The sequence below is a fragment of the Zingiber officinale genome, chromosome 2B, assembly GCF_018446385.1.
Source record: "Zingiber officinale cultivar Zhangliang chromosome 2B, Zo_v1.1, whole genome shotgun sequence".
Taxonomy (NCBI): Eukaryota; Viridiplantae; Streptophyta; class Magnoliopsida; order Zingiberales; family Zingiberaceae; genus Zingiber; species Zingiber officinale.
Window position 1 is genome coordinate 32,408,821 of NC_055989.1, and position 72,089 is coordinate 32,480,909.

The following is a 72,089-nucleotide window of genomic DNA, read 5'->3' on the forward strand; positions in this document are numbered from 1 at the left end:
TTTTCATCTATTTGATTTTTTTTATTTTTTTTTATTTTAATAATAATAATGGGTCGATTCAATTGGTAAAAATAATTGCTCAGTTCGATTTTAACAAATATAATTTGATTGTTTCATTTTAACTTAATGTCTTTCTCTTTTTAGATTTGACGATGATGATATTGATTTTGAAGAGGAAGACGAGCTTGGGTCAGAAAGATTGAAATCAAGCGGATTGAGAGGGCGGAGTCTCATTGATGAGTGCATTTCATACGTAGTTTCAATAGTTAAAATGGAGCCAAGAAACCTTAGAACGTGCATTTCCAATTTAGAACATGGTTGTGGTGTTGGGTTTTCTATGTACAAATCTATGTATGTGTAAACATTTTTTTGAAAAATATACAGTAGAAGTGAAATAAATTTATAAATTATTACAATACACATCACACTTATTCACAAGAACACACATGTATAAGACATAAGCGTAGATTAAAACTTCGTTTAGATATTGTCCTTCAGACCTACCGAGCTTCCCTGCCAAGTGTCAGGTCCTCTCGACCCATTTGGTCTTTCTGCCTGGCTTCCACAATCTGCTAACACTTTCTCCAAATTGAGTAAACAACCTACACACTCAGTCAACTTGTTAGATTATAACAAGACTTAATTTAAACCTTTGACAACATCAAAACTCATGTTCGATTCTGGTGCACCCTGTACCAACAATCTTCCCTTTTTGATGTTTGGCAAACAAGGTTCACAGTTAAGTTAATATATGCAAACATATAAGTAAACAAGCATTTTTATTTTTCATTTTACTTTACTCCCCCTGAATTTAGCAGCTCCCTTGAATTCACTATCTCTCTCTCTTTGACACACATAAAAAATAGGAGAAGCACAACTTAAGAGCTAGTCTCAAAACTGGTTTTGATATAAAAAATCTAAACATCCAAGAAAAGTAGATCTTTAAAAACTTGAAAAGATAGATTGAAATTTATTAAAGCAAAAAAATAGGAACATTTGGTAAAGTTAAACATTAAGGTAAAAATTTGTGAAAAAAAATTGAAAATTTCAATAAGTTAAAATTTCTTAAGATAATAGTTTTAAAATTAATTTTGAAAATTTTATAAGTTAAAGTTTAAGTTGAAAATAAAGAGAAAAAATTGAAAGTGAAAACAATTTAAGTTGAAGATTAAATGTGAGTTTAAAAATTTAGAAAGATTTGAAAATAAATTTTGAAAAGATTTTAAAGTTTGAAAATTTTGAAAATATGTAAAAGGTATTTTTGAAAATAATTTGAAAAACAATTGAGAAAATGTTATTAATGTTTCCCCTAAAATTGTTAAGTACCTAAAAGTTCAAGTTCAAGCATGATTTTAAAAATTAGAAAAATTATCCTTATAATGAAATGCCTAACCTTCATACTTAGCTGACTACCACAAGATAGCATCTTTTGATTCAGGTTGGTCAACTTGAGAGTATAATTCTAACTAGATTGTTACTAGCTAGATTTTTCAAATTGATCAATATTTTTTGTTTAAAGCTTAGATTTATAGCGATGCACTGACATAAACATTTGAAATCTTAGGATAAATCCTAAACATCTCACACCGTTCTATGTTTCAAAATACACAAGAAAGGTATCCTACTGTGCTTGTGAGATGCTGGCTACTAAAACTCTAGGAACATGCGATTCTACAGTAAAACCTAGGCTACTCCAAAGAGATAAAATATTTTGAAATCAGTTTTGAAAGCAAATTTTGAAAGGATAATTTTAAAAAAATCCCAAGTAATATTTTTCAAAAATGTGTGAAAAGATAAAGAACCCTATTCTATAAAATGCATACCTAATTGTCTTCTTAAATTACTAAATTCAGTTTCAAATAAAGGTTTAGTAAATATATCAGCTAGGTTAGATTTAGACTCAATATAATTAAGTTTGATATTTCCTTTAGTGGCATGATCCCTAACAAAGTGATGTTTACTTCTATGTGTTTAGTTCTATCACCTTTGTACTCATCCTTGGACTACCATTCTATCCCTTTACTTGAGGAAGAGTTCTTGACACACTAATTACTATTAAACTATAAATTTATCATAAGCAACTCTTAGTGGTATTTTCATGCATAGTCAAAAGGTAGGAAAATACACTAACACCAAGTTTTATCACATTCCTTGCACTAGCAAGTTCCAGGATTTTCTTCCACGGTTTCGTCACACACACACACAAAACACTGCTCCTGCTGCCCCTCCTTACTCTAGCTTTCTTTTACCTTTATCTGCAGTATAAGGAAATGCAAATCTATAAGCGAATGCTTAGTAAGTACCATCTACTCACAAAACTATGTATTTAAAGAGAACATGCTTTTTAAAACTGCTTGCGGAAAGCACCAAAACTTACACTCGACAGTAATTCACGCTAAAACATATAATTCAGAAACATGTACATGACATGTATTTTTAAACAAATTTATCATGAAAAATATTAACTTAAAAACTTTGCTATTAATGAAAAGAACACAGGAATCTTGGCATATTATAAAGTTCATCAATGCTGCACTTATAATTCGAGTTCTCAAACTTAGGAATGCTTCCACTCAAACAAACAATGAATTTTCTTTATATTACATAACTAGTAAAAATAATAATCAACTTGCTTTGGGCCCGACATTGTACCACTTTGCACGCATCCTTAATAGGATCCGAGGTAGCTAATCCCGAACCTATCAAGGTACTATTAGGCGATCTAGGGGCCTAAGGGCGATCTAGGAGCCCACCCATGGGCCTTGTGCCCAGTACATGCCTTTCTAAAGTAAAATACTTTCTTTTAACTATTGATTTCTAATACTTGCACTTGTTTGTCATTTAAATAAACACCTTATGTGCGCTTAAATCCCCTCACACTTATAGGGAAGCACTTTAGGGCACTTGAACCTGCTTCTTAGCCCCAAACTAAATGGGAAGCAATTCAAGGTTCCCTATACATGCTCTTAATCCCCAAAACTCTAGAGGGTATGTTACATAACATGATATGCATCTTCGTTAACATGTCTAAAGCATATCTCAGCATGTATCTTCTAAATCATGCATAAAAGACATTAGAAAATGCATCTTCGAAGTAACTTATACTGCAGGTGAGTGGTACTTACATCCTTTCGCTAGATCTTACTATTATAAGGTGTAGGGAAGACAATCCTCCCTCGTATGCCTTAATCTTTGAGTCGCCCTTCACCCGCGTACCAATCCTTGCGAAACTCTCCTCTTAAATCCTCCCCTTGAAGAACTTAAAAGCTTGAAAACCTAAGTTTCTTGATCTTGGCCAAAACCACAAAAGAGAAAAGAGAGGATTCGGCTAGGGAGGAAAGGAAGAGTAATGAAAATTAGGTTTTGATCTCATCCATCCCCTTATATACCAAGTGAAGTTGAAGCATCTCTCCACATATAATCTATATATAATGAATTGTTTCATATTGCTCAGGTGATACTTTACCACCACCTAATGGCTACTTAAACCCAACTCAAGTAAGAGGCCTTGACTTCAAAAACTAGCCTGGGCCATTTATGAATTTATTTATTTCTTTTCTCTTCTTCTATTTTTTTTGCTCTTTTGGATTAGAGAAAATTTACAAGTGTTACATTTAAAATAATTTTAATTAAGTTTTAAAAATTTTTAATTAAGTTTTTTAAAAAATATTTTTAATTAAATTTTAAAATTATTTTTAATTAAGTTTTAAAAATTTTTTAATTAAGTTTAAAAAATTAATTAAGTTTTAAAAATATGTTTAACTATGTTTTAAAAAATTTTAATTAAGTTTTTAAAATATTTTTAATTAATTTTTATATAATTTTTAATTAGTTTTAAAACATTTTTGAATTAAGTTTTAAAATAATTTTTAATTAATTTTTAAAAATATTTTTGAATTAAGTTTTAATATATTTTTAATTAAGTTTTTAAAATATTTTTAATTATGTTTAAAATATTAATAATTAAGTGTTAAAATAATTTTAATTAAGTTTTTAAATATTTTGAATTAACTTTTAATATAATTTTTAATTATTTTTTAAAATAATATTTTTGAATTAAGTTTTAAAATATTTTTAATTAAGTTTTTAAAATATTTTAAATTAAGTTTTAAAATATTAATAATTAATTTTTAAAATAATTTTAATTCGGTTTTAAAATATTTTAATTAAGTTTTAAAATAATTTTCATTATGTTTTAAAATAATTTTAATTAATTTTAAAAATATTTTTAATTAAGTTTTAAAATAGTTTTCATTATTTTTAAAATAATTTTAATTAAGTTTTAAAATATTTTTAATTAAGTTTTAAAATAATTTTCATTTAGTTTTAAAATAATTTTAATTAAGTTTGAAAATAATTTTAATTAAGTTTTAAAATATTTTTAATTATGTTTTAAAATATTAAGTTTTAAAATAATTTTAATTACGTTTTAAATTTATTTTGATTTCTTAGAATTTTGATTTTAAGGTTAAGTTAAAGTTGATTCAATTTAGATTAAAAGAGAGCATATATATAAAAGGTTGTTTAACTCATGTTAAATTCAAACTTAGCTTTGGATTAATCATGCAGGCTTCCTAAAGATAAGTTTATAGTTCAGTGGTGAGGCATATGACCTTCTTATGCATCAACGGTGAACGACTTGCTAAATACTTTTCAAATTGTTCCTGCCCAAAAAACTTAATGCTAAGTTTTGATTTAACTAGCCCATGTTTAACTGGGGTAGCTTCGGTCAGATCCACTAAGTCTAGTGCACCAGGTAGAATACACAAGATTCATCCTAGACATGCCTTCGACAAAGCTTCCTTGATGTACTATCATCCCAATCCATTCCGGTGCTATGCTATTAGGGTTTGGTAAATCTTTTTAACTAACCATTCTAACCTAAGCAGAAAAGTAAACCTAATCCTAAGCATGCATAGTAGATCAAGTAGATTGAACCAATTTTCTATTTTCTCCCCCTGAGTCATAACTTAGATATGGTCTATCTAAGTAATGAATTTAACTCTTAGGGATTAAATATTGGTTTGGTTTGATTGGCTTAGTTAAACATTTTTTAGGGACCCATGTTTGGACTTGATTTCTAATATTTTGACTGATTAGAGATAAATATGATTTGTTGGTTTTGTTAGGGTTATAGCCAAGTACTGATTTGTTGTTGTTGAATTGATTATGCACGTGAGAGGGGGATGGGGGTGATTCACATGGTTTCCAAAACTTTGTTTCCTATTTTAAAATTAAAGTACGAATGTAGTGGAAAAGAAAAATATAAATCAAAAGGACAATTAAGCAAAATAGAAACAGACATGGTCGGTTTACTTGGTTCGGAGCCTTCGGCGACTCCTACTCCAAATCCTAGGTCCCGCTGACCTATCGACGGGTAGTCCACTAAAAATATTTTTTGGTACCTCCGGAAAAGAGAATCAAGTACAAGAAGGTTGAACAAGTGTAACACACTGCACTTGTCCTTTTTGCAGTAATTAATTACAAAAGAAAATTATCGACACTTAAATATCAAAGTGGAGCGCTCGTGATGATGTCGGTCTACCGGCCATGATCGAAAGTCCTTGAAGCAGTCGTCGGGCACAGCAGCTTTGCAGTAGAGTCGTAGCGGGAGCCCAAAGCAATTAAAACTTCAAATGAACGCGCAGTAGCTCGTATATGTGTTTTTGTTCAATGCCTTCTCGAGACAACCTTATAATAGGCATGGAAGGCACCTTCCATAGCCATGGAAGGCACCTTCCATAGCCATGGAAGGCGCCTCTAATGAGGCAGATTTGATCCTGAACAGCCTGGTGCTTATCCATAACTTTGACGAAAATTTATCCTGTTGAATGTGCCTTCCATAGCCATGGAAGGTACCTTCTATGAATGGTACGAAGGCGCCTTCTATCAAGCTTGAAGGCGCCTTGGAACACTGTTTGTCCAAAGGCAAATGTGCTCCTTTGTCCTGCAAAACAACGTTAATCCAATAAATAAAATAATAACCTACAACACAAATGTTAGTACAATAATAATGAGCAGTATTAATTAGTTTCTGTCCTCCCAAGACCAAGAACTAGTCAAGGTCTCAGCTTAGGGATCCCAAATGGACCTAAACTAGACTGATGCCTATTGTCCCTTCAACCGGGATGCGTCCTCACTTAGTCACTCTCTTTCAGTGACTTACCTTAACTTACCAGTTTGCTAGGCATCCGGTCAGTCCGTCGACCTGTCTGGACTTTATGCCAGACATCCGATCAGTCCGTCGACCTGTCTAGACTTTATGCCAGCTATCCGGTTGGCACATTGACCTAGTTGGACTCCTTGCCAGATATCCAGTCAGCCCTAGACCTATCTGGACTTTGTTCCAGCTATCCGATCGGCCCGTTGACCTATTTGGGTTTCCTACCAGATATCCGATCAGCTCGTCGACCTATTTGGACTTTTCCTGTACACTTAATCAAGTGGTTAGATCACAACAAAACCTAACTTAACTTACTTGTCATCCATCAAAACCTGAGTTAGATCATTAGTGCAAAATTGTAACAACAATCTCCTCCTTTTTGATGCAATGACAACCTGGGTTAAGTGAGGAATAAAATGCAAAAATAAACAAATAATATGGTTTAAGTTATTCAGATTTTGATTTGGTTGGTTCAGAGTTTGCTAACTTAATCAACTTAACCCCTTAACCCTCCCCCTTTGGCATTCATCAAAAAACATGAATAGATATGGAAGTAAAAAAAATATGCTAAGGAAAGTAAACAAAAATGCTTTTGACAACAGGATAGTTTTTAGGATAACTTAGGGGAAGAAAAGATTTAATGAAAAAACTCTTATCTTTTTTTTTATAGAAAATAGTGGTTAAAAAACTTTTTCAAAACTCTTTAAAATTAAAAAAATAAATTTTGAAAAATAAGTTGGTTTAAAAACTTTTTCAAAAAAGTTTTTATCTTTTAAAGAAATTTTAAATACTTTCAATTTTTTTTAAAAAAAAATTTAACAGTTTCTAAACATATGATTTGATAAGTATTAGAATTTTTCAAACATATGATTTTTCAAAACATGAAAAAAATTCTTGTTAGAAGGAAAATTTATTGAGTTGTGAAATAATTTTTAGAGATATTGTTCCTCCCCCTGAACCTGATATATGTTTTTAAAATAATCAAATCAACTATAAATTGTCATTAACTATCTAACCATTAGTTACTAACTGACTATCAGAAGATAGCAGTGTTCACTTATTTAGTCAGGTTAAGTCATTTTATCTAGTTAGTGTTTGACTAACCTGGATTACTTAACCTGATTGCTATAGATTTGGTATTTAATGCTTAGATTTATGTTGATGCATTGATATAAGCATCTTAAGTCTAGGCAAGCTGCCTTTACATCTCACCCCTTTCTAAGTGTGGCAATACACAAATAAGGTAGCCCTAATGTTTTGGTGAGAAGCTCAAGTCCTAGTTCTATAGGAACTGTAACACCCCAAATTTCATGATTTGGAGTCCCAAAAGACCTTATTAAAATCTAAAAATGCTATAGAAAAATTCTAGAGATTTTTAGAGTATTTTTACGTAATTTTTGGAGTTTGTTTGGTATTTTTACCAAGAGAAAGAAGTTTAAAATATATATATATATATATAAAAGTGTTAAAGCTGGGTTTTGAACCCAAGAGCTCGGACCCGAACCAGATTTTAACGGACTCAGCCAACCAACTGGTCTGTAAACGTTTTGTAATTTTATATGGAAGTGAAATATATTTAAGCTATAGTTGGAACGTTTAAAATATATTGGAATAAAAAGTGCGCGGCGGAAGAATCGAAGCCTAAACCTTTGATTCGGTTAAAAGCCGGCTAACCAACTGGGCTAGCAATTGTTACTTGATTAAGTAAAGGAAGAATTTTATTTAAGTAATAGAAGTTAATAGCAAGAAATAATAGGAAGAAAATAGGTTGCAGCCAGGATTTGAACCAATGCGCCGGGCCTTAAGTAGAACGCAGCCCACCAAAAGACCAGCCGAACTTTTCTTAACTAAATCTATATTGAAATATATTTAAGTAGTACTAGTTAACAGAAATATGAGAGTATTAAAAGGAGAACTTAGGTTTTAGCCGAAACCAAAATTTCCCCTCCTCTCTCACGCTCGCGTCGGCGCTTCTCGTCGGGCGAAACCGCAGCAACAAGCAAGGGGCGTTCCGGCGGCCGGCGAGGGCGTTCTTCGAAGATTTCTTCACCATCGTCATCACCTTATCGAGGAGAACAAGTGGAGGTGAAGGAGTTTCCGAGAGCTTGAGTCCTCCGCAAGCCCTAGAAGTATTAGAAGCCACATTCTTTGGCTGTAAGTCCTAGAACAAGAGGTAAGTTGCTACTCACCTGCAGTAGGATAGCTCCGAGGTTTTATTCCTTGTTCTTTTCTTGTTCCCGAAGCTTTGCATGAGTTTGTTTATATATTAGAAGTAGTGTTTTCTTTCTGGTGCTTGCCGCCGTGAACCCTAAAGGAAGAAAGAGGATAATTAGTTTAGACAGTGAGTTGGTTCTGTATTTTCGATTAAGCTTTACCTAAGTTTTGAATTCCAGCAGATTCAAGCATACTATCATCTTCATGTATCAATTTCCTTTATCGTAATAGCATTCTTTCCTTATGCCTTGCTTTGCTGGAAACGATTCAGAATCTGTAGATGATCTAGTTACATTTCGTTTGGTTTCTGTGAACATTGTTTGAAGCTGGGATTTGATATAGAATTGCCTCTTGAGATTGTTCGATTTCTTTATTGAGGAATTCGATCTCTGTTTTGAGTTGTTGAACCCTTACAATTGAGTTTTATGATACTTGCAAGTTGTTGCATTAGTAAATTTAATGTAGATACTTCACCTAACTTCTTAGGAGTTTTGGAGTTATGGAACAATTAGTGATGTAGTATATATTTTATCATGCACTAATAGATTTCATATTCATTAAGTGCAGATTTAGTTTAGTTTCATTAAGCAAATGCAGATTTAGTTTAGTTTTTAGCATGTGCAGATTTAATTCCGAGATTTGATTTCCTTCTTCTAATTTCCATTGTAGCATGTTGAAGAATTTTGTCTTCCTATCTATTAGTATTGCCGAAAATTAGAGGTATGATCATTGGTGGTTTAGGATTGAATGATAGATGATACATGTTGGTAGTTAGGAATTTAACTAGTTAGGGATTTAACTAGTTAAGTTTTCTTTTTATTTCTATGGAAGCATGCTTAAAGTATCGCAGTACAGATTTTTATTAAGTAGAGCAGTGCAGAATTTATGTTAAGCTTTGTATGCAGACTTTTTGTTTAAGTATTGCAGTATTAGAATTTGTTTAAACATTTCAGTTTTTAAAGAAGCATTTTTTAGAAGTATTAACAAGTATAAGAAGATAAAGAAAAGAAAGAAAAAGGCCAAGGCCTTAAGTAGATCCCAAAGTCAAGACTTTAGGGATTTTGGCACACAAGGTGCTAAAGAAAATGCCGAGGCATTATATAGAAGTATTAAAAGATAACAAGTATTTTACTTTTATCAGTGGCACTGTGCTGGACTCTCTGTCCTTGGGCTGGGCTCCCATAGTCGTCCCTAGGTTTAGATAACCTAGTAGTAACGGCTCGGCCGACGGTCGACGACCATAGGGTCGCCAAATGGGCCGCCGAATGGGTCGGGTCGTTACAAAAGTAAAAGCACAGTTGCCGGGCCCAAGAAGAAGTTGATTATTATTTTGAAGTATTATAAGTATAAGTTTTTGAAAGTTTTACATAAGTATAAAGTATTAAAGAATAAGTCTTTAAACAAGTGGAATAAGATTCAGAAGGTGTTTAGAATTCAGTAAGTTTAGTTCTTTATTCTACCATGTTTATCTAGTGGATGAGTAGTTTTCATGTTTACCTATTAGATGAGTAGCATGATTAGCGAGTAGAATTACATGAGTAGATTTCTTAGCTTTTCTTTGCTATTAGTTTGACATGAGCAGTTATGTTTATGCTTTATTTCTTTTTTAGAGCATATAGTTTTTAGTTCTTTTCGTATACATGCACATTCGTGATTTTGTGAGTTAGATAGCGCTTACTAAGTAAATTTTGCTTATAGACTACACTTCCTCTTACTGCAGATACAGGAAAGGAAAAGATATAGAAAGGAAGGCGACAAGGTGGCGCGGATGGTGTGTGATGCCAGGACTATGGAAGCCTTGGGACTTAGTTTAAGAATTTATTAAGATTGTCATTTATTAAGAATGTATTAGATGAGTCATTTAGTCTTCCGCTGTTAGATAATTGTATGTTTATTTTATTTCCGCTATTCATTACTTACATGATTTGATTTCATTAAACTGCGTGGTGATGTTATTCCTTTTGTGTGTTTGATATGTGTTCCAGCCGCCTGTGGCTATATATATTATGTTATGTATGTCAGTTTAAGGTCACCGGTACAGGGGAGATTCTGCCGAAATTTTTCGGTAGGGTTTCCATGTGATTTTTAATCATACCGGTTAAGTAGAGTTAGTAGTTAAGTAACGGTCATTCTTAGAGAGTAGTAGTAGTAAGAAGGGTGGTCGTTACAGTTGGTATCAGAGCAGTTCCCATTCTCCAGCATCACACATCAGCACCATCCTTGTCGTCTTCAAGTAAGAAAGTATTTAAGTTTCCTTTTATACTTTCTTTATTATTTGCAGTATGGAATAATTGCTTATATGTGCTTTAGTAAGATAGAAATTTTGTTCTCTTATATTCATATATATAAGTATGTTTAGAAAGGATAGAGAAGATATCAAGTCTTCCAAAGACCACTAATGGGTATGATGCGAGATGAATACTAGAGGACTGAGAAGTTAAGAGATTAAGACACAAAAAGGTACCACTAGTAAAGGATAGTATAAGATAGAAATATCCAGAATTAGTCTAAGTTCGAGGACGAACTTTTTATAAGGTAGGGAGGATTGTAACACCCCAAATTTCATGATTTGGAGTCCCAAAAGACCTTATTAAAATCTAGAAATGCTATAGAAAAATTCTAGAGATTTTTAGAGTATTTTTACGTAATTTTTGGAGTTTTTTTGGTATTTTTACCAAGAGAAAGAAGTTTAAAAAATATATATATATAAAAGTGTTAAAGCTGGGTTTTGAACCCAAGAGCTCGGACCCGAACCAGATTTTAACGGACTCAGCCAACCAACTGGTCTGCAAACGTTTTGTTAATTATATATGGAAGTGAAATATATTTAAGCTATAGTTGGAACGTTTAAAATAAATTGGAATAAAAAGTGCGCGGCGGAAGAATCGAAGCCTAAACCTTTGATTCGGTTAAAAGCCGGCTAACCAACTGGGCTAGCAATTGTTACTTGATTAAGTAAAGGAAGAATTTTATTTAAGTAATAGAAGTTAATAGCAAGAAATAATAGGAAGAAAATAGGTTGCAGCCAGGATTTGAACCAATGCCCCGGGCCTTAAGCAGAACGCAGCCCACCAAAAGACCAGCCGAACTTTTCTTAACTAAATCTATATTGAAATATATTTAAGTAGTACTAGTTAATAGAAATATGAGAGTATTAAAAGGAGAACTTAGGTTTTAGCCGAAACCAAAATTTCCCCTCCTCTCTCACGCTCGCGTCAGCGCTTCGGCCGGCGAGGGCGTTCTCCGAAGATTTCTTCACCATCGTGATCACCTTATCGAGGAGAACAAGTGGAGGTGAAGGAGTTGCCGAGAGCTTGAGTCCTCCGCAAGCCCTAGAAGTATTAGAAGCCACATTCTTTGGCTGTAAGTCCTAGAACAAGAGGTAAGTTGCTACTCACCTGCAGTAGGATAGCTCCGAGGTTTTATTCCTTGTTCTTTTCTTGTTCCCGAAGCTTTGCATGAGTTTGTTTATATATTAGAAGTAGTGTTTTCTTTCTGGTGCTTGCCGCCGTGAACCCTAAAGGAAGAAAGAGGATAATTAGTTTAGACAGTGAGTTGGTTCTGTATTTTCGATTAAGCTTTACCTAAGTTTTGAATTCCAGCAGATTCAAGCATACTATCATCTTCATGTATCAATTTCCTTTATCGTAATAGCATTCTTTCCTTATGCCTTGCTTTGCTGGAAACAATTCAGAATCTGTAGATGATCTAGTTGCATTTCGTTTGGTTTCTGTGAACATTGTTTGAAGCTGGGATTTGATATAGAATTGCCTCTTGAGATTGTTCAATTTCTTTATTGAGGAATTCGATCTCTGTTTTGCGTTGTTGAACCCTTACAATTGAGTTTTATGATACTTGCAAGTTGTTGCATTAGTAAATTTAATGTAGATACTTCACCTAACTTCTTAGGAGTTTTGGAGTTATGGAACAATTAGTGATGTAGTATATATTTTATCATGCACTAATAGATTTCATATTCATTAAGTGCAGATTTAGTTTAGTTTCATTAAGCAAATGCAGATTTAGTTTAGTTTTTAGCATGTGCAGATTTAATTCCGAGATTTGATTTCCTTCTTCTAATTTCCATTGTAGCATGTTGAAGAATTTTGTCTTCCTATCTATTAGTATTGCCGAAAATTAGAGGTATGATCATTGGTGGTTTAGGATTGAATGATAGATGATACATGTTTGTAGTTAGGAATTTAACTAGTTAGGGATTTAACTAGTTAAGTTTTCTTTTTATTTCTATGGAAGCATGCTTAAAGTATCGCAGTACAAATTTTTATTAAGTAGAGCAGTACAGAATTTATGTTAAGCTTTGTATGCAGACTTTTTGTTTAAGTATTGCAGTATTAGAATTTGTTTAAACATTTCAGTTTTTAAAGAAGCATTTTTTAGAAGTATTAACAAGTATAAGAAGATAAAGAAAAGAAAGAAAAAGGCCAAGGCCTTAAGTAGATCCCAAAGTCAAGACTTAGGGATTTTGGCACACAAGGTGCTAAAGAAAATGCCGAGGCATTATATAGAAGTATTAAAAGATAACAAGTATTTTACTTTTATCAGTGGCACTGTGCTGGACGCTCTGTCCTTGGGCTGGGCTCCCATAGTCGTCCCTAGGTTTAGATAACCTAGTAGTAACGGCTCGGCCAACGGTCGACGATCGACGACCATAGGGTCGCCAAATGGGCAGTCAAATGGGCCGCCGAATGGTTCGGATCATTACAAAAGTAAAAGCACAGTTGCCGGGCCCAAGAAGAAGTTGATTATTATTTTGAAGTATTATAAGTATAAGTTTTTGAAAGTTTTACATAAGTATAAAGTATTAAAGAATAAGTCTTTAAACAAGTGGAATAAGATTCAAAAGGTGTTTAGAATTCAGTAAGTTTAGTTCTTTATTCTACCATGTTTATCTAGTGGATGAGTAGTTTTCATGTTTACCTATTAGATGAGTAGCATGATTAGCGAGTAGAATTACATGAGTAGATTTCTTAGCTTTTCTTTGCTATTAGTTTGACATGAGCAGTTATGTTTATGCTTTATTTCTTTTTTAGAGCATATAGTTTTTAGTTCTTTTCGTATACATGCACATTCGTGATTTTGTGAGTTAGATAGCGCTTACTAAGCAAATTTTGCTTATAGACTACACTTCCTCTTACTGCAGATACAAGAAAGGAAAAGATATAGAAAGGAACACGACAAGGTGGCGCGGATGGTGTGTGATGCCAGGACTATGGAAGCCTTGGGACTTAGTTTAAGAATTTATTAAGATTGTCATTTATTAAGAATGTATTAGATGAGTCATTTAGTCTTCCGATGTTAGATAATTGTATGTTTATTTTATTTCCGCTATTCATTACTTGCATGATTTGATTTCATTAAACTGCGTGGTGATATTATTCCTTTTGTGTGTTTGATATGTGTTCCAGCCGCCTGTGGCTGTATATATTATGTTATGTATGTCAGTTTAAGGTCACCGGTACAGGGGAGATTCTGCCGAAATTTTTCGGTAGGGTTTCCATGTGATTTTTAATCATACCGGTTAAGTAGAGTTAGTAGTTAAGTAACGGTCATCCTTAGAGAGTAGTAGTAGTAAGAAGGGTGGTCGTTACAGGAACATACTTTCTATTGATTTTGAAAATTCTAAAAATAAGGAAATTTTGATAGTATAAGTAAAGAACTTTATCCTTGAATTTGAAATTTTTTGAAAATAATTTTGAAAATATTGGTCCTAGTCTATTAAACACATTCCTAACTGACGTCGTAGGTTGCTAAATTCACTTTTAGGGAGGGGTTTGGTGAATATGTCAGCTAAGTTTGACTTGGACTCAATGTAATTGAGTTCAATGTCACCTTTAGTGACATGATCCCTGATAAAGTGATGTCTAAATTTAATGTGTTTGGTTCTTGAATAATGCACAAGATTTTTTGTTAAATTAATTGAGCTAACATTGCCAATTAATACTTTTATTTTTGTGAAGTTTAAATTAAAATATTTTAGAGTGTGCATCATCTATAACAATTGTGTAACATATTCTCCTATTGCTATATATTCTGCCTCAGTAGTAGATAAGGCAACTCAATGTTGCTTTCTACTAAACCAGCTGACAAGTGATGGTCCAAGTAATTGGCATCCACCACTTGTACTTTCACAGTCAAGTTTATAGTCGGCATTGTCTGAGTCAGAGTAACCTTTGAGTTCAAAGTTGAGTGTTTTAGGATACCAAATTCCTACATTTGATGTTCCCTTTAGATATATGAAAATTCATTTTATGTTAATTAAGTGGGATTCTTTAGCACAGGTTTGGTATCTAGCACACATACTAACAGCAAATAAAATATCAGATTGACTTGTGGTTAAGTATAGAAGACTACCTATCGCACTTCTATAGTATTTTAGGTCTACGAGTTTTCCATTTGGGTCATTATCTAAGGTTGTGTTAGTTTCCATTAGTGTTTTTATTTCCTTGGAGTTTTCTATTCCAAATTTTTTAAGTAATTCCTTGATATACTTTTGTGGTAAACATAATTTTCTTCATTAGTTTGTTTAATTTGTAAACCTAAAAAGTAAGTTAGTTTACCCACTAACCTCATTTCAAACTCTTGTTCCATTAATGTTATAAATTCTTGTAAAAATTCTGAATTGGTTGAACCAAGGATTATGTCGTCTACATATACTTAGGCTATAAAAATATCTTGGTTGATTGATTTTACAAATAAAGTTGGATCAATTTTCCCTTGGTTGAATCCTTTGGAAATTAGGTAGGAAGTCAACCTTTCATACTAGGACCTAGGTGCTTGTTTAAGACCATACAAGGATTTCTTGAGTTTAAAAACATGGCCAGGATGGTCTAGATTTTCAAACTCAAGTGGTTGACCCACATAAACTTCTTCTTTTATCAGTCCATTTAAAAAGGCGGATTTAACATTCATTTGATAAAACTTAAATCACTTATGGGCTGCATAGCTCAGTAGTATTCTAATAAACTCAAATCTAGCTACTGGGGCATACATTTCATCATAGTCAAGTCCTTCCACTTGACTAAACTCTTTGGCCACTAGTCTGGCCTTGTTTCTAATAATTTCTCCACTTCCACTTAGTTTATTTCTGAACACCCACTTTGTTTCTATGACCTTTTTATTGTTGGGTGGTGGCACTAATTCCCAGACTTCATTTCTTTCAAATTGGACTAGTTCTTCCTGCATGGCTATGTTCTAGTCTGGGTCAAGTAAGGATTCTTTTATTATTTTGGGTTCAATTTTTTAGATCAAAGATATTTGACTTGAATTTCTAAAGGAATATCTAGTCTGAACTCTAAGATCTAGGTCACCAATTATTTGGTCAATTGGATGGTTTGGGTTGACTCTTACAGTTCTAGTAGGTTCCTTTACTTGAGGTTGATCTTCTTCTTCATATTCGTGACTTAGGTTTTCACTTGCTTCTCCTTTACTACTGTTACCTTGAGTTTGAACCTGGGTCTGTTCTAAGTTTTGGTTGGTCTCTTCAAATCTTACATTAGAGGTTTCTTCAATTCTTAGTGTTACTTTGTTATATACTCTGTATCCTCTACTATTTAATGTGTAACTTACAAAGATTTCATTTTCTATTTTTGAGGTAAATTTTCCTAAGTGTTCTCTTGTGTTTAGTATGTAGGCCGGACATCCAAATACTTTAAAATATTTTATATTAGGTTTGTTTATCATAATAGAGTTCAAATGAGGTTTTATTTATTGCGGTTCTATTTTGTACATAGCAAGCTATGCTAACTGCTTTTGCCCAAAGATATTTTGGTAGATTATACTCATTTAGCATTGTCCTAGAGGTTTCAAGTAGAGTTCTATTTTTTCTTTCTACTATTCCATTTTGTTAGGGTGTCCTAGGGCAAGAAAAGTTATGATGATATCCATTTTCAAGGTAGAATAGATTAAAGTTGCGATTTTTAAATTCACTTCCGTTATCACTTCTGATTCTTTTAATTTTTCTATCTTTTTCATTTTCAATTTGTTTACAAAAATTACTAAATACTTCAAATGTTTTATCCTTACTTTTTAAGAATTTTACCTAGGTGAATCTAGAGTAATCATCTATTATTACTAAGTAGTAATAGCTCTCATTTATTGATTTAATTTCATGGGAGTCAAATAGGTCCAAGTGCAATAGTTCTAGTATAGAATTTGTTTGAAGATGATTAGTTGATTTGTGAGTTGACTTTGTTTGTTTCCTTGTTGACAGTCATTACAAATTGTTGAGTCTAAGATGGATAATTTTGGTAAGCCTCTAACTAATCCATTTAATTTACTTAGATTTCTAAAGTTTATGTGTGACATTCTTCTATGCCATAACTAGGTTTCTTATTTTTGTGTCAAGTGACACTTAAGTGAGGAACCAATCAGGTTAATTGCATAGATATTATCCTTTCTAAAACCTTTTAGTTTTATGGTAGGGTTATCTATGTGCTTAATTAAGCATTCCGAGGATAATAACCCAACCTTATATCCAGAATCGTACAATTGACTGATGCTAAGGAGATTGTATTTGAGATTTTCAACAAGTAATATTTTCTTAATAATAAAATCAATTCTGAGTTCAATATTATCTATTCCAATTACCTTGAGTTTGTCATTGTTTCCAAAGACAACTGTTCCTAATCTTTTGTATATTAATTAAGTGAATTTGGTGTGATCTCCAGTCATGTGTTTGGATCAACCACTATCCAATATCTACTTAGTTTTCTACAATAGATAGGAGTTTAAAACCAAATTAGATTAAGTTTTCATTTGAACTTCTATTAGGGTGAATAAATTAAGTTTCAGTTTATCTTAGGTTTGATTTAATTAAAGTTTAATTGTTTAAAAAATAATTTTCAAAATAATTTTTAAGTAATTTTGAAGATAATTTTTAAGTAAATTTGAAAATAAGTTTTAAAAATAATTTTTAATTAATTTTGAAAATAATTTTTTAAATAACATTGAAAATAAATTTTAAGTAATTTTTAAAATAATTTTTTTAGTAATTTTGAAATTAATTTTTAAGTAATTTTGGAAATAATTTTTAAAATAATATTTTAAGTAATTTTGAAAATAATTTTTAAAGTAATTTTTAAGTAATATTGAAAATAATTTTTAAGTAATTTGAAGATAATTTTTAAAAGAATTTATAAATAATTTTGAAAATAATTTTTTTATGTAATTTTGAAAATAATTTTTAAGTAATTTTGAAAATAAATTTTTAAGTAATTTTTAAAATAATTTTGAAAATAATATTTTAAGTAATTTTTAAAATAATTTTGAAAATAATTTTTTAAGTTATACGTTAATTAGTATATTTGAATAAATTTTTGTTAAGTCCTTAGTCATCTCATTTGATCTATGTTTTCAATCAGGGAATTCTATAATTTTGTGAGATGAGTTAGGTTTAATTTCAGGGTTTAGTTTAACTTTGTGTTAGATTCAGGTTTAGCTTTGGGTTCAACAAATAGACATTATTTGGATAAACTTTTGGGCTATGGTGAGTCACTTGGACATCATTAGAGTAACCATATCATCGAGGTTTTCCAAATAGTCCTATTCACTGAACTTAGTATAAAATCTTGGTCTAACTAGTTAGGATCCGTAAAGGGTAGCTTCAATTAGTTCCACTAAGCTAAATGTACCAGGCCAAAGTCATATCTTCCTAAACATGCATAGACAAAGTTTCCCTAACCTACTATCATCTAAAACTTCACCAGTACTTTTGTCAAGTTAAACTATTGTCCCTATTTTAGCTAGTCTTAATTACCCTACCGGGTAAGTTATTATTTTGGAGGTGCCAATTAATTTGGAGTCTCCCCCTAAATTATTGAACATTTTGAGTTTAAGTTTTGGATTTATGTCAATTACTTTTATAGTTATAGCTTACTTGATGGTAATTTGATCTATTTATTATGAATTTATTTCGTACGTTTGATTTTATTTTTTTTTTAAGTTTAGACTTTGACTTTAAGGATTCATTTTGGTTTAAATTTAAGAGTTTAGTTGGAATTGATTTTAGGTAATGGATTTTATTTTTAGGTACATAATATTAATTAATTCCTACTTGCGTGGTCAGACACGCTTTTGGAACCCAAGCTTTCACTTGATTCTTATTTTTGTTAACTAATGATATAAAGGATTTGTTGGTTGAGCTGGACTTCTATCCGAGTCCGGACTTGTTTCACATGTTAGGATGTATACTGAAAGTCTATCTTTTTATATGAACATTTATTTTGTAATAAGAATGACATTGGTCAAATGTCTGCATATAGTAAAATGCAATTGTCCATTTAATTTATAATGTAGATAACATGGTGTGTGGTGTCACATAGAAGATCATGTTATCTGTTCCTTATAAATTATAAATAGTAGCTCACAACCAAGATGGATTGGGACAAACCATTGGAATGGTTGTAGTATAATTTGGTACTAGTTTATCTTGACTATAAAATTACACTAGTACACTATGTGTGTTTTGAGCAGGACCATTTGAGGTTATTTTTTTTTTATACTGACTACATAAAAGAACATAACTTCTGTTATTATGGATGTGCGTACTCTTAATCTTGATATAATAACAAGCACATATACTTAGTATTTATTTCTTTAATTTATCAATGGGTGAGATTTATTTCGTTAAATCAATAGACCCGATAAGTTGGGAAATAATATTATTATATGGTGTGTTGTTGATTATAGAAAGAAACCGTGTCCTAGTTATCTAGGTTGATGATGCCCCCTTGAGGAGTTCATAAGGATTGTCATGTAAACCCTACAGGTGAACTTAGTCCGACATAACAATGAAGTTGAGTGGTACTACTCTTGGAGCTAGATATTAATTAAGTGAATTGTCAAGAACTCATTTAATTAATGGACATTTGATATCTTAAACACAGGGAGATTAATGCACTCATAATAAGAAGGAGCCCATGATGTAATATGGGATTGGTACGGTAGTTCAATAATAACTCTTTAGTGGTATGAGTTATTATTGATGAACTTGTGTTGGGTGTTCGGGTCAAACACAGGAATCTCAAGCTCATTAGGAGACCAAAATCAATTCCTCCTCTCGGTCCCTGTTGTAGCCTCTATAAAGCCTTGTATCCACAAAGTCCACTTCTTACCCAAGTAATGGGCCAGACACATCCTTGCTTGGTGCAAGGGGGTTGGCCAAGCATTAGCTTGGAGCCCAAGAGATGGCCGGCCAAGCTTGGTGCCCAAGCAAGGGGCTAGCCACATAGGATTAAAAGGAGAGATTTTATTTTTTGTTAAAATCTTTCCTTTTATAGCCATCCATATGGTTTTAAAAGAGAGTTTTAAATTTTAAAATCTTTCCTTTTATAGCTATCTACAAAGGTTTTAAAGGGAGATTTTAATTTTATTAAAATCTTTCCTTTTTTGTAGTTATCTATAATGTTTAAAAAGAGAGATTTTAATTTTGACAAAATTTTCCTTTTTTGTAACCATGATTTAAAAAAGTTTTAATTTTGTCTTTCCTTTTTTGTAGCCTTCTACATTGTTTAAAAGAGAGATTAATTTTAAAACTTTTCTTTTGTAGCCATCACAATAGAAAATTTAAAAGAGAGAGATTTTAATTATTATTAAAATTTCCTTTTTTTCCATGACCAAGGATTATAAAATAAAGGTAGAGGGTGCCTTATAAAAACACACATATCTCTACAATTTCTCTCCTCTCTTTTCCTTGGTGGCCGGTCTCTCTCCCTTTTCTCTTCCTAAGGGCGGCGACACCTTGTTTCTTATCTCTCTTTCTTCTTTCTATGGCCGGCACCAATCTCTTCTTGGTGGCCAAACTTGAAAGAAAAGAAGGAGCACTTGGTGGTCGGTTGCTTGAGAGGAAGAAGAAGAGAAGAATGTTTCCTATTTTGGCATTTCTTGGTGGCCAAAATTTCTTGGAGGAGAAAAAGTTGTTCGGGTGGATTTCATCTTGGTAGATTATCACCTACACGACGTCCAAGAGACGGAGAGGAATACAGCAGAGTATCAAGAGGTCTTTGTTTATAAAGAAATGTATAACTAGTTCTTAATTTCGCAGCGAAACTAGTTTTTCTTTGTATGGATCATGAAATACCAACACAAGAGGCTAGCAATTTTTGTGTTTCGATTTAGTGTTTTGATCTTGTGCTTCTGTTGAGGTCTCTGTTGTTAAACCTAGGGTTACTGTAAGAAGTTTAAATATCCAATTTCTTTGAAAGGCTTTGTCTAGGAAGTGGTGGATGATCCCATAGCCAAGAAGGCCGAGTGTCTCGCCATGTTTAACCTGGAAGATGATCCTTGAAATAGATATTTAATCAACTTTTGTAACATGGGATGAACTTGGATTAATAATGTTAAGTATCGTTTGCAATCCAAGTTTCAACTACTGATGAACACATGAGTTGCTTAAAGTAAAAATGTTAAGTTCCGTTTCGAATTCAAGTTTAACTCATGAAGAACACATAGGTTGTTAGGAAAGGTCTGTGCTTGTATAAATTTTTGTACAAGGGAAGCAGAACGAAATTCCAAGTAGCGACCAACAATTGGTATCAGAGCCCGGACTACCAAAAGGTTTAACCATCTACTGTGCACAAGAGTTATGGTCTGATTGAGCCATGTGGGTACAATATTGACCTTGACCAAAGAAAGTGGGGGCTCCTATGTTCAGATCAAGAGGACCATACACCAGGCAGAAAGTCCTAGTTGCGGCTAGGCAAGGAAGTCCTAGTAGGTCGGGTGGATTGAGGGGCAGGAAGACCTGGTGTGTCGAAGATCGGACGTGGGAAGCCTGTTGTCCTTTGTTTGAGGGAGGAATGTTGGGGTTGCAAGGTTGCAAACATAGTCCCACATTGAAAACATATGGAAAAGATCATGAGTTTATAAGAGAAAAGATATCTCCATTGGTAAGAGACCTTTTGGGTAGAACCCAAGAGCAAAACCATAAGGGCTTAGGCCCAAAGTAGACAATATCATGTCATTGTGGAGATATCAAAATTCTTTTTGATCCAACAATTGGTATCAGAGTGAGTTTTTTTCCTCTGTGCGTTTGGTTTTCAATTAAATTATGCACTTTTCATACATAAATTTAGGCGGGATAATAGTAGGTTGTGCAAATAGATTAACTCTATAGTTGCAGGCATCCTAATTCCAACTATTATGCCCCTATTGTGTTTGTGTGTGATTGGACCCTCGAGCATGTCAAGGGCATTTTATGTGTGTGCATGATTGTAAGTATTAAATATAACAGGAGCTGTATTTGTTTTAAGATTTTACATTCTGTTCGATCTAGATTACATGTACATTCTTCGTGGAATATAGGATCAATAAATGTAAAATTTTAGTTTGTTGCGGATCGTATCCTTGCGAGGCGTGGTGTTATTTGAGGACCGGAGGCGCAGCGAAAAAGAAAGCAAGAAGGATGCAACGACATAAACCCTAGGGCCGGCGGCCAGAGTTGGCGGTGGCTAGGGTTAGCGGCATACAGAGGACAGCTATGGATGAGGTCATAATAGTTGGAAAATTAATTTTCATATTTATTGCCTTTTATGCTGTGATGTGTGTGCTGTGTGCTTATGTGCATGTTAAAATTCCTCGTTTCTAAATAACTAAGTGGGAGAGGAATTATTTAAATTCCACGGTCTCCATTACTGGTTTGTAAGTGATGCACTCAAACTTGCGCGTTAGCTCTAAGTGTCTTCCTCCACAACGAATGAGTTTGTTTGCAGATCACTAGATCAAACTTCTTTTATGAATGATTATAGGAAGTTATTTAGGTGTGTGTGATCTTCTCCAACTAAAGGGGCACAATCCTATTTAATGGACTAAGTATCAAGTAATGATATACACTTAGGTGCATTTAATAATATCCTCCCCATCGGAGTCACTGTTATTATTTGTGTGACTGGAGAAAAACCAACTATTAATTTTATTTTTCATAAAGTTAGGATGACAAGATAATAAAATTAATGAGTAAAACCTCCTCTTACAAATGTTTGAATTTGTATACGTCCACACTAACGTGACATACAAAATTCACGGTGTTATGAGGTGTTGGTGAATTTAAATGATATTGTTTGAGGAATCAATATTATTTTAAATTCTAAAGTTTTGACCATATGTTTTGTGATTCTTAGGATTTCAAATGACTTTCAATCCTCTCGATGTTATATTGAAAGAGAACAAACTTACTAGTCTCAATTATATTGATTGAAAGCAAAACTTGGACATTGTCTTAACTGCTGAAGGCTACAAGTTCATATTTTTTGAGATCTGTCCAAGCTTGCTTAATAGTGATTCTTGTGAAGAGGAGATTGAGTGTCATAAGAAATGGGTTAGGGCAGATGAGATGACGCGATGTTACATTTTAGCTTCTATGTCAAATGTACTGCAACATCAACATCAGGTCATGCCTAGCGCTTATGACATGATGTGCAATCTCAAGGAACTCTTTGGACACCAAAATCGGGATGTTAGGTAGGAGACTATGAGAAACTTGATGACGACCACTATAACTGAGGGAACGCCCGTAAGGGATCAAATCCTCAAAATGATGGCTCCTTTGAATGAGATGGAAGTCCTTGGAGCAGAAATCGATGGGGAATCCCAGGTCGATATCATTCTCCAAATGATGGCTAAAATTTTTGAGCAGTTCCGCCCAAACTATAACATGAACAAAAGGGTTTATTCGTTGGCAGAATTTCTGATGGAACTTCAAGCAGCAGAAGGGTTATTTCATCAAAGTTCTCAAATTTACATTGATGAAAAGGTTTCTGCTTCTAAACCAAAAGGGAGAAAGAAGAAAAAGAAACAAGTTGGTTCAGGAAATTTATCTCTAGGGACTGGGCCGCATGCAGGTGTGAAAGAAGCCGAAGGGCAAGTGCTTCACATGCAAGCAGTCTGGACATTGGAAAGTAGACTGTCCTAGCAAAAACAAGAACAATAAAGGTATATCTTATTCTCTAGTGGTTGAAACATGTTTAGTGGTGTTATCTACCAGTACCTGGTGTGTAGATACGGGAGCCACTGATCATGTCTACAATTCATTCCAGGAGTTCCAGGAAACTCGACAACTACATAAACCGTCAACATGGGCAATGCTACAAAAGTGGCGGCTATTACAGTGGAAGATATTAATTTATCTTTTGATAGGAATAAAATATTGATTTTGAGTAATTGTCTTTATGTACCAAGTTTTAAAAAGAACTTGATTTCAGTTTCTAAATTGTTTAAAGATGGATATTCTATTTATTTTGATGACAAAGTGGTTGCCAAGAAAAATAGGGAGATTATCTATTTTGGTACATTAGTTGACAATTTGTATACTCTAAAACCAATAACTTCCATGGTACAACAATTTAAAAGAAAAAGATTTTAATTTTTTCTTTTAGAATTACCAAATTCATTTTGGGGATATGCTCTGGAAATGGCAGTGTACATTCTGAACTTGGTACCTTCTAAGTCAGTACCCTCTACTTCCATAGAATTATGGAATGAGCGTAAGCCTAGTCTGAAGCATATTCAGATTTGGGATAGTCCAACACATGTGCTGAAGGGAGACACTGATAAGTTAGAATCACGTACAGAAGTTCGCGTGTTTGTGGGTTATCCTAAAGGAACGAAAGGTGACTTATTTTATAGTCCTAAAGATCAGAAGGTCATTGTTAGCACCAATGCTCGATTTTTAGAAGAGGACTATGTAATGAACCACAAGCCCATGAGTAAAATTATTTTGAAGAAATAAGAGAAAACACGTCTATTTTAATACCAACGGTACAAGATGAGATACCACAAGAAACTGCAACACATGTCACAAATGATGCACAATTACAAGCAGTGTCATGTGGTAGTGGGAGGATTGTTAGGCAACCTGATAGATTCATGTTTTGGGGAGATCCCTGGTGAACATGAACTTGATCACTGGATATATGATGAAGCACTCCAAGATAAAGATGCAACATCGGTCTATCTATGGACTGAAGCAAGCTTCGAGATCTTGATACATCCGGTTTAATCTTATGGATTTATTCAGTGTCCCGGATGAGTCTTGTGTATACAAGAAGAGTGACGGAAACATGGTGGTATTTCTTGTACTATACGTAGATGACATTTTGTTCATTGGCAATAATGTCAAAGTGTTGTCAAACGTAAGGGTATGGTTGTCTAAGCAGTTTGATATGAAGGATTTGGGAGAATGTGGGCATATTCTTGGGATCAAAGTAATAAGGGATCGCAAGAAAAGAATCTTGTGCTTATCCCAAACTTTATACATCAATACTATCCTAGCTCGTTTTAGCATGCAAAACTCCAAGAAAGATTTTCTACATGGAGTACCTTTATCTAAAGAGATGTGTCCTAAAACATCAAAGGAAATATAGGACATGAAGGCAGTTCCTTATGCTTCAGCTGTAGAAAGCCTAATGTATGCAATGCTATGTGCGAGACCGAATATCTGTTTTGTCGTGGGCATGGTTAGCAGATTTCAAAGTAATCCAGGACATGTACATTGGAATGGCATAAAGCATATATTAAAGTACCTGAGAATGACTAGAGATTATATGTTGGTTTACCAGGCAGATGATTTGCTCCCTGTGGGTTACACGGATTTGGATTTTCAATAAGATAGGGACAATAGTAAGTCAACCTTAGGGTATATGTTTACTTTGGGAGGTGGAGCTATAACATGGAAGAGTGTTAAGTAGAAATATTTTTCGGACTCCACCATGGAAGCTGAGTATGTGACAGCCTCTTAGACAGCCAAAGAAGTTGTATGGCTTAGAAACTTCTTGATGGACTTAGATGTGATTCTTAGTTTGCCCAAAATTATCATAATTTATTGTGATAATAGTGGTGCAGTAGCAAACTCAAAGGAACCACGAGCCTATAAGGCAAATAAACACATTGAGCGCAAGTACCACCAAATACGAGACATCGTAAAGCGAGGAGAAGTTGTTGTCGCCAAGATTGCATCAGAAGATAACCTGGCAGATCCTTTCACTAAGGCCCTTCCGGCGAGAGCTTTTGATGGACATGTTGAGGGGATGAGAATCAGATGTATGACAACATAGTCTTTTGGTATAAGTGGGAGATTGTTAGGATGTATACATAAAACCTAACTTTTTGTATGAACATTTATTTTGTAATAAGAATCACATTGGTCAAATGTCTGCATTTAGTAAAATGCAGTTATCCATTTAATTTATATTGTAGATAATATGGTGTGTGGTGTCACATAGAAGATCATGTTATCAGTTCCTAATAAATTATAAATAGTAGCACACAACCAAGATGGATTGGGACAAACCATTGGAATGATTGTAGTGTAATTTGGTACTAGTTTTTCTTGACTATAAAATTACACTAGTACACTATGTGTGTATTGAGAAGGACCATTTGAGGTTGTTTCTTTTTATATTGACTGCATAAAAGAACATAACTCTGTTATTATGGATGTGCGTACTCTTAATCTCGATATAATAACAAGCACATATACTTAGTATTTATTTTTTTAATTTATCAATAGGTGAGATTTATTTCGTTAAATCAATAGGCTCGATAAGTTGGGAAATAATATTATTTATATGGTGTGTTGTTGATTATAGAAGAAAACTGTGTCCTAGTTATCTCGGTTGATGATGTCCCCTTGAGGAGCTCATAATGATTGTCATGTAAACCCTGTAGGTGGACTTAGTGTGACATGACAATGAAGTTGAGTGGTACTACTCTTAGAGCTAGATATTAATTAAGTGAGTTGTCAGTAACTCATTTAATTAATGGACATTTGATATCTTAAACACAGGGAGATGAATGCACTCATAATAAGAAGGAGCCCATAATGTAATATGAGATTGGTGCGATAGTTCAATAATAACTCTTTAGTGGTATGAGTTATTATTGATGAACTTGAATTGGGTGTTTGGGTCGAACATAGGAAGCTCAAGCTCATCGGGAGACTAAAATCAATTCCTCCTCTCGGTCCCAATTGTAGCCTCTATAAAGCCTTGTATCCATAAAGTCCACTTCTTACACAAGTAATGGGCCGGACACATCCTTGCTTGGTGCAAGGGGGCTGGCCAAGCATTGGCTTGGAGCCCAAGAGGTGGTCGGCCATGCTTGGTGCCCAAGTAAGGGGCCGACCACATAGGATTAAAAGGTGAGATTTTATTTTTTGTTAAAATCTTTCCTTTTATAGCCATCCACATGGTTTTAAAAGAGAGTTTTAAATTTTAAAATCTTTCCTTTTATAGCTATATACAAAGGTTTAAAAGAGAGATTTTAATTTTGTTAAAATCTTTCTTTTTTTATAGTTATCTTTAATGTTTAAAAAGAGAGATTTTAATTTTGACAAAACTTTCTTTTTTTGTAACCATGATTTAAAAGAAAAGTTTTAATTTTAATCTTTCCTTTTTTGTAGCCTTCTACAATGTTTAAAAGAGAGAGATTAATTTTAAAACTTTCCTTTTGTATCCATCACAATAGAAAATTTAAAAGAGAGAGATTTTAATTATTATTAAAATTTCCTTTTTTACCATGACCAAGGATTATAAAAGAGAGGTAGAGGGTGCCTTATAAAAAACACACATATCTCTACAATTTCTCTCCTCTCTTTTCCTTTGTGGTCGGTCTCTCTCCCTTTACTCTTCCTAAGGCCGGCGACACCTTGTTTCTTCTCTCCCTTTCTTCTTTCTAAGGCCGGCACCCATCCCTTCTTGGTGGCCGAAACTTGAAAGAAAAGAAGGAGCACTTGGTGGCCGGTTGATTGAGAGGAAGAAGAAGAGAAGAAAGTTTCCTATTTTGACATTCCTTGGTGGCCAAAATTTCTTGGAGGAGAAGAAGTGGTTCAGGTGGATTTCATCTTGGTAGATCATCGCCCACACAACGTCCAAGAGGAGGAGAGGAATACAGCAAAAGATCAAGAGGTCTTTGTTTACAAAGAAAGGTATAACTAGTTATTAATTCCACAGCGAAGCTAGTTTTTCTTTATATGGATCATGAAATACCAACACAAGAGGCTAGCGATTTTTGTGTTTCGATTTAGTATTTTGATCTTGTGCTTCTGTTGAGGTCTCTGTAGTTAAACCTAGGGTTACTGTAAGAAGTTTAAATATCCAATTTCTTTGAAAGGCTTTGTCTAGGAAGTGGTGGATGATCCCATAGCCAAGAAGGTCGAGTGCTTCATCATGTTTAACCTAGAAGCCAATCCTTGAAATATATATTTAATCAACTTCTGTAACATGGGATGAACTTGGATTAATAATGTTAAGTATTGTTTGCAATCCACATTTTAACTACTGATGAACTCATGAGTTGAACTTGAAGTAAAAATGTTAAGTTTTGTTTCCAATTCAAGTTTAACTCATGAGGAACACATAGGTTGTTAGGAATGGTCTGTGCTTGTATAAATTTTTGTACATGGGGAGCAGAACGGAATTCCAAGTAGCGACCAACAATTGGTATCAGAGCTCGGACTGCCAGAAGGTTTAACCGCCGACTTTGCACAAGAGCTATGGTCTGATTGAGCCATGTGGGTACAATATTGACCTTGAACAAAGAAAGTGAGGGCTCCTATGTTTGGATCAAGAGGACCATACACCAGGCAGGAAGTTCTAGTTGCGGCTAGGCATGGAAGTCCTAGCAGGTCAAGTGGACCGAGGGACAAGAAGACATGGTGGGTCGAGGATCGGACGTGGGAAGCCTGTGGTCCTTTGTTTGAGGGGGGATTGTTGGGGTTCAAGGTTGAAAACATAGTCCCACATTGAAAATACATGGAAAAGATCATGGGTTTATAAGAGAAAAGATATCTCCATTGGCAAGAGACCTTTTGGGTAGAGCTTAAGAGCAAAACCATGAGGGCTTAGGCCCAAAGTGGACAATATCATGGCATTGTGGAGATATCTAAATTCTTTTCGATCTAACAATTGGTATCGGAGCGAGTTTTCTGCCTCTATGTGTTTGGTTTTCAGTTAAATTATGCACTTTTCCTACATAAATTTAGGCGAGATAATAGTTGGATGTGTAAATAGATTAACTCTGTGATTGCAGACATCTTAGTTCCAACTATTATGGTCATATTGTGTTTGTGTGTGATTGGACCCTCGGGCATGTCGAGGACATTTTATGTGTGTGTATGATTGTAATTATTAAATACAGCAGGAGCTGTATTAGTTTTAGGATTTTACATTCTGTTTGATCTAGATTATATGTACATTCCTTCGTGGAATATAGGATTGATAAATATAAAATTTTATTTTGTTGCGGATCGTATCCTTGCGACGCGTGGTGCTATTTGAGGATCGGAGGCGCAGCGAAAAAAGAAGCAAGAAGGACGCAATGACATAAACCCTCGGGCCGACAGCCAGAGTTGGCGGCGACTAGGGTTAGCGGCATACGGAGGACAACTATGGATGATGCCATAATAGTTGGAATAAAACATGGGTAATGCTACAAAAGTGGCGGCTATTGCAGTGAGAGATATTTATTTATCTTTTGATAGGAATAAAACATTAATTTTGAGTAATTGTCTTTATGTACAAAGTTTTAGAAAGAACTTGATTTGAGTTTCTAAATTGTTTAAAGATGGATTTTCTATTTCTTTTGATGACAAAGTAGTTGTCAAGAAAAATAGGGAGATTATTTATTTTGGTACATTAGTTGACAATTTGTATACTCTAAAACCAATAACTCCCACGGTACAACAATTTAAAAGAAAGAGATTTTAATCTTTCCTCTTAGAATTACCAAATTCGTTTTGGAGATATGCTCTGAATGACATTGTACATTTTGAGCTTGGTACCTTCTAAGTCAGTACCCTCTACTCCCATAGAATTAAGGAATGGGCGTAAGCCTAGTCTGAAGCATATTCAGATTTGGGGTAGTCCAGTACATGTGCTGAAGGGAGACACTGATAAGTTGGAATAACATACAGAAGTTCGCTTATTTGTGGGTTATCCTAAAGGAATGAAAGGTGGTTTATTTTATAGTCCTAAAAATCAAAAGGTCATTGTTAGCGCCAATGCCCGACTTTTAGAAGAGGACTATGTAATGAACCATAAGTTCATAAGTAAAATTATTCTTGAAGAAATAAGAGAAAAAACTTCTATGTGAATACCAACGGTACAAGATGAGATACCACAAGAAACTACAACACGTGTCACAAATGATGCACAATTACAAGCAGTGCCACTTCGCAGTGGGTGGGTTGTCAGGCAACCTGATAGATTCATATTTTTGGGATATCCCTGGTGAACATGAACTTGATCCCTGGACATATGATGAAGCACTTCAAGATAAAGATGCAGCATCGATCTATCTATGGACTGAAGCAAGCTTCGAGATCTTGGTACATCCGGTTTAATCTTATGAATTTATTCAGTGTCTGGATGAGTCTTGTGTATACAAGAAGATGACAAAAACGTTGTGGTATTTCTTATACTATACGTAAATGACATTTTATTCATTGGAAACAATGGAAAAGTGTTGTCAGACGTAATGGTATGGTTGTCCAAGCAGTTTGATATGAAAGATTTGGGAGAATGTGGACATATTCTTGGGATCAAAGTAATAAGGGATCGTAAGAAAAGAATGTTGTGCTTATCCCAAGCTTCATACATCAATACTATCCTAGCTCGTTTTAGCATGCAAAACTCCAAGAAAAGTTTTCTACATGGAGTACCTTTATCTAAAGAGATGTGTCCTAAAATATCAAAGGAGATATAGGACATGAAGGTAGTTCCTTATGCTTCAGCTATAGAAAGCCTAATGTATGCAATGCTATGTGTGAGACCGAATATCTATTTTACTGTGGGCATGGTTAGCAGATATCAAAGTAATCCAAGACAGAGACATTGGACTGCCGTAAAGCATATATTAAAGTACCTGAGAAGGACTAGAGATTATATGTTGGTTTACCAGGCAGATGATTTAGTCCCTGTGGGCTACACGAATTCGGATTTCTAATCAGATAGGGACAATAGTAAGTCGACCTCAGGGTATGTGTTTACTTTGGGTGGTTGAGCCATAGCATGGAGGAGTGTTAAGTAGAAATGTGTTTCAGACTTCACCATGGAAGCTGAGTATGTGGCAGCCTCTGAGGCAGCCAAAGAAGTTGTATGACTCAAAAACTTCTTGATGGACTTAGATGTGATTCCTGGTTTGCCCAAAGTTATCAAAATTTATTGTGATAATAGTGGTGCAGTAGCAAACTCGAAGGAACCGCGAGCCCATAAGGCAAGTAAACACATTGAGCGCAAGTACCACCTGTTACGAGACATCGTAAAACGAGGAGAGGTTGTTGTCGTTAAGATTACATCAACATATTACTTGGCAGATCATTTCACTAAGGCCCTTCCGGCGAGAGCTTTTGATAGACATGTTGAGGGGATGAGAATCAGATGTATGACAACATTTATGGCAGCATAGTCTTTTAGTATAATTGGGAGATTGTTAGGATGTATACTATAAGCCTAGTTTTTTTATGAATTTCTGTCTTAAAATATTTTGAAATGAGAATCACTTTGATCAAATGTTTACATTTTATATTTATATATATGTCAATGCAGTTGTCCATTTAATTTATATTATAGATAACATGGTGTGTGGTGCCACACAGAAGATCATGTTATCGGTTCCTTATAAATTATAAATAGTAGCTCACAACCAAGATGAATTGGGACAAACCATTGGAATGATTGTAATGTAATTTGGTATTAGTCTGTCTTAACTATAAAATTACACTAGCACACTATGTGTGTATTGAGCAGGACCATTTGAGGTTGTTTGATTTGTACTGACTACATAAAAGAGTAGAACCTCTGTTATTATGGTTGTTCGCCCTCTAAATCCCTATATAATAACAAGCACGTATACTTAGTATTTATTTCTTTAACTTATCAATGGGTGAGATTTATTCATTAAATCAATAGACCCGATGAGTTGGGAAATAGTACTGTTTATATGGTGTGTTGTTGATTATAGAAGGAATCTGTGTCCTAATTATTTAGGTTGATGATGTCCCTTTGAGGAGCTCATAAGGATTATCATGTAAACCCTGCAGGTGTACTTAGTCCGGCATGATAATAAAGTTGAGTGGTACTACTCTTGGAATCAGATGTTAATTAATTGAGTTGTCAGTAATTCATTTAATTAACGAACATACGATATCTTAAACACAGGGAAATTAACGCACTTATAATAAGAAGGAGCCCATATTGTAATATGTGATTGGTGTAGTAGTTCAATAATAACCCTTTAGTGGTATGAGTTATTATTGATGGACTTGAGTTGAGTGTTTGGGCCGAACACAGGAAGCCCAAGCCCATCAGGAGGCCTAAACCAATTTCTCCTCTAAGTCCTTGTTGTAGCCTCTATATAAAGCCTCGCATCCACCCATCCACGAGTAGTTATTGTTGGTTTTGGTTTTCGGCGCCACCTCCATCTCTTTTCCTAGGGCCGATGGCACCTCTTCTTTTCCTAGGGCCGGCGGCACCTCTTCTCCTTGCTAGGGCCAGCGCCACCTCCTCTCCTTGCTAGGGTCGGCGCCTCCTCCTTGCTAGGGGCGGCGCCTCCTCTTGCTTTCCTTTTGTGGGCGGCGGCTTGGAGAAGAAGAAGAAGAGGAGAAGGCGCCGCATCCTAGCTATTCTCTTAGTGGTCGGCAGTTTGGAAACAACGAAGGGAAGGGTGTTTGTCATCTTGGTAGATCATTGCCCACACGACGTCCAAGAAGAGGAGAGGAATACAACAGAAGATCAAGAGGTCTTTAGCTACAAAGGAAAGGTACAACTTGTTCTTCTTTGTATCGATTTTGAATATCAACACAAGAGGCCAGCGATCTTGTACTTCGATCAAGGTGTGCTTTGATCCATCAAGAACTTGCTTGATTGATCAAACACATGTCTGATCGAATATACGGGTTGCTGGGAAAAGTTCTGTACTTGTACAATTTTTGTATAGGGAAATTGAAACAGAACGGAATTCCAGCGCCTTCAATGTGAACCCATCCAACAATAACATTGCACGACCATGTTATTAGACACAGTTGTGTCATCCCCAATGCCCTACTTTACCCCACGACTAGAGCACGGGCGTGTGCTTTAGTACATGACTATGTCGCCACAAGCCCGCCTCCCCAGAAACACCTTTTCACTTCTTCTTCCCCTATTCCTCCATTTCCTTCCTTCAACTCTTGCCATACACCCTTCCCACCCTCTCTAGAGATCTCACTTCTCTTTGGTCTTGGCTTCATCTTCTTCCATGATGTTGAACTGACTAAAGAAAGAGTTTATCTCCAAGAAGGAAGACACTCTGACAAGCAAGTGTAAGGAAAAGGTCAAAACTTTGGGAGAACCAAATGCATGCTTCAAAGATATATCTAATAATTTTGGTATTATTTTTGTTAATGATGATCAAAAACATTGATTTGATTCATTGTTGAAGCATTCTATTGTGTGCATCAAATATTTGGACTATGAAACCTTAGGTTCTTTAGGTTTCAAGGATGATGTTGAATGGCTTCTTAAGAGAATAGGATGGAATAGTTTTATGTGTATAAAATATCCAACATATCCTAGAATAGTTTTAAAAATTTCAACCTCTATTAATTTCCAAAATGCTCATGGGATGGGAAATATTACATTTTGATTGTACAATGATGACTATAAATGGACCCTCAATGATTTTAATACATGTTTTGACTTGCCATGTGATGGAACACAAATAATACTTCCTAGATTTAATAGTTCAAATGTATAAGGATCAATTGGTGGTAAACATATCTTCGATCCACACTCATCTAAGGCTACTAATATTACTAATCCAATTTTTCATTATCTTTACCTGGTTATGAGGAATATGATTTTTGGACGAGGTGATAGTGAAAGAATAGTGAGACTATCTAAATTATATTGTTTATGGTCGATGATGGAGGAAATTTCAATTAACACAGGATTTCATTTTTTGAAACACCTTGTGCAATTAGGAAATTCTCTCTCCATTAGTCCTATTATTTTAGGAGGATTTCTTACCTGCATTGTAGTAGTACTGGGTTACGATTTGGATGGTTTAGAAATGGTGGATAGTATTAGGAATACAATCAAAGTCCCAAATTCAAAATACATGAAAAAGATCATGAGTTTATAAGATGAAGATATCTCTATTGGTATAAGGCTTTTTAGATAGAGTCCAAAAATAAATCCATGAGGGTTTAAGCCTAAAGTGGATAATATGATACTATTGTAGAAATATATGAAATCTTTTGGTCCTAACAATTGGTATAAGAGCTAGGTTGCTCTTCACCGAACTAACCGCCTAAAGAAGCATGAGCCAGAGCCATAATTCAGATCCAACCATGAGGGTGGTGTTGGTGCAATCGACCTCTAGGGTTTCGATGTTTGACAATATGACCAAGGGTTGACTCAAACAGGACCTGATGTTTGCGAGAGAGAAGTCTAGTCAGGACTAGATTACTAGCAAAGGGAAGTCCTAACCAAAGGTTAAGCAAAGTGGAAGTCCCGGTGAGTGAAGTCGGGCCCTAGTGAGTGAAGCTAGGTGGTGGAAGTCCCGGTGAGTGAAGTCAGGCCCTAGTGAGTGAAGCTAGGTGGTGGAAGTCCCGGTGAGTGAAGTCGGGCCCTAGTGAGTGAAGCCAGGTGGTGGAAGTCTCAGTGAGTGAAATCGGACCCTAGTGATGGAAGCTAGGTGGAGAAAGTCTTGGTGAGTGAAGTCAGGCAATGGAAGTCCTAATGAGTGAAGCTAGGCAACCCTTGAAGGTAACCCTAGGTTATACTTGAATTCTGTTAATGTTGTGCTAACTCAGTGTTGCAGGGAAACTCAGCTAGGTCGACGGGCTAACCAGGTAGTTGACATGAAGTCCAGATGGGTCGAAGGGCTGACCGGACGTCTAGCAGGTAAGTGAAGGTAAGCCACTGGAGAGGAGTGACTGTGAGGACACGTTCCTGGGAAGGGAACATTAGGCGTCGATCCGACTTAGATCCATTACGGATACCTTAGTTGAGATCGTGACTAGATTCTGGTCTCGAGGAGACGGAATCTAATTTCTATTCCTTTTTTATCATAAACTGTGCTAACACTCTGTCTTGTAGGATATTTTTCATTTATGTTTTAGACTAACATTTTCTTGCAGGGAAATGAAGTTGCTGGAAAATGGAGTCCGAGCGCCCGGAATAGGTCCAGGCGTCCGGAAGCAAACTTTATCCCTATCACTGCGTGACATGTGGAGATCACTGACTGGCTTGGCTAAGTCACATTCAGGGCACTCTGAAGGGATCCGGGCGCCCCGAACCTCCTATATAAGGAGGGTGAAGGCTGAAGCAACTCAACAACTACGAATGATTTGCTCTCCCGTGCTCTTGTGACGCCTCTCAGACAAAGTGATGTTGTTTTCCTTTTCTTATTGTCAGTATTAATTTCTTAAAAGCAGTTCTGTACTTTACTATTGTAATACTTTTCGAATTATTAGTGAATTGCCCAACGAAAGCACTCAATGAGTGTGAGCCTTGGAGTAGGAGTCGCTAAAGGCTCCGAACCAAGTAAGAAATACTTGTGTTAGCGTTGCTTTCTCTTTTCACTTTTTCCGCTGCGTATTTACTCGCTTAAAATTTTAAATCGATATTCACCCCCCTATTGAATTCATGATCCAACAGGTGGAACATGGAATGAAGTAGGGGAGGCCCTAAGAAGGTTCGTGACTTGATATTTGAGGGGATGCCCTAAGTAGGTCAAGAGTGACATGATGCTTGAGGGGAGGCCCTGAATAGGTCAAGAGTGACACGATACTCGAGGGAAGATCCTAAGCAGATCAAGAGTGACCTGATAGTTGAGAGGAGACCCGAACCATGAGAATAATGGTGATCCTTTACTTGAGTGGAGGATTGTTGAGAATACAATCAAAGTTCCACATTAGAAATACATCAAAAAGATCATGGGTTTATAAGATGAAGATATCTCTATTGGTATGAGGCCTTTTGGGTAGAGCTCAAAAATAAATCCATGAGAGCTTAGGCTCAAAGTCGACAATATGATATAATTGTGAAGATATCTGAAATTTTTTTGTCCTAATAGATAGTACCCCCGAGGTTAATTTAAAAGCATGTTTGGCAATACGCAGGATACACAACATCGTTATGGCTATAGTCTTATTTTGAAAAATAATTTCCCTTTGCGATTGCCAAATCCTGATTTAACCACTATTCGCATTAAGAAAAATTGGGTTTTATCTAATGCCAATAAATAACCCATCCCCTCTCCTGTACTAGCCTCCATATATATTCCTTCAAGTAGCTAGGATCTTGCTAGGTTTAATTTCATGAGTTTCTCCCTATCTTAGACACTCATCATCATGATCATGCTTTACATAAAAATCTATTGAAGAGATAGAAATGTTTGTCGAATGAACAATTCCAATATTTGTGAGACTGTTTTAAGAAAGAGAAGGAACTTTTAAGATAATGATTGATTTTATGGATGCCCAAAGGGGGGAATGGAAGTTAAATGAGGATTTTACGGGAGTCATGAGACAAATTCACATTGAAATTGATTCTATGTATAAGTATCACAAGTTGGAAAGTAGAAAGAGGTGGTTTATTGAATCTTTTCCTACCTTTCTAGGCTTCCCTGAATACCTCCCTCCTCCACCATATTGATTTCATTAGGATGATGAAAAGTCCAAGTCTCGGGAGAGTTGTATATATGAACATGCCTACTTTCTTCATATTTTATTTCATTTTGTAGGATCGGTGCAGTCGAGAGTGGGGGGGGGGGGGGTGGTAAATCTCAACTTGTTGATTTCTTTTCGATTTTGTTTGTTCTTTCTATAAAAGTCATTAGTAGCAGTGAAATATAAAATAAAGTATGAGAAAAAGAATACTTGCAGGATTTACTTGGTTTCCAACCCCCAGGGTCGGAACATCTAAGGCCTACACACTCAAGCGGGAGTCCACTAGTGGTCTCCTTTTCGGAAGCTTTTCGAAGGCGGAGGCAGAGAAACCTATCTTACAGTTTATCAAGTACAAACATAAGAGATTAATAAAATAAATACAACTTGTAATAAAAATACAAACAAACACTTTGCTGAGCCAACCTGGAAGTCCTAAGCGCAACACACCCTTCCTAGTGCTTCCCCAGTCGCAAAGCTTCGCGTCGTAGCATTCCTTTTGAGCGCATAGATTAAAAGTAATCAAATAATAGATGTATAAAACGTAGAGCCTTCATCTCCTTTTATAGAGTTGGATCAAATCATTATTTGGATCAACTCTTATCTGATAAAGTTATATTTGGATGAAGCATATTTGGATAAAGTCATATCTAGATGAAGCAATATGTGGATCAAGCCTTATCTGGGTCAAGTCTTATCTCTATTCACATCATCTAGTTTATCCTTATCCTCATCCAAATTATAAAAATGAACTAGATCTTTTACCACATCATCTTCCATATCAACATTTCACAACTCAGTAATTTAGATCGAACCCAGTCAGTCTACCAAACTGCTAGTTCGGTCTATTGAACCGATTTAGGTCCGATTCGACCCGAGTTAACTCCAGTTCACCCATTTGTGTTTGTCCTATCTCTGTTTTGCTTCCAGCTCTAGGTTCCTGCAAAATAACCATACAAAATACAAATATATAACTTAGCCTATATCTATAAGTCTACTTGACTTACTAGGCTTGCCTTTTACTTAGAGGTCCCTCTTCCAAGTCTACCACCTAAGGGTCAATCCCTTAGGATCAAGCCACACTCCTGTAAGTTTACCTGACCTATTAGGCTTCATGGTTGGATTGTATCCAACACTTTACCATTACCTAGGGTTACCTCCCCTTAGGATTTCCAACCTAGCTTTACTCACCAGGACTTCCACCACTTAGGGTTACCTCCCATTAGGATTTTCACTACCTAGATTCACTTATTAGGATTTCCACCACCTAAGGTTACCTTCCCCTAAGATTTCCACTACTTAGCTTCACTCACAAGGACTTCCACCACCTAGGATTACCTCCCCCTAAGATTTCTATTGCCTAGCTTCACTCACCAAGACTTACCCTTGCCTAACTAAGTTAGGACTTTTCCTTGCTAGTTATCTAGTTTTGATTAGACTTCTCTCTTCCGAACATCAAGTCTTGATTGGATCAATCCTTGGTCAATCTGACCAGACTTAGGTACATTGTCAAACATCAAAACCCTGGAAATTGATTGTACCAACACATTTCAGTTGCATTTTTCTTGTTTTCATTTCATTTTTCATTTTGATTGCAGTTTTCTTAAGTTTCTTTGGTTGTTTTGTTTATTTAGATTAGTTGTCTATATGACAAAAATTTAAGGATTGACCTGATTTTCAGGATCTCATTTCACTTCGCCTAAGTTTGAATAGTAGATAACTCTGAAAATAGTCATGATTCATCAAACTTGTTTAGTAATTGAGTTTTCATGGTGATTTCTTAAACTACATCTTGGTTACTTGATGATGCTCTAGTCATGTAAGCCCGCTTCAAAAAAATAAAGTATCCCTACATTTGTTTGTGCTACATCTAAAGCACCAAAAAAAAAAAAGAGTTCAAGTGCTGCACATTACAATTACTTTGAAAAAAATAGAATAGAATAAGGGATATAAAAAATAGTTTCATAAGTGGAAACTAATAATACCCCTTTGTGACCGAGTTAGGTTACTAGGGAAATAACTGCTATATTTCTCTTGATATCGAGTACACCTTTGAGACCTTAGGTAGATTAAAAAAAATGAACCAAGCGTGTGACAGGTAAGCATCTATCGCCGGGAATAGAAGGAACTCAATTAGATGACAACTTGATTAGGATTAGGGATTAAAACTTGAAAAATTTAGGTCACTCATCACACTGTGCATAAGAACTTATATTTGAGTCATACATAAATTACTCTATGATTATGCTTACCATTGAAACTAGTTGATAGAGTTGGATTGATTCACTAGAGATTATGATGCACTATATTAGCACATGAGTCTAGATTGTGAAATTTTGCTTGAGGATAAATAAATGTTTAAGTCTGGAGGTGTGATGTGCGCAGATTATATACACTTTTATGCATGCTTTGACACACATTCACTTGTATTCTTTGAGTATGTTCTATGCTATTACACTATTCTTTATCATATTTTTAACATAATTATTCTCTTTGTCGGACATTTGCTCGTGCTTGGTTTTTCTTGACAGGATGCATTTTCGGAGTGAAAATGGAACTAAGGAGTGTAGATCAATCCTAGAAGAGGAACAAAGTCCAAGTCATGCCCCTTGGCATGACCATGTGTCACACCAGCACTTAAGCAGAGTCGGGCCATGCCTGGAGGCATCGTCGTGCCCCCTCATTAGAGAGCAAGCAAAGTCCGATCGTGCCGACCATGCCTCCCACCAGCAACCAATCCAGGGGTGGTTGTGTGAAACCACATGACCGTACCTCCCTTCTAGAGCCAGTTCTAAAGGCAATCATGCCTCTCTGCCCGAGCCCATTTATGCTCTAGTCATGCCCTGAGGAATGGCCATGAAATGACTCAGGTAGGGCTCGTGCCTTGCTTATATAAAGGGTATTCTTCCCCCATTTCAAAGGGGAGGAAGGGTTTTCCCTTTGTGGGAGACTTATTTGGTCTATATTTGCTCTTTATCAGTGCTCCCATCGAAGATTTGAAGTCATTTCTACCTTCTCTTTCACCTCTAGAAGCAAAGAATTGGATCTGAAGACTTTTTATCACATTAGCTAAGATTTCTTCCTCTTTCTTCTTAGATTTGGGTTTAAAGCTTGTAATTATAATATCTTTGGGTATATCTCCTCTTATTATGGAATAGATCTACTTGTTCTATGATTAAGGGAGTAGTTGTGATGTGTGATTAATGTAAACTCTTTGAATTTGTCAATTTTCTATCCGTATGACATGTTTATGTCTTGTACCTATTTGATTAAATATGTGTGATGAATTTATTCTTATATTTCATGTTTGTTTGGATGGTTGTATTGATTTCTCACCTCGTAGATGGGATGCCCTAGATCGTATGATCGAAGGGCCCGTGACAAGGGATATCTCTTTAACTAGACTTTTTAGAGTGTTGCCTTAAAAGTGAGAACAATTCTCTATAAGGAAGTATCTAATTAGACTTAATGGGTTATTTCTAATCTTGTGTTAATAAGTGTCTTGTGTAATCTAGCCATTATATAACCGGGGGAGCCTTAGTGACAATGGGTATCCCTTTAATCGGATTTTCTATGTTACCTCTTCTACTTAGTGGCATCAGATAACATTAGGGGTAACACTCCGATACTACCACCGCGGGGAGTGTCGGTATTTGGTTAGATTTCTTACATGGGTGTAAGGATAAAGAATGGAAGATGGATAATTCATAATGCATTAATTAGTATCACAACGAAACCGAATCCCTAGAACATTTTCCTTGACCAATTTCCTTGATCAATTCTCCTTCTTAATTCTCTTCTCTTTACTTCTATCTTTCTTTTAGTGCATAAATTTATAACATTCGATCGTTTAGATAATTCATCGTGGTAAATCTCTAGTGCTTAATCCAATTTCCGTGGATTTGATATCTTTTATTACTTACAACAAAATCATGCGCTTACAGTTTTACAATAGGGTTGTGGATCAGGTTGCCCATACTGGGTTGGAACATGAGGATTTGTTAGAGTTTTGGGCTGTGGCTGGGATCCAAGATCTGAAAATCCCGGGGCAGCCAGATTGCCAAGGAATGGGTTGCTCTCCATGTATGGGGCTAATGGCCCTTGGAAGTTGATGGACCTTAGCTACTTGACTAGAAACTGGACTATCCAGTTAGAGCTAAAGATGAACAAATAATATCGAATCTGGGGTGACAATCTAGTTAGAGCTGCAGGTGCTGCAACTCGTGAAGACATCACGTGACACTTCCATTTGTTTTTTTTTTTTTGGGTAAATGGTTTGTGTAGCTGTGAGAGATGATTTGTGTGGTTATACAAGTTTAATTGAGCTTGTATAGGAATATTCTAGGGATTAACCTTCTAAATGTACATAAATTGTGCTTCGTAGGAGAAAATGGACTACCTAATAAAAAAAAATTGAGCCTCGTTCCAAGAGCTTGATGATCAAGATTGACCTCCATTGAGTCTCAGCTAGCCCATTTCCTCAATTGTGATTTTAATGCGTGGGAAGCTTGAATCTTCCAAGCCGCTGTCTTCCGAGAAAGAAGAATCATTCTTCAAGCCTGGGCATAGCACCCTGAGTCACCTCCTAAACGTCCTGCCTTCCTACGCTAGAGTGTCCTCCAGCAGCTCCATCAAAAGTCACCTTCAGGCTTTTACGTTTGGCCTTGTTCATCAGTCGCCACCTCCTCCAGATTCCCAATAAATCTGTTTTTGATTAGTTATGATTAATTTCCACATAGGAATTGCCCATTAGTCTGTTGTCACTTTGGCCGCCGACGCATTAAAAAAGAAAGGGCACCAGATTAATTAGGCTGAGAATTATACTCTAATTAAAACATTATCATAATATCAATTTAGAATAACATGCACCATCGATCTCCATCTTCCATTCAACGAGTTGCTAGTGTCCAAAATTTTCTCCAAATTAAGGTTCTGAAAGTAGAACAGGGGGTGGATTTGGCGCCGGAAAAGGGAAAGGGAAGAACGGCGGCTTTAGAAACGGGAGAAGCCACGATGGGATGGTAAACGGAAGCGACGCAGGGTCCGGCCACGGAAAGTGAGGAAAGGGGAAAGGAAGAGACGGCGGAAGCAAAAACGGCAGTGGCGGGAACGGGAACGGCAAGCTGATCGGCCACGGAATCCCTACCGGCGGGAAAATGGGCCAAAATATGAACGACAAGGAGGAACCAAGAGTCGGTCCACTTCCCTCCGCCGGTGCTTCCCTCCCCTTGCTGCACTTGGACCTCACCGGCTTGTAGCTGAGTGCGTTGAGATTGTAGTAGCAGGCACCGGTCTCGCGGTCCTTGAAGGCTACGTGGGCGGTGGAGCTCCGGATGAAGCCGGTGGTGTTGCAGCGTGCGGAGGAGCTCCTGACGAGGATGGCGCGGCACATGGACTTCACCTCTCGGCCTTCGTGACACTCAAGGCCGTCCACCGGTGGGATGTCCAGCTTGTAGACGCCGAATCGGTCGGTAGTCCGATAAGCCGTGATCGACATTTCTTCTTGGGAGGTGGAGTTGACTACGGCGAACTTGCATTGCACCACCACTTGTGCTCCTGAATGGAAATAACGGAAAGAGTTTATGCTGTTAAAACATCACTCCTTAAATTGGAACAATTCATTGATTACCTCGCAAGAAGTAGCTGTTCTTGGAGAAGCTGTTGTCGGAGCAGGCATCGCAGTAGACTGAACCGAGCACGGTGATGTTGGAGACGCGATGGGGTTGTAGACGAGCGACAGCTGAGATGGAGAAGAGGAAGATGACCAGCGAGATTGCAGCTGGATTCATGGCGACGTTGTATGGCTTGTACCCTGATCTGATGCTCTGCTACTGCGACTCGTGACTATAGGGACAGACTGAAGGGGAGAAGGACAAGGACATGTGAAGGGGTGGTGAATGTCTGAGAAAGCGCTTCACGGGAAGCCATCACACCTTCCGTGAAGGGCTTCATGTAAATAGACACCCTGAAGGGGCCATCACGCCGTCCGATTGGACGAGATTCAGCCTCAGCTCCCAACCAAATATGGTTACGATTGACCCTGGTGCAATTGGACATGGTATTTGTGTGTTTATTTGTTATTGTTGTTTCATGGGCTTGAAAGAAAATTTGGAGGTTTGCTAATGTGTCAGATCAGATGGCGGCAATGAATTCGAAAAGATATTTGCATTGACCCTCTTTGAGTTGATCCATGGGTTTTTATATTATGCCTAACCAAACGGCCAAATGGACAGCGCCAACCACGATCTAAAATACTTTAATTATTATTATTATTATTATTATTATATATGATATGCTGTGCAACATTCCCTGTGCAACCATGAGTAAAATTCAATGTGGATCACCTGACGCGGTCAAAACCTAATTTTTTTTAATCTCTCTGTCATTTACATGCAACAACTTTTTTTCTTCCATCTGCATGCAACAACTTGATTTAAATTAAAAATAAATTTTCATTTCTCTCTCATATGATTGCATGCAATAATCACTGTACTGCTGATTTTTAAAGGTAGTGTAACTGCTACAACGTATAACAACTATTATATAGTAGTTGTTACATGTTGTAGCAGTTTCTGTATACTAGGTGCTACAACGTATAGCAGTTATTGTGTAGCTACTGTGTTGTAACAACTAAAGCTGCATTGTAGCCACTACTGCACTGTTGTAGCAATTATTATATAGTACTTGTTACAACGTTATATCATCACTACTACAATGATCGTTGCATGTAATAATAGGAGAGAGAAGATAAAATTTCATTTTAATTTAAAAGGAAAGAGAGAAAAGTTGTTACATGTAGATGAGAGAGAAATTAAAACAAATTGAGTTATGGCCGCGTGAGATCACCCACGTCGGATGTTGTTCATGGTCGCGTAGGAAGGGTCGTGCAGCATATCATCTCTCTCTCTCTCTCTCTCTCTCTCTCTATATATATATATATATATATATATATATATATATATGACTTATTAATTAAAAATGTTTATATTTACTACTTCTTAACTTTAATAAAATATAAATAATTTAATATGTGGCAAGTTCCTAAACCGCGTATATCTTTATGCATTTTACTCAAATCGCGTAGCTATTTTGGGATGTCCAAATCGCTTAGCCTCACATGGATAAATTTCCTATTTTACCCTTCCCAAATATCGACAATCTCACATGATCATCCTAAGTAGAGATGTGTCTAAACAACAGTCCGAGGCATTTCACCAAACTACTCACGTGTTTTCTTGTAAAAAAATCCTGACACCACCTCGCTCCCATTTCATCGGCAAAATCGAAAACCCTAGTTCCCACTAGTGAAAACGACCTAAAAGCCTACTTTTACTTCACCGGGCTACCTCCTTTTAGTGTACACCAGAGACCGTGTGATCTCCCTCTAGTACAAGGCTTTCATCCCCTTAGTTGATATTTATTCTTCCGAAGAATTAGGTCCGAGTGAGAGTTGACCCCAAGACTACAAAATCATTAATATTTGAAATCTCGAAGAATTCATCATCTTGGTGAAATTATTTTGATTATATGTTTTCAAAAATTTTCAACAAAATATGCATACTTAGTTTTGTTAAAGTGTATACTAAAAGCCTAGCTTTTTGTAAACATTTATTTTTGAAATAAAGAATCACATTGGTCAAATGTCTACATTTATATGATAAGTGTAGTTATTCAATTAATTTATATTGTAGATAACATGGTGTGTGGTGTCACACACAGAAGATCATGCTATCAATTTCTTATAAATTATAAACAGTAGCTCACGACTAAAATGGAAAGGAACAAACCATTGGAATAGTCGTAGTGTAATTTGGTATTAGTTTATCTTAACTATAAAATTACACTAATATACTTAGAGTGTATTGAGTTGAACATTTAAGGTAAGTTCTTTTTATACTGACTGCATAAAAGAACAAGACCTTTGTTATTATGGAAGTGTGTGTTCTTAATCTTGATATAATAACAAGCACATATATCTAATATTTATTTCTTTGACTTATCAAAGGGTGTGATTTAGTTCGATAAATCAATAGGCCCGATAAGTTGGGAAAAGATATTATTTATAGTGTGTGTTGTTGATTATAGAAGGAAACTGTGTCATAGTAATCTAGGTTGATGATGCCCCCAAGAGGAGCTTATAAGGATTGTCATATAAACTCTGCAGGTGGACTTAGTCCGACATGACGATAAGGTTGAGTGGTACTACTCTTGGAGCTAGATATTAATTAAGTGAGTTGTCAGTAACTCATTTAATTAGTGGACATTCTATATCTTAAACACAGGGAGACTAACACACTCATGATAAGAAGGAACCCAAAATGTAATTTGGGATTGTTGCGGTAGTTCAATAATAATTCTTTAGTTGTATGAATTATTATTGATGAAATTAAGTTGGGTGTTCGAGGCGAACACGGGAAGCTTAATTTCATCGGGAGACCAAAACCAATTTCTCCTCTCGGTCCCTATCATAGCCTCTTATTTATAAAGTATTATACCCACCCATACCCACCTTCTTACCCACCTTAAGGTGGCCGGCCAAGCCTAGCTTAGAGCCCAAGCTAGGGTCGGCCAAACCAAGGTGAGTTGGTTTCATTAGGTGGTCGGCCCTAGCTTGAACCCAAGCTTGGTGTGGCCGACCACAATAAATTAATTAAAGGTTTTTATTTTTTAAAATCTTTCTTATGTGGAAGCCATGGTTTTAAAAGAGAGTTTAAAATTTAAATCTTTCCTTTCATAGTTTTCTACAAAAGATTAAGTGAAAGGTTTGATATCTTTCCTTATTTGTAGTTAAAAGGAATATTTTAATTTTTGATAAAACTTTCCTTTTTTTGTAATCATCCTCATGATTTTAAAAGAGAGTTTTAAAATTAAATCTTTCCTCTTATAGTTTCTACAAAAGATTAAGAAAAGATTTGATATCTTTCCTTATTTGTAGATTGAAAGGAAGATTTTAATTTCAGAGAAAACTTTCCTTTTTGTAAATCATCCACAAAAAATAAAAGCCCCACAACTCCACTAAGATAGAGGAATGAGTGACAGCGACTCCAAGACCCTTTGTTCAATAGGTAGCACTAAGACAGTACAATGGAAAAGTTCTCGAAGAAATAATCCATTTTCGAATAAAGAATCCCCTACACATATAAATCAAATGAGACAGATTTGTAGGCTGGGTGAGTCATCCTATCTTTCTTCTTCCATAAGTGCTTGCTTAATATGGATAAGTGCTTGCTTAATATATTATGGATAGACCACTCAAAGAGCAGGAATGGAATGAGTCTTTCCATTTTTTTTTTCCATTGTAGAGAGAATCAGTCTTTCAAAGAGTAGAGAAGTCCTAGCGAAAGGAGAAGTGTCCAAGTAAGGCCTAGTGATCAATTTCTTTTCAATCTCTTATCAATTGACAATCAATTGCTGTCGGGTGGGTGAGAGCAAAAGGGTTCATAGTCAGCGTACAGAGAGGTGCGAGTGGTAGAATTTGACTCAATCAGAAGAGGTAAACGAACACATTGTTACTAGTTTAAAGTCAATCGGAGGTTATTTGGTCTATCAGCTAGTTTTGGGTAAAATCGGCTGATGGACCAAATGATCTCAGATTAACATGAAACTAGTTCTTATGTGTTCTACTTCTCCTAATTATATTCATGCCCTTAAATACTAATATGACCCAATATAATGAAAGCAATGATTTTTTAACACGAATTAAAATTTTCAAATACATTAGTGTTTAAAACATCATTGCTATCAATATATTGAATCAAATTGACATTTGAGGGTATTGATATAATGAGAAGAGATAGTTGAACACATAAGAACTAGTTTTATGTCAATCCAAGGTCTATTGTCCCATCAATCAGTTTTGCCAAAATCGGTCGATAGACCAAATAACCTCGGATTGACATGAAATTATTTTTTATGTGTTCGTCTACTTCTCCTGATTAATATCATGACCTCAAATATCAATTTGACCCAATATATTGAGAACAATGAGTTTTCAAACATATTAGTGTTAAAAAAAATCATTGTTCTCAATATATTAAGTCAAATTGACATTTGAGGATATGGATATAATCAAGAGAAGTAGCCAAACACATAGGAACTAAATCGGCTAATGGACAAAATGACCTCAGATTGACATGAAACTAGTTCCTATGTGTTTGACTACCTCTCCTAATTTTATTAATGCCCTCAAACATCAATTTGACTCAATATATTGAGAATAATAATTTTTTGAACACTAATGTGTTTGAAAAATTCAATTCATGTTAAAAAAAAATCATTGCTCTCAATATATTGGGTCAAATTGGTATTTGAGAGAACGGAGATAATCAAGAGAGGTAGACGAACACATGAAAACTAGTTTCATGTCAATCCGAGATCATTTAGTCCATCGACTGATTTGGCCCAAAATCGGCTAATGAGCCAAATGGCTTTGGATTGAATGAAACTAGTTCCTTTGTGTTCATCTACTTCTCCGAATTATAGTCATGCTCCCAAATATCAACTTGACTTAATATATTGAGAATAGTCATTTTTTGAATATAGATGTGTTTGAAAAATTTTTAAATGTCAAAATTTTAAACAAAACAGTTGACTGAGTTTTTAAATCAGTCAACTGATTTACTTTTTTTTTAATTAAAATCGATTTTAGGTAAAACAGTTGATGGACCAAACGACCTCATATTGACATGAAACTAGTTCTTATATATTTGGCTAGTTATACTGATTATATTCATGCACTCAAAAGTTAATTTGGCCCAATATATTAAGAGCAATGAGTTTTTTTTGAACACAGATATGTTTAAAAAAATTAACTTGTGTTCAAAAATTCATTGCTCTCAATATATTGGGTAAAATTGACGTTTAACCCAAAACTGGTTAATGGACCAAATGACTTAGAATTGACATGAAACTAGTTATTATGTATTCATCTACCTCTCTTGATTATATTGTAACACCCTTAAATTTCCTTTCCTCCAAAAGAGCAAAAAAAAAAAGAAGAAGAGAAAAGAAATAAAAATATATATATAAATGACCCGGCCTGGGATTTGAATCCTAGACCCTTGATTTAAGATTGGTTTAAGTAGCCATTAGGGTGGTGGTAAAGCATCACATTGGAAATAGGAAACTATTCATTATATGTTGATTATGGGTGAAGAGATACTTCAAATTCCACTTAGTATAAAAGGGGAAGGGAAGAGAAGAAAACCTAACTTTTCATTTCCTCTTCTCCTCCCTAGCCGAAATCTCCTCTTTCCTCTTCTTAGTTTTCGGCCAAGAACCCTAGGGTTCCGAGGTTCTAAGTTCTTCAAGAGGAGAATCTAAGAGGAGAGTTTTCACAATGATTAGTATGCGCAGGAAGGGTAACTTGGAGATTAAGGCGTACAAGAGAGAGTTGTCTTCCCTACACCCTATAATAGTAAGATCTAGCGAAAAGAGGTAAGTACTACTCACCTGCAGTATAAGTTGTTTCGATGATGCATGTTGTGATATGTTTTTATGCATGTTAAAGAAGATACATGTTGTGTTATGTTTTATGCATGTTAAAGAAGATACATGTTATGATATGTAAGATGCCCTCTGAAATTTTGGGATTAAGAGCATGTTTAGAGTATCTTGAATTGCTTCCCATATAGTTTTGGGCTAAGAATCATATTCAAAGTGCCCTAAAGTGCTTCCCTATAAATGTGGGGGATTAAGCGCATATAAGGTGCTTGTTTAAATGACAAATAAGTGCAAGTATAAGAAAACGACATGTAAAATAAAGTATTTTACTTTAAAGTGACATGTACTGGACATAAGGTCCATGGGTAGGCTCCTAAATCACCCCTAGGCCCCTAGATCGCCTAGTAGTACCTTGATAGGTTCGGGATTAGCTACCTCGAATCTTATTAAGGATGTGCGCAAAGTGGTACAATGCCGAACCCAAGCAAGTTTATTATTATTTTCACTAGTTATGTAATATAAAGTTTTCAAACTTCGTTGTTTGTCTTAGTAGAAGCCTTCTTAAGTTTGAGAACTTGAGTTATGAAGTGTAGCATGGATAAACTCTATAGTATGACAAGACTTATGTTTTCATTACATGTTTACATTGCTAGCATAGTTCTAAATTGATGTTTTGCATGATAAATCTATTTAAAAATGCATGCCATGTACATATTTCTGAATTATGCGTTTTAGCGTGAATTATTGTCAAGTGCGAGTTTTGTATTTTTCTCAAGTAGTTTTGAAAAGTCTATTCTTGTTTTAATGCTTGTTTTATGAGTAGATGGTACTTACTAAGCATTCACTTACATTTTCTTATACTGCAGATAAAGGTAAAGGAAAGCTCGAGTAAGAGGAGGCAGTATGAGTGGTGTTTTGTGTGTGTGTAACGGAACAGTGGAAGGAGATCTGGGAACTTGTTATTGTTTGGAATATGTTAGAATTGATGCTAAAGTATTTTCTTCTCTCCTCTCTACATGAAATACTATCACTAGTTGCTTAGGATGAATTTATCAATTTGGCAGTAATTAGAGTGGCAAAGATAAGTACAAAGGGGAGAACAACCCCTTTTTGTAGAGCAGGGTGTGCCCCCCACATGGCCCGTGACACGGTCGTGTGGATTCACACGACCTCGGATCTATTCCTCTCGGCCAAGGTGACACGGCCGTGTGGATTCACACGGTCGTGCACCTCTCCCTCTCGGCCAAGGTGACACGGCCGTGCATCTCTCCCTTTCGGCCAAGGTGATACGGCCGTGTGGATTCACACGGCCGTGCACCTCTTCCTCTTGGTCAAAGTGACATGACCGTGTGGATTCACACGGCCGTGCACCTCTTCCTCTCGGCCAAGGTGGCACGGCCATGTGACCCTCACACGACCATGCGCTGCCAAGGTGACACGGTCGGTCATCGCCACACGACCATGTATCACTCCTTCTCAGGTAAGGCTACACGATCGGTCAGGGCCACACGACCCAGACCCGCTAGAAGCTCTAGACTCCCTTCCAGCTCTGCTTGGCTCCAAGTCACGTCCTATCAGTCGAAATAAGTTTAGAGTAGATCTCTGGACTGAGCAGTATATAATAAGTAAGATTGTCAAAAATTTAGATAAGAAAAAGAGTAACGTTTGCCCTGTAAGGTAAGGGTAGAAGGGCGGGGTGTTACATATATTCATGCCCTCAAATATTAATTTTATACAATATATTAAGAGAAATGATTTTTTGAACACGAATTAAATTTTTCAAACACATTCGTGTTTAAAAAATCACTGCTCTTAATATATTGAGTCAAATTGACGTTTGATGATATGAATATAATTAGAAGAGGTAGTCGAATACATAGGAACTAGTTTCATGTCAATCTGAGTTCATTTGGTCTATCAATCAATTTTACCAAAAATCGACAAATCAATTGATTGATTTACTCAAAATTTTGACGTTTCAACACAGAACAAAATCGATTCAACTGATAAAAAAATTAATCAACTGAGAGGGGTAAAACGGAAAATAGGTACGTGATTTGGTAATTTTGATACCTTACGTGATTTGGTAATTTCATAAACTTACCTATGTGGTTCGGTAAAAAGCTATAAATTTTATTAATTATAAATTTATATTTAAAATATTTTTTAATAAATATTATTTATCCTTTATATTCTAATTTCATATTTAAAATTTAAAAAATCTAATAAATATTATTAATTCACATAAATCATACTTATATCTTAATAATTTATATTTAAAATTAAAAAATCTAATAAATATTATTAATTCATATAAATCATAAGTATATTAGAATATTTTTTTAAAAAATCTAATAAATTTTATTAATTAATTTATATTCTAATAATTTTATATTAAAATTTTAAAAAAATCTAATAAATTTTATTAATTTGTATAAATCAAATTTATGTTCGTAATTTTATATTTAACATTAAAATTTTTTAATAAATTTTATTAATTTATATAAATCAAATTTATATTTTGATGATTTTGTTTACTATTTTATTTTTTTATTTATTGATTTCAGTAGTCTTAAGTCTTAATCATGTCAAATACAATAATTTCATCAACTCGAAAGAATATTGCTTTGAGTTATGCAACATGTTTAGATCCTAAAAATTCAAATATAATCGGTTGTATTTTTTGTAGTAAAGTAACAAATGACGAAATTTATCGATACAAGCTACATTTAGTTGGAGGTAATAGAAATACGAAAACTTGTCTAAAATGTCTCGAGCATGTCAAACAAGAAATTAGATAGTTCGTGTAAAAAAAAGAGTAATTTGAAAATTAAATGGATGATATTTCTCATTCTGATAATATTAATGATTTGAAAGATTTGGAAGAACATGAAGATGATTTTCAAGCTAAAGTAGAAGGAAAACGACCAATATCTAATCTAAGCATCCATCCTATGGTCCAAGGAAAAAAAGTAAACAAACTGGACCTAACTCTGTACTTTATGAAATATATCAATGAAATTGTCAAATAGATACGTGCAAAAAAAAAACAAAGGATAATTTGATGAAAATAAAAAGAAGTTAAGAGATATTGCGGTTGAAAAATTTGCTAGATGGATGTATGAGACTAGAATTCCTTTCAATTTCATTAAATATAATTCTTTTGAGTCTTATATTGAAGTTATTGGGCAATTTGGATCAAGGATCAAGCCTCCATCATATCATGAAGTCAGGGTTAAGTATTTGAAAAATGAGTTGGCAGATACGAACTCGCTGCTTAAAACACATGAAGAATATCATGCTAAGTTTGGATGCACAATCATAGCAGATGGGTGAACGGATAAAAAGGGTAGGACTCTTTTAAATTTTTTGGTAAATGATCCTAAAGGAAACATATTTATTGAATCAGTTGATGCTTCCCACACAACTGATAAGATGTTTGAGTTACTTTCAAAATTTATATATCACATTGGAGAAAAAAATATGGTTCAGGTTGTAACAGATAATGTAAGTTGTAACGTCATTGCAGGTAATATTAATATTTTAAATTTATATTACTTTCAATTAAGAATGAGATCATATTTTTATTTTTTATTTTTATTATTATTATTTTTAATAAATTTACTTTCTTTTTTTTTTTACTAAAAAACTACTAACCTAATCGGGATTATGGGGATATGAAAGATATGGGATTGATTGAGGTTGATTTAGAGCCGGACAATCCCTCCCTGATCACAAAGGACGTTATATACATGGGAACACTAGCACCTCCTCCACTGTTCGAGAGATTCGTAACATGTGCATGACAAAGAGGCCAGATAAATGGATGGCTTAGATCCCTATTGTTCTAATTTACAAGAGTAGTTCAATCAACTTCAGACATTATAACTTCTGCTGCATCGGTAATCAGGCCTAGCTAGAAAATTTGAACATCTATATCAACATAGATTCCCAGGAAAATGCAATGGTAAAATGTATCGAGCGATTAAACAAAGTATACAGATAATATAGATATATTGTTCAATTGACTTGTATCCAGGATTATCACATATTCTTGGACACAGAATAATACTTCTTCCAATAAATAATACTATTGTGGTAAAACTAAATTTTGTATACTGGTTATCTATAAAGTTTTTTTAAAAAGTCCAAAATCATCATACTACAAAAAGAGATTGAAATAGATACCATATACACTATTTACAGAAGAAGCAGCTGCAGAAAGTAAGCTATCATAGCAGTCCTTCATATCAACCATATCCTGCAAGTATTAAGTACCAAATTTAATATATAGCAGTTATCAGTTGGAAGGATATACAAGAGCGCAGTTTTGGCACATGTTCATAATTTAGAGGGGAGAACAGGAGCACATGGTGTTTAAATTCTAATGATGGAGTTAATTTAGCGGCACATAGTTGTTTGTTCGAGTATTACTAATCTGAGATAGTTGTTGATCGAGAAGTATAAATTGAAGGCATAAGTTTTTAAGGACAACCCCAACATATGGATACTGAAAATAGAGAAGTGAATCAACCTGCTTATGAATTATTTAACTGAAGAAAAATCAAACGTCCTAAAGAAAACTACCTCTCAGCCAGTTTCCTAAATGGTTTGGCCTACTGTGTTATAAGATCTCACCATCACGATCTCAATATACTCTGGCATTTATTTATGCTGTAAGTGTCAACGGACCAACAGTTTGCAGAAAAACGAACAAGAAATTGGCATAGATAAAAATAAAAAGGACAGGGTCAAGAGGACAATTGCTACTGTTGTTAATTAACATTTTTCACAATGAAAAACGGAGAATGCCTGAATCTTCCCCCTTCCCTAGAAATCCTAACTGAAAATTCCTAGTGAGGCAGAGGAATTAAACATATAGGAACCTACTTTTAGGGGAAAAGAAATGGAGCAGGAGCCATAGCTGGGAGGCCTGGAGGAGCTCGTCCTGGTACGCCAGTAAACAGGCATCCCTCTTATGCATGTGATGGTCGTGCTTGCGGAACGCAAAGCCCCGCATTTTCTTCAGTGAAAAATTCATCTCTGCCACAACACCCCCTCGATATCTCCGGGTCAATCACATGAGATCAAACGCCACCGACACATAGCAAATTGCAATTCCAAATCCCTAACTGAAACAGGGAAACATAGACACCAGGAAGCGAATCCAAGAGAATTAGGGAAAAAAGTGTCACGCCCAGAAGAGTTTCTATCGATGAAATTTTGACAACATCTCTCCTGTACCGATGACAATTTGAAACTTGAATACACAGTCCTCAAGGCTTCTCAATCCTCGGCCAACACAGCCGGAACATATACAATAAAATATATAAACATTCCATGCAATTTATAAATAATCAGCCTCCAATTGACTATACAACAAATCATAACCACACAGTTTAATATAAAACCTACTCCACTACAACGAGAAAAAAACTACCCCCAACGAAAAACAATCGCAGCAGAAAACATGGACAAAGTACCAAAAACTCGATATAAAATACACGAGTTCAATAACTACATATCACAAGTCTATAGTCACAAAACAAGGAAACACAAGTCCGAAATAGAAAACCATCTCGACACGGAGTGGGGACTAACAACTGGAACCTCCTGACGGCTTCAACCTAAAAAAGAAATAAATCAACGGAGTGAGTTTAAGAACTCAGCGGGTATCAATCTGACATGCATAGCAAGATATATCTATCAATAATAGTCATGCAGTACAGTTTTCTGATTTATAACAGGAAATGCGAAAACTGAACAAAGGGAGAAGTTGTACTCACTAAGACCTCCTATCCGGATATAAGGATCGTCAGACCAAATACCTCATGTCTCCTGTATGCATGTCAATCATATACAACCACTAAAAATGTGGCAATCACAAGCAATAAATGCAATCCATGCATATGAGGCAAATGACATGGTCACCCCTGACGCTAATCAGTCACCTCACACGCGATGGTGAGATCGAGTGGGTAGGGTTATGACAACTGTGCACTCTGTCATAACTACTTTTGAGTGATTGAGTGGGCAGGATGATATTGGAATACACCTATCCTCCTACCCCAAACATAGTGGGGGAGCCTAAGCTCTCATCTCCCAGTGTCATAGTCAAGAGGAGGGATTCCTGTTCGCTACCACGTTGCAGTCATCGCTACTCATGAGTAGACAAGCGGAGCCCTGGCAAAGCAAACTGCACACACCCTGCCTGAAATACCACTAACCCATGAGTGGTTGTGTGTGCAGATCAAACTGCACACACCTTGTTAAGCTTTTGATCAATAGCTATTTATTTAAAAAATTAACAAAATTTAAGGAACAAAATAACTTACTACTTAAGGAAATTAACCACCTTAAGAAGCAAGTTAACTTGAGTCACTTGACTAACCAAGTTTAAGTTGGAACTTCAACTCAAGTTACAAAACTTGAGGGAAAAAATCCAATTTGAAAGATTAAGTTTATCGACTCAAGAAAATGTTGGAAAAGTTCAAATTGGGATCAAAGTGTCTAAATATGGTACTTGGATCACAACAATCCGTGTATAACAAATCTAGAATTGGCTATATCCCAAACAAAACTAACAAACTATATCTTCATTAATTAATTAAAATGTTAGAAATAAAGTCCAAGCATGAGTGCCTAAAAAATGCTTAACCAAACCAATCAAAACAAACCAATATTTGATCCCTAAGTGTCAAATTAATTTCTTAGATAGACCATATCTAACCTATGACTCAAGGGGAGCAAATAAAAAAACTGTTCAACCTACTTGATTAATCAATTATGCAAGCTTAGGATTAGATTTACTTTTCTACTTAGCTTAAAACGGTTAGTTAAAAATGTTCACTAAACCCTAATAACATAGCATTAGAATGGATTGGGATGATAGTACGTCAAGGAAACTTTGTCGAATGCATGTCTAGGTAGAATCTTGTGTATTCTACCTGATGCAGTATACTTAGTGGATCTAGCTGAAGCTACCCTAGTCAAACATAGGCTAGTTAGATCAAAATATAGTATTAAGTTTTTTGGGCAGGACTATTTTAGAAAGTATTCAAAAAGTGGTTCACCGTTAATACACTAGAAGGTCATATGTCTCGCCATTAACTGAAAACTTATCCTTAGAAATCTTCCTTGATTAACCCAAAGCTAAATTTGAATCTGACATGGATTGAAAAATCTTTTTCAAAATAATTAATTAAAACTTAAATTAAAACCTAAAATTAAAACCAACATTAATTAAAACCTAAATTGAAAACTAAAATTAATTAAAATTTAAATTTAAAACTAAAATTAATTAAAACTTAAATTAATTAAAACTTAAAATAAAATTAATTTAAACTTAAACCTAGATTAATGAAAACTTAAATTAATTAAAAGTTAAATTAATTTAAACTTAAACATAATTAAAAGATAAATTAATTAAAATTTAACTTAAAATTTAAATTAAACTTAAAAACTAAATTAATTATAAATAAAACTTAAAATTAAAATTAATCTAAACTAAAATTAAAAATTAAAAATAAAAAATTAAAAAATTAAAAATTAAAATATAAGTTAAATTAAAACTTAACTGAAATTAAAAACTTAAATAAAAATTAACTTAATAACTTAAACTAAAATTAAACACTTAAACTTAATTAGAATATTAATTAGTACTTAACTTAATAACTTAAAAAAATTGGTTCAGTCGACCAAATTCACGGTTTGGTCGACCAAACCCGGCATATAAATTACATACTACTAAACCTATCATCAATTTATCAATCGACCAAACACGCGGTTGAGTCGACTGATAACTTAAATTCAACCTCATCGAATACATAAATATCTACCTATCATCAATTTATCAGTCGATTGAAAATATGATTCAGTAGATCGAAAACCAACCACCTTATGTCAATTGGTTGATAACTTAGCATTTTTAAGGGATCGGTCGATCGAATCCTTTATCGGTTGACCGATCAAGATCTATATAACTGATACTCGGGTAGAAGCTTTGTCTCACACAAAACCTCTCCTCTTCTTCTCTCTCTCTATTTTTTGAAACCTTCAGTCTGCATCTCACTCAGAACGTGATCAGGCCTTGGTATGGTTTAAAGTTTCTATTTTTTGTTTACGCTAAGTTTATTCATATCTTCTATTTTTATTATAGTGAAAAATTTCGTAAAATTGCCCCAAAAGAGGCTAACTCCTCTAATCCCAGCCAAGATCCTCTATTTTTTTATTATAGTTGGGGTAGGAGTCGACATAGGCTCCGAACCAAGTAACTATTTGAGTCATTCTTATTACTCTTTCTTTTTCGCTGCTTTACTTTGTTTTGTTTGTTTCAAGAAAAGAAAAAGTGTTTAATGAGCAATATTCACCCCCTTTATCACTTCATTTCGATCCTTCAGTTTTCCAAGTTAAGATCAAGATAGTTTTATTGTTAATAACTACTCATGTATATTACTACTCATACATCATATATTACTGTGTTAACTTTATTTTGTAAGAGTATTTGTTTAAATCTATTTTGTAGGAACCGATCTGATTGGTCTACTAAACCCATAGATTGATCGACCGAACCTGGATGATGTGTCAGAGATGAGATTATGCGGAAGCAAACATGGAAGGCAGGCTGATCAGTCAACCAAACCCAGGGATCAGTCGATCGAATAATTAATGCATTAATGGAGAATTAATGGCGAATCTTGGCAAATAGGAAAACTACTCTGTTCAATCAATCGAACAAGGTGATCGATCGATCAAACAACAAATACTATTAATGAGGCCATGATCATATCTAGATGAAGAAGGAAAGCTGATGGATTAGTTGACTGATAGGGAGATCAATCGACTGAAAGGATTAGTCAACCAAACATCTTCTTAGTCGATCGAACGAAGCTTATAAAACGACATCGAGATCCGAGCTAACGTAGATACTTCTGTAAAATCTTTTGCTCATGCCTCTGCTATTCTGTACCTCAAACTACACGTATAAGCTGCTAAGCTAAGAAGTGCCAATGAGCTTCATCTTTTACTCTTTGTCGGTATACTTTTATTATCTTGCATTATTTACAAGAAGATAGTAGTGTGTTACTATCTTCTATTTTTATTTGTATGAATTACTTCTTTCTGAAGATTTCAGAAAGAAGAATTATAATCAATTGCCCAAAAGTGCGATCAAGGATCAAGGGTCTTGGAGTAGGAGTTGACATAGACTCTAAACTAAGTAACCACCTAAGTCATTTGTCTTTCTTTTGCTATCTTATTTTTCGTTATCTTACTTTGATATTTGTTTTACGAATCGATATGTAAAGAAAAGTTTTTAATGAGTGATATTCCCCCCCCCCCCCCCCTCCCCTCTATCACTTCATTTCGTTCCATCTGTTGACACATGGGTATATATATTAGAGAATATGTACTGAATGACTCACCATGAGAGTGTTTCATGGATCATTGTATGAGTGTCATAAATATTTTCATAATGACTATTAGTATTTATAGTCCTTAGTGTTGGTGCAATTTCTAGTAGGTCAAGGTTGACCTAGTTGACCAAGCGTAAACCTTGGTCATGGTTTCGATGTTTGACAATACAGAAAGACATGTAGACATGGACAATGCAGGTGCAGTTGTCCATGCGGAGACATACTGATCAAGGTCTGATCAGGTTGAATGAAGAAGAGTCAAGTAGGTCAAGGTTGACCGGATACTTGACTGGGAAGTCCTAACTGGGATGTTAGGCAGTTCGGAAAGTCCTGGTGAGTGAAGCCAGGCAGTTCGGAAAGTCCTGGTGAGTGAAGCCAAGCAGTCGGGAAATCCTGGTGAGTGAAGCCAGGTGAAAATCCTAGTGAGTGAAGCTAGGTGAAAGTGAAAGTCCTGGTGAGTGAAGCCAGGTGAAAATCCTAGTGAGTGAAGCTAGGTGAAAGGGAAAGACCTGGTGAGTGAAGCTAGGCAGGGAAAAGACCTAGTGAGTGAAGCTAGGCAGTTGGAAAAAGACCTGGTGAGTGAAGCCAAGCAAGGAAAAGACCTAGTGAGTGAAGCTAGGCAGTTTGGAAGTCCTGGTGAGTGAAGCCAGGCAAGGGAAATCCAGATGGGTCAAGGTTGACCAGACATCTGGTGAAAAGTCCAAGCAGGGAGCTTGGCACGGGAAAAGTCCAAGTATGGAGACTTGGCACGGAGAAGACCAAGTTGGAGACTTGGCACGGAAAGTCGGAGAGGACTCGGTAGCTCGTTCTCCGGACTAAGTTAGAGAGTGCTCGGTAGCTCGGTAGCTCGTAGCTCGGTAGCTCGGTAGCTCGGTGGCTCGGTAGCTCGTTCTCCGGACGAAGTCGGAGAGAGCTCGGTAGCTCGATAGCTCGGTAGCTCGTAGCTCGGTAGCTCGGTAGCTCGGTAGCTCGGTAGCTCAGTAGCTCGTTCTCTGGACCGGACGAAGTCGGAGAGGGCTCGGCAGCTCGTTCTCCGGACTAGGTCAGAGAGGGCTCAGTAGCTCGGTAGCTCGGTAGCTCATTCTCTGGACCGGACGAAGTCGGAGAGGGCTCGGCAACTCGTTCTCCGGACTAGGTCAGAGAGGGCTCGGTAGCTCGGTAGCTCATTCTCTGGACCGGACGAAGTCGGAGAGGGCTCGGCAGCTCGTTCTCCGGACTAGGTCAAAGAGGACTCGGTAGCTCGGTAGCTCGGTAGCTCGGCTGATCGGTAGCTCGGCTGATCGGTCTGGTGACCGATCAGTAACCAAACAGAATGCTTCTGTGGATTATCTGATCGGTCTAGAGACCGATCAGGAAGCAAACAGAAGAGAAGAAGGAGAAAGGCCGATCAGTCCAGGCTTAGCCTGATCGGTCCCCAAGACCGATCAGAACACTCCTGGACCGATCAGGATATGTCCTGATCGGTCCAAGCCCTAGCCGTTGCGACACAACGGCTAGTTTCTCCGTCTTCTTCGCTGTCTGCTTTGCAGGTGCAGTTGCAGGTTCAGGCTATATAAAGGAGATTGAGGACTTGCTACTTCTTACTCTCTCTCTTCTTCTTGTCCGAAGCTTCTGCTTCTTCTTCTTCACTGCTGTGATTTGAGCTTTGCTGAGCTCCTCTTCGATGAAGCTTCACGTGAGCTTCGTGCTGGTTTTCTAGCTGCAGGAGCCGTGAAGCTGCTACTTCATCAACGGACTCCGACGAGAAGGCAAGCAAGTGTGTTTACAATTTCTATTGTTCTTGTTTGTTTCCTCTATTCTTGTACTCCTATTCTTGCTGGTGCAAGAAAGATTGTGGCGAGGTTTCTCCACCCAGAAGGAGTATATATATTAGCCGGTTCTCCGGGGACTCATCCACCGACGGATTGATAGGCTTCGTCCACCTTACGGACACGCCGAGGAGTAGGAGTTTCATCTCCGAACCTCGTTACATCGACGCGTATTGAGGTTTGATTTCTTGTCTTCATTTCTTATTTTTATTTTCGCTGCGCTAACCCTAGTTTGTAGAAAGAAACGCGAAGATTTGGGGTCGGCTATTCACACCTCCCCTCTCTAGCCGCGATCATCGATCCTAACAAGTGGTATCAGAGCCAGGTTGCTCTTCGTCGGATTAACACCCAAGGGAGCACAAGCTAGAGAATGGATGGACTTGGAGAAGACGTCACGATTCCACCCTTCTACGATCGCGACGACTTCGCATATTGGAAGGAAAGAATGAAGTATTTTCTTAGGACTAATCTAGTTAATTGGAGTTGTGTCCAAGTAGGTTTTACTCATCCGGTGGATAAAGACGGAGAAACCCTAGAGAAGAAAAAGTGGACGAAGGAGCAAATCCACCAATCCACAATCAACGATGAGGTAACGAAAATTCTTGAATTTTCATTACCTAATGACATTTTGTGTAAAGTAGGTGGATATAACAATGCCAAGGAGTTGTGGATCAACTTGGCCAAGCTCCATGAGGGAAGCTCCATTTCAAGTCATGAAGAGGAGTCAAGTGAGCCAAGTAGCTCACATCATGGAGGAGTGGAATTAGAAGTTGAGGGCTACTCAACATCTAAGGAAGAAGAGGAGGAGAGTTCTTCTTCAAGAATGGAGCAAGAGGAAGAAGCTTCTACCTCCGGAAGGGATGAAGAAGAAAGTCTTCATCCATCCTCAACCCTAGGTAACTCAAGCATTTCAATTTCAAATAAATTACACATAATGTGCTTTGAGTGTAGGGAGTATGGACATTACAAGAGTAAGTGTCCAAGGAGGATTAGGAAGACTCCACCAACACCAAAAGTCAAGGAAGCCGGAGTCCCAACATGCAAGGGCAAGGAGCACGTGGCGTGCTTCCAATGCAAGCGAAGGGGACACTATAGGAGTCAATGTCCGAGGGGGAGGCAACCTCACAAGGACAAAAGACCGAGCACGTCAATAGGGGGAGCGAAGGCAAACCCTAAGGTAACATTTAAGTCTCACTCTTGCAATAAGACACATGCTAGTAGTTTTGTTGCAATTGTTAATAATGATAAGCATGTTAACTTTAGGAACCAATATATGTGCTTAGGTGCTAAACATGTTAGCCTAGGTAAGGACAACACTAGAAATGTCAATCCTAGGATTAACTCATCTAAGGTTAGGGAGAACCTAGGTAAAAATCCCAAATCAACTAGACACATGCCTAGGAATACCTCAAAGAAAAAGGATAAATTAAAGCTTGAGGTATTAGAGAAAGAAAATCTAGTCTTGAGGTCAAGACTTGACTCTCTAGAAAAGGCTCTTAAGGATTTGACTCTAGGGTCTAGGGGTCAAAAACCCAAGTCCAAGGACAAGAAAGGTTTGGGTCACAAACCTAAGTCCCAATTGGTCAAGCCCACTTATCACAATGTTCCATTAGATTATGGAACAAAATCTAGGGCAAGGAAGACCATCACCAAGGTCACAAGGGGAGTCACCCCTAGAGTTGATCTTGATGAGTCCCAAATGACCAAGGCTTCAAAGCCTAGGAGGGTCATTAGAAGGGTTGCTAGGGAAGTCATCCCTAGTGAATACTTAGTGAACCCAATGAGCTCCAATAGGTATTGGGTTCCTAGGAGCGTGATTTCATCACGCTAGATTAGTTAGGGTGTGCCAACCTTACTTGAATAGGTAGTTAACCTAATCATGGCAAAAGGTGGCACTTTAGGATTTTTCAAGGTCTAATCAAGCCTTGAAAATGAAAGTGAAAATTATTCCTAAGATAATTAGGATGTGCTAACCACATTTGAGGAATTTTCTAGAGTCAATTTAGTTGGCACATAGTGATCTAAAAGTCTTGAGGATATGATTTTAGGTCTATTACACTTAGGAATATAGAATTCATGGCAAAATGATCAAAATTATCAAAGATGGCAATTAAGGCTAGAATTAGGTATCTTCTATACTTTTACATGTTATTTGCCATATATTGTTTGCCATATGTCATGTCATGACATCATATTTATTTTATGATCATTTAAAATGTCATGATAATGCTTAGGTTAGTTAAATGTCATGCTTTATTTAAGTTTCATACTTTATGCCATGACATCATGACATTGGCACATGTTTCCATTTATGATACAATTATATGCCATGTCATCATCTTGTGCATTAATGATCAATGAAATTGATTTAAGGACTAAAACACAATTTGATATGGAGATCAAATTGTTATTTAGAAAAATGCATGAGAACTTAGATTAAGCTAACCCAAACCCATATCTCACATCAAAATTGACTTGGATGTGTTTGATACACCTTAGATGTGTGTGAGATATTAGGATTGTGAGTTAGGATCAAGGTGCATAGTTCTTGTACCTAGATGAGCCTAATTCTAATTGGGGATCATAGGGAAAGCCTTTGTACAAGTCATGTACATTTAGCCCTAAGATTATGATCCTAAATTGAAGGGTTTAAAATCATTTCAAAATTGATTTGAAAAACCTTGATGAAGCTTTTCTAGTGATAGCATTCATCATTGAACAAGGTGATACAAAGATGAGTTAACTTTGAGCTATTTCAAAGACTTTTGAACTTTGTATCAAGATTGAAAAATGGAAGTTATTTTCATAGAAAATTATTTTTCCATGATAGTATATGTTATGAGGAATGTATCCTCAAAATTTCACAATTTTTGAAATTTTCTGTGATTTTCTAGAGGTTTCTGAATTTCGGGAGAAGAAAAATTCAGAAATCAGAAATCAGAGGTCGTGGACCGATCAGGAAGTTCCCTGATCGGTCCAGGCCTGTGTGGATCGGTCACTGTGACCGATCCAGAGGGAGCCTGATCGGTCTGGTGACCGATCAGAGCGTGTCAAATTGCTGAATTTCGACTGTTTGTCTGAAATTGCAGCTATGGAAGTTGGTGGTTTAGATTTCTAAAGGGTTGAAACTCTCCAAGACATTGTTGGTGCAATGGTCAAGGGGGAGTTGACCTTTAGGGGGAGTTTTACCTATTGGTCAAGGGGGAGTTGACCTTTAGGGGGAGTTTTTACTCCTAAAGACTTGAGTGATATGGGATTATCACTAAGTTGTTTGTTGAATTTAGTATCAAGGGGGAAATTAAGGGTTTCAATGAAAGGTATGAGACTTTCATTAGGAAGAAACTCTTGACTTTGATTCACTCTTTTTGATGTGTGTCAAAAAGGGGGAGAATGGAGAATGTCTAGAGAATATTCAAGGAAAAACATTGGAGTTAGTGGGAGAGTTTGTTGATCACAACGAGTGAAGTTGTGAACAACGATAACTTACTCTTCATGGGGAGAGTTTGTTGATGTGTGCCAATAGGGGGAGAATGAAATGGTTTAAGTTAGGCCTTCATTATCTAAGAAGGAGGTTGCCTTCTTAGAAGGAGAATGTAAGGTTGTAACTTATGCTTCATTACCTAGTAGCATGAAGAAAGTTGAGGCTATTGGATTAGCCTAACTTAAAGGTATTGTCAAACATCAAAAAGGGGGAGATTGTTGGTGTAATTTCCAGTAGGTCAAGGTTGACCTAGTTGACCAAGCGTAAACCTTGGTTATGGTTTCGATGTTTGACAATACAGAAAGACATATAGACATGGACAATGCAGGTGCAGTTGTCCATACGGAGAGATACTGATCAAGGTCTGATCAGGTTGAATGAAGAAGAGTCAAGTAGGTCAAGGTTGACCGGATACTTGACTGGGAAGTCCTAACTGGGATGTTAGGCAGTTCGGAAAGTCCTGGTGAGTGAAGCCAGGCAGTTCGGAAAGTCCTGGTGAGTGAAGCCAGGCAGTCGGGAAATCCTGGTGAGTGAAGCCAGGTGAAAATCCTAGTGAGTGAAGCTAGGTGAAAGTGAAAGTCCTGGTGAGTGAAGCCAGGTGAAAATCCTAGTGAGTGAAGCTAGGTGAAAGGGAAAGACCTGGTGAGTGAAGCCAGGCAGGGGAAAGACCTAGTGAGTGAAGCTAGGCAGTTGGAGAAAGACCTGGTGAGTGAAGCCAGGCAAGGAAAAGACCTAGTGAGTGAAGCTAGGCAGTTTGGAAGTCCTGGTGAGTGAAGCCAGGCAAGGGAAATCCAGATGGGTCAAGGTTGACCAGACATCTGGTGAAAAGTCCAAACAGGGAGCTTGGCACGGGAAAAGTCCAAGTATGGAGACTTGGCACGGAGAAGACCAAGTTGGAGACTTGGCACGGAAAGTCAGAGAGGGCTCGGTAGCTCGTTCTCCGGACTAAGTCAGAGAGGGCTCAGCAGCTCGGTAGCTCGGTAGCTCGTAGCTCAGTAGCTCGGTAGCTCAGTGGCTCGGTAGCTCGTTCTCCGGACGAAGTCGGAGAGAGCTCGGTAGCTCGATAGCTCGGTAGCTCGTAGCTCGGTAGCTCGGTAGCTCGGTAGCTCGTTCTCTGGACCGGACGAAGTCGGAGAGGGCTCGGCAGCTCGTTCTCCGGACTAGGTCAGAGAGAGCTCGGTAGCTCGGTAGCTCATTCTCTGGACCGGACGAAGTCGGAGAGGGCTCGGCAGCTCGTTCTCCGGACTAGGTCAGAGAGGGCTCGGTAGCTCGGTAGCTCATTCTCTGGACCGGACGAAGTCGGAGAGGGCTCGGCAGCTCGTTCTCCGGACTAGGTCAAAGAGGACTCGGTAGCTCGGTAGCTCGGCTGATCGGTAGCTCGGCTGATCGGTCTAGTGACCGATCAGTAACCAAACAGAATGCTTCTGTGGATTATCTGATCGGTCTGGAGACCGATCAGGAAGCAAACAGAAGAGAAGAAGGAGAAAGGCTGATCGGTCCAGGCTTAGCCTGATCGGTCCCCAAGACCGATCAGAACACTCCTGGACCGATCAGGATATGTCCTGATCGGTCCAGGCCCTAGCCGTTGCGACACAACGGCTAGTTTCTCCGTCTTCTTCGCTGTCTGCTTTGCAGGTGCAGTTGCAGGTTCAGGCTATATAAAGGAGATTGAGGACTTGCTACTTCTTACTCTCTCTCTTCTTCTTGTCCGAAGCTTCTGCTTCTTCTTCTTCACTGCTGTGATTTGAGCTTTGCTGAGCTCCTCTTCGCTGAAGCTTCGCGGGAGCTTCGTGCTGGTTTTCTAGCTGCAGGAGCCGTGAAGCTGCTGCTTCATCAACGGACTCCGACGAGAAGGCAAGCAAGTGTGTTTACAATTTCTATTGTTCTTGTTTGTTTCCTCTATTCTTGTACTCCTATTCTTGCTGGTGCAAGAAAGATTGTGGCCAGGTTTCTCCACCCAGAAGGAGTATATATATTAGCCAGTTCTCCGGGGACTCATCCACCGACGGATTGATAGGCTTCGTCCACCTTACGGACACGCCGAGGAGTAGGAGTTTCATCTCCGAACCTCGTTACATCGACGCGTATTGAGGTTTGATTTCTTATCTTCGTTTCTTGTTTTTATTTCCGCTGCGCTAACCCTAGTTTGTAGAAAGAAACGCGAAGATTTGGAGTTGGCTATTCACACCCCCCCTCTCTAGCCGCGATCATCGATCCTAACACTTAGACCTGAAGTCACTACTGCTCCCTACATAAGGAGTAGTATACTTTGGTATTGACAAACGTCACCTGTAACATGGTGTACTATAAAGTCGATTACTAGTATGCAAGAAGTTATGTGGAGGGATGTGAGTGATGTAGATGAGATATATTCCTTCCATATGATGGAAGTGATATCAGTGAGCCCCTTGATTAGTAGAACACAAGAATGTGTGGTCATGCTCAACTTAGTTAATATGAGATATTGAGCTTATTTGATTGAGTGTGTCTACTTAGCGATTAAGAAACATAAAGATAGATAAGAGTATGACATGATCTATGCATCATTGATCAATCTAGAATCAATGATAGAAGGATTGAGTCATACAAGATAATACTCATGGAAATGTTGGGTCGGATCTCACATTCTCATCACTTAGGTAGCAATGATGTCTTACTAGATGTAACTCATTGCTTATATATCTAAAATGGTTTTAGAGACATTACCAATATTACGAGAACCTATTGAGTCACACATAAAGAACATGTTAATTTGGAGATGGATTAATATGATAGATTATTGGATTAAGTCTAATCTCAATTAGACTCATTGAATTAGACTCAATTGGATCCAACTATTGGATTGAGTCAAATTTGAATTAGACTCATTGAGTCAATTCAGATTGATGAGGATCAATGAGTTAGACTCATTTAGTGACTTGGTGAATTTGAATTCACCAAGAAAGAGGAATGGTCAATTTTGAATTGATCATGCATTGGATGAAGACTAAAAGACATATTAGATTAATAGAGTATTAATATCAATTAAGGCAATTGATTGAATGAATACAATAGAGTATTCCGAATGGCCGAAATCATCTAAGTGAGTGAAGCCGGAGCAGAAGACCCGGACCGAGGTAAGTGGAACCAAAGAAGGAGGCCCAAACTAAAAGTCAGCAAAAGGCTGACTTCTAATGCCCGGGGTGCCCGGAACCATTCCGGGGCGCTCGGAACCACTCCGGGGTGCCCAGAACCATTCCGGGCACCCGGAATCCAATTTTTATCTAGATCAACATGGAATTTGAATGTTACATTGGGGATAGATTTCTATCCCATTCCAGGTACCTAGAACCCTTCCAGGCACCCCAAGTAGGGTTTTATAAGTAGCCCTGCTCCCAGAAGCTATGTAGAACAAGAAACTGTGAAACAACACTTGTACACTTTTAATTTTCTGTTTAGCTCTCTGATTCTATGCTGTCATTGCTGTAAGGAGGCTTCTCTGCCTTAAGGAGAAATTAGTGCACTTTACTTCCTTGGATTAACAACCTCCCCGATTATAACCAAGTAAATTCTCGGTGCCTCTGTCTTTTAGTTTCTTTATTATACTTATGCAAGTGTTAGATTTATAAAGCTATAAATTCGAGAAAGATCTTTTTGTTTTGTTTTTGTGTAGGGGCTATTCACCCCCTCTAGCTAGCCGTCAAGGATTCTAACAAGTGGTATCAGAGCCGCCATGATGCTTCAGGAGGACTAACCGCCAAACGAAGCACACGAGATGGCCGAACAAGCATCTACCCACCAAAGTTCAAGGGGGAGTTCGCGAGATGGAAAAAAGAATGGAGGTGTTTTTCAAAACATAATTTGATTTATTGTTAATTATGAAATTTTGTTTTGAAGCACTTGAGGGCAAGGAAAAGTATCAATGGACGAAGAAGGACAAAGCCGACTTCGTGACAAATGGCAAAGCAGAGTTTCATCTGCTGAGCATCCTACCACCACAAGAAGTCAACTGGATCGGAGCTTACAAGTTCGCCAAGGAGCTCTAGGAAAAATTTTTGGAACTTCATGAAGGAACCTCGAAGGCGAAAATTGCGAGACGGGACTTACTTCGCAACCAAATCAGCAACCTCCAATTAGAAGAAGACGAAACTATAGCACATCTTCACTCAAGGATCAAGAAGCTCATCACCAGACTTTCGAATCTTGGAGAAAAGGTAAGCAACCGAGATTCACTAAAGTACGCTCTTAATGTATTCCCTAGAAATACGAAATGAGTATCATTAGTAGATGTCTACTATATCTCTAAGGATTTAGAATCTTTTACCTTAGAAGAGTTATTTTCAACTTTTGAAATCCATGAAATGAGATGTGCATATTCAAAAATATTGCTTTTAAGTCAAGGGTGGATAAACAAGATTCATAATCCTCTCTCGATGACAACTAAACAACGTTGATGGTAAAATAATTTTAAAAGGTATTTAAAGCTAGAAAATCTAACCATCTGTAGGGTAGAAAGAAAAGAACAATCAGATGCTACCACTGCAATGAAGAAGGGCACGTTAAAGAAAACTGCCCTAAGTTAAAGATCAAGAATAAGGACAAAGGAAAGAACAAAAAGCCTGCCCAATCTATCAAGTATAAGACGTTAAAGGCGACGTGGGATGAAACATCATCTGAATCAGAGATTAAGGCTTTCTCCAAACTTGCATTAATGGCAAGCCATCAAGAAAACGAACACGAAGCAAGCTCGTCCTAAATGAGCATCGAGAGTATCGATGAAGGGGGAGCTACATTGAATGAAAGCAGTAGTTCAGGGAGAGCTACGGATGATGGGATCGACAAGGTAAGTCAGGTACGATCTCTGCCTCTCGATAAATTATTTAAGTTTGTTAAATTATTGTCAAAAGATTGTTGTAAGCTAGAAAAAGAAAACCAAGAGTTAAAATTAATTCTAGACAAATCTTGTCCATTAGAAGAATTTGACAAAATAAAATTGCAAAATGATAATTTACAAAGAGAAATAGCATACTTGAAAAATTGTGTATGTTCATTTAATCAAAACAATAAAAGATATAATAATTTGAACTGGTATGTTAAACACCACAAGGGACAAATTAAGAAAATTTCAAAGAAATACATACCCAAAAGATTTTTAATTAATCTAGTAAGCTGGAACCTATATTGGGTGCTAAAATCTTGTCTAAATTAAAATTTAATTGGACTTAGGGCTTTCAGAGAGTAGATTAAATGTTTAATTTCCTTAAGAGACTTTGTCTAGAAAGTAGTTGTTACTCCAATAACCAAGAAGACCTAATACCTCGCCACAGTCTGGAAGCCAATTAATGAAATAAAATATTTAATTAACTAACTAATAAATAATTTAAATTTAATTAATGCTTTAAACAGTTACTCAAACTTTTTTTTTACTTAGAAATTTTTTTTGCAAAACTTAAATTTTCTAAAATTACTGGAAATTTTTTTAAGCGATATCAAAATTATTTTCAAAGTTTTCAAAAACTTGATAAGTTTTTTAAAATGTTGGAAAATCAAAGTTTTTTTTAACTAAAAACTTTCTTATTTTTGAAAAGTTATCCTTATATTTTTTTGAGGTACCCCATTTTTATATGATCAAAGGGGGACAAGGGAAGATTAAGTCTAGGGGGAGGTAGCTTAACTTTTTTCAATTATTGTACTTTATTACAAAAATTATTATTTTTTTTTTACTTTATGTTGGTGTACCCTAACTTAACATGGGTTGCTCACATCAAAAAGGGAGAGATTGTTGGTACCCTAAGGTAGTTTTGATGTGATCAAATATGTTAAGTTAGGTCCTGTTGTGTTTAACCCTGTGTCTAAGTGTGTAGGAACTTAGGAGCACAGGAAGTCGAGCGAAAGATGCAGCTAGTGAGAAGGACGGCGCGGGAGAGAGTCGACGGGCTCGGTGCGTTTGAGGGACGAGGTACTGCGAAAGAGTACACCGACGGACAAGAAGGGAGCGTGCAGTGTTTCTGAGGGACGAGAAGTCGGAGCAGAAGATTGCTCGAGAAGCAAAAGACGCAATTGTCCGAGGGACGAAAAGCTGTGGAAGAGTACATTGGCGGACAAGAAGGAAGCAAGCAGCAATTTCGAGGGATGAGAAGCTGGAGCATAAGTCTGCTCGAGAAGGCCGGAAGTTGTGTTCGAGTGAGCCCTATTTCGAATGGCCGAAATCACCCAAGCGAGCGAAGCCGGAGCAGAAGACCCGGGCCGAGGCAAGCGGAACCGAAGAAGGAGGCTTGGACCAAAAGTCAGCAAAAGGCTGACTTTTGATGCCCAGGGCGCCCGTACCAGTCCATGGCACCCGGAACCATTCCAAGTGCCCGGAACCCAATTTTTATCCAAATCAATGTGGCATTTGAACGTTGCATTGGGGATAGATTTCTATCTCATTCCATGTGCCTGGAACCCTTCCAAGCACCCCGAGCAGGGCTATATAAGCAGCCCCGCTCCCAGAAGCTATGTAGAACAAGAAACTGTGAAACAACACTTGTACGCTTTTAGTTTTCTATTTAGCTCTCTGATTTTGTGCTGTCATTGCTGTAAAGAGGCTTCTCTCCCTAAAGGAGAAATTAGTGCGCTTTACTTCCTTGGATTAACAACCTCCCCGGTTGTGACCAAGTAAATTCTCAGTGCCTCTGTCTTTTAGTTTCTTTATTATACTTATGCAAGTGTTAGATTTATAAAGTTGTAAATCCAATAAAAGTCTTTTTGTTTTGTTTTTCTGCAGGTGATATTCACCCCCTCTAACTGGCCGCCAAGGGTCCTAACATCAAGGACATCTAACCATATCTGATTGGTCAATGAGTCAGGATCTCCTATAGAATAATGATAGATGAGTCGACTAACCATAATCTTATTAACCATTATACCTCGATTCCTTCTTTTCAGGTTGAGGAACTCCTGATGATGAGCTAATAGTAAGAGACATAGAAATATCATCTCTCTAGATTATCTCGAAATCATCAGCAAGAGATACTTTATTCCCCAAAGATCATCTTCGGTGTTTTCCACCAAGTAATGGTCAGATCTCATAAGTGTTAAACAACTAGCTCTATACTTTTTCACATCAGTGAGGGTCATCCATCTGAATGTACCTTCTAAGTTATCCAACCTGGTACATACAGTCAATGGTCAAACTCTCCAAAGAATATGATACATCAATTCTCTATAGATTAGTTGTGTAAGATACGACAAATTTAATAATAAGTGTTATTGGAGTAATAACCTTATTTGTTTTTTTTTGAAATTTTTAGAATTTTTTCTGGATTTAAATGAAGTTTGTATGACTCGTTTCAGGGGATAGATGCCCAGGGCACCTGGACTAGTTCAGGGCGCCCAGAACTCAATTTTTATCTAGATCAATGTGGCATTTGAACGTTGCATTAGGAACAGATTTCTATCTCATTCTAGATGCCTAGAACCCTTCCAAGCGCCCCGAGCAGAGCTATATAAGCAGCCATACTCCCAGAAGCTATATAGAACAAGAAACTGTGAAACAATACTTGTACGCTTTTAGTTTTCTATTTATCACTCTGATTTTGTGCTATCATTGCTGTAAAGAGACTTCTTCGCCTGAAGGAGAAACTAGTGCGTTTTACTTCCTTGGATTAACAACATCCCCGATTTTAACTAAGTAAATTATCAGTGCCACTGTCTTTTAGTTTCTTTATTATACTTATGCAAGTGTTAGATTTATAAAGCTGTAAATCCGATAAAGGTCTTTTTATTTTATTTTTCTACAAGGGCTATTCACCCCCCGCTAACCGGCTGCCAAGGGTCTTAACATCAAGGGCATCTAACCATATCTGATTGGTCAATGAGTCAGGATCTCCCATGGAATAACGCTAGGTGAGTCGACTAACACTACAACAAAAATGTTAAACGACAACACCACAAAGACAACGGTTTTAGAAGAAACTGTTGTAAATTTGATAAAAGACAACAGTTTTAGAAAAAACCGTTGTCTTTGAGCTCCCATAAAATACAAAAGACAACGGTTTTGTGAAAACCGTTGTCGTTGAGCAATATTTTTTTAAATCAACAACGCATTTTACAACGGTTATCTAAAACCGTTGTCTTTAAGCACTTTTTTAGGCGATACGACAACAGTTTTATAAACCGTTGTCTTTTACTTTATTCTTTCGGTGTTTTTCCCTCTCTGTGAAAAATTTTTGGCGCCATGTTTTCCGCCTTAGCCTTCCTGAACCCTTCTTATCCGTTTTTATTTCCCTCTCTCCATACGATCTCTTCACGCTCCTGCTGCCAAAAACCTAAGCATCTTCATTCAACCCCTCTCCGGCGAACCCCTCTCCACAAATTTTTAAGTGGAGAGGAGGTGGAGGAAGGTGATGAGTTTGTTCACCGGAACATGCGCCAATGACGAGAACTCGCCGAACCTTGTTTGCTAGCTTGACTGCGTCTAGGGCATGGTCGATGCTCTCTCTTTTGTCCGGTGGAAGTGTCATCAGGTTAATGTCTCCCTTCACCTCTTTCCTTTGCTTACTCATTAGGGTTTCATCTTACCTGCTTCTTGATGAGGATGTTGTCGTTGAGATCTCCGAACATGAACTCGTCATCATTGTGGAGGAGTTTGGGTGAGGGGGACGAAGAGGGGACAAACCGAAGCCAATCCCCAAGGGGAAAACCAAATCTCCGGAGCAAATCTTCCCGGTCATCTCGCCGTCGAGTGCATTCTTGATTTGTTCGCCCCCCAGTTTTCAGGGCTGCGTTAGTTGAGCACCGTACGACAGATCGAGATGTGGATTTCCTGGGCGACATGGATGCGGGCCTCCTTCGGAGCTTTCTTCCTTTGGCTCGTCACTTTGGTCTACTTCACTCAGGTTCCCTTCCTTTGGCTCTTATTTCCGACCTTGTAGAGTAGGGCTTCTTTGTCGATTCATTCTTGTACCTGCCTTTTTGGTAGTTTTCATTGATCTTATTTCTCTATAAAAGACGTAATTTCGATCGTCATTTTTATATACTTTGGCAGGGTTTCAGATCCTTTGTGTGGACTGCAATTTCTTACCAGATGAAAGACATACTGAAGTTATCGCCGTCTTCATCACAGTTTCTAGTTTCTATTGCTCATTCTCCATGGAGTATCAAACCGATTTATGGGTAACCACTTAACCGTCTTGTGTTTGGTCCACTTAACCGTCTTGTGTTTGGTGGTTCGATGGATCTTATTGCCTGCTGCTTGCGTTGTGATTGGTACTTCAACACTTACAGACAAATGATCTGCATTTTATGTTAGCAATCACAATATGTAGCCAATTTATCTTATAAAATTGTTTTAGTAATCTGTACGCAATTCTAATTCATGACTCTTTTGTTGTTGATGTGCATGTTATCATGAGCTTGCTAACGGTTAAATTATACTAACTCGACGTGTTTATTTCTTTTGGAACACTAAACTTTAAATGACTTGGTCTTTGTATATTTTCTCATAATAGATACACATAGCTGGACTCACAAGAGCATTTGGGCATTATGTGTGAGATCATACTATTTCTGATATTGATGCATGAAGGTGCATAACTTGTTGAGCAACACAAGGCAAATATGTCAGTATAAATTTCTTAAAACATAATATTTCATATCAAATTGTTTCCATATTTGTGATGCTGCTAAATGCATTTCTATTACTTACATTTGTATTGCTCGTATGAATTAGCTTATCCACCCAAATCAAAGAATAAAGGAAAACAAATGTCAAACACGATTGTTCTCATGGTGATAATTATTTTTTCTTGTTGAACTCACACAGGATATTACTCTTGGTGTTTCCCTTGGTTCAGCAACCCAGATCTCCATGTTTGTTGTAAGGATTTAATTTGATGTAGCTTTGAAATGAAATGTTGTGTATATGTTAAAGAATAGCTTACAATGT

The 72,089-nt window shown here is 36.6% G+C and overlaps 1 protein-coding gene across 2 annotated transcripts; it reads right to left on the reverse strand.

Moving 5' to 3' along the window:
• Positions 1-40,358: 40,358 nt before the first annotated feature.
• Positions 40,359-41,986, reverse strand: LOC122045568. 2 transcript variants are annotated; one of them, XR_006130017.1, is made up of 3 exons: positions 41,668-41,986; positions 40,908-41,594; positions 40,359-40,792 (listed from the first exon to the last, which is right to left on the reverse strand). XR_006130017.1 is itself a non-coding variant. In XM_042605848.1 (2 exons), the coding sequence occupies exons 1-2, from the start codon at positions 41,825-41,827 to the stop codon at positions 40,963-40,965; spliced, it is 792 nt and encodes a 263-aa protein (XP_042461782.1). In that variant the 5' UTR covers positions 41,828-41,986; the 3' UTR covers positions 40,845-40,962. The 2 variants fall into 2 exon arrangements, 1 of the variants encoding a protein (XP_042461782.1); XM_042605848.1 differs by lacking the exon at positions 40,359-40,792 and having other exon boundaries at positions 40,845-41,594.
• Between the last annotated feature and the right edge of the window lie 30,103 nt (positions 41,987-72,089).

Coding starts and splice junctions, on each gene's coding strand:
- LOC122045568 (XM_042605848.1), bottom strand. CDS start 41,827: ATGAATCCAGCTGCAATCTCGCTGGTCATCTTCCTCTTCTCCATCTCA. Junction 41,595..41,667: donor GAACAGCTACTTCTTGCGAG/GTAATCAATGAA, acceptor ATTTCCATTCAG/GAGCACAAGTGGTGGTGCAA.